The following is a 72,089-nucleotide window of genomic DNA, read 5'->3' on the forward strand; positions in this document are numbered from 1 at the left end:
ACCATATTACTGCTTTTGTTTTTCAATATGAATCTTTTCACTGTTTTGTCTTATTTTGATTTAATTGACAATATATAAACTTTTCGTTGATAAATGATAGCTCTTCTATGTAAATACTATAGCTATTAGAACAAGCAATCATAGTACTCTTGAGGTCATAAATAAGTTTTCTTCTGTATCTTTAATCCGGACTAACAATCATTGTATGGTGTAGTTGTAGTCTTTGTTTTTGTTTGTTTGAAAAAATATGTTTATAATTGGGTAGATGTGAGCCTATATATGTTATATTACTATCGACATATACAGATAATTATGTTATCATAATTTTTATTTTTATTTGGAGTGTTTTAACTGGACAATCCAATCCAAACATACGACTCAAAGATGTATTTTTGTAACGAAATTGTTATTACATAATTTCGATATATATGAAACTTTTAAAATAAGATGGATGTTAAGTGTTTCACTACAATTCAGCATGCATGAATTTCACATGTGCGTATTTTACCGATTGTGTCTTATGCCCGATAGTGTCATATTGACTGATTGTTGAATCATGTTTGGTGATAAATGCATAGCAAGGACATGTTTATCCGGTCGAATCACAGGGTCTGGCACCACCAAAAGTGCATGCAATTATTTTAATTTTTGTTAAATTTGACTAAAATCATCTTCAGATATCAGAGGGACAGTCAAACTCATAGATCAAAATAAACGGCAACGCCATGGCTAAAAACGACAAGAAAAACAGATAAACAATACACGACACAACATAGAAAACTAAAGACGAAGCAGCATGAACACACCCAAAAACTGGGAATGATCTCAGGTGCTCTTGAAGGGTAAGCAGATCCTGCTCTAAAAATAGCACCCGATTTGTTGCTCATGTTGTTACCAACCCGGAAAATAGTCTAATTCGATCTGTCACATTCACAAAAAGGGATGAGGAACGTTGTTACGACGTATGGAACATATACGATATCATCTGTGAAACGGTTTTTTCATAACAGTCAACCAACTCGTGATGACGTCCGTAAATTTACGAAGGATGATTTCAACTTACAATATGGAACTTTAGTTTCATAGCTTCCTTTTAAGCAGTAATCATCTATCAGGTAAATAATCATAGGAAATACTAGCACGGGCATATCGTATCAATTCGGAGATACATACTCCGTATGCAGGCGCTGCTGGAATGTTGCTACTTCGAAAGGGAAAGTTCACAATTGGAAAACTGAAATCATCTCTTTTGTTGTAAAATTTGTTTTCACCTGACCCTCATTGTCAATTTCTAGATGTAAGTCAAGATATGATATTTATAGCTTTGAACATCGGTTAATTACTTATTACTTTAGTTCACTGCAAAATACAGCTATGAGAATTGCACATTTATTCAATAATCCGCCAAATAATAACTTGATTATATAGAAATACTATTTGTATAGAGGTATAAAACACGTCGTTATTTGTTTTAAAAGTTTGAGTTAATTGCTCGACTGAATAACCAATTTGATCAGAAACCGTTAAAATGGGAGAATACAGTACGATAAATAGTAAATTGTAATGCTATCACATAAATCTTCAGGAAGTACATTACGTGATTTTTAAATAATTACTAAATAGCGTTTAATCATTGTTGTTATCTTGTATGGGCTTAGAACGGAACTCCCACATTCTGTAATGTTAGTGTTTTGTGCACCTTCTCTACCCTAAGTTGGCGTAATTATGCTTTTTTGTATTTTAGAATTATTGTGTCTCCTGGATACTTTAGGTATACTGATCAATTAGCGTGATCAGTCACTATAAGTTTAGTTATATCTTCTTTCTATGAGTTTGACTCTCCCTCTGATATCTTTCGTCCCTCTTTTCTATAAAAGTACTTTAAATTGATAGTCATTTACCATGAAACGCTCCCCATTGGACTAGACTTGTTTAAGCATTTCCACGTCATATCATTAGTCTGAGTTTTAAAGTTTCACAGTTTTTAGTAGGATTCGTGTTACTTAGTCTTTAGTTTTCTATAGTGTGTCTTGTTTGCTATTATTTGTCTGTTTGTCTGTTCGCCATGGAGTTGTCAATTCAGTTTTCAATCTATGAGTTTGAATATCACTCTGGTTTCTTTTGACCCCTCTTTTGCCAATTTATTTTAGATGTTAGTCTATAAAATGATTAAATACTTGAAATTTGTAATAATATTTGCAAACAATTATGCCCGTAAACCACATATATCAAGTCTATTATTTATCATCAGATGTTATGTTAAAATCTTTACAAAAGAGAGACGAAAAATTTCAAAGGGACATTTTTACTCATAAGCCGAAAGTAAACTGACAAAGTCATGGCTAAAATAGAAAAAGATCAACAGTCAACCGACAGTACACAAAACACAACATAAACATACAAAAACTGAGCATGATGAACTCCATTAAAAACTGGAGTTGATCTCAGGTCCTACGGAAGGGTAAACACATTAAAAACTGGAGTTGATCTCAGGTCCTACGGAAGGGTTAACACATTAAAAACTGGAGTTGATCTCAGGTCCTACGGAAGGGTAATCACATTAAAAACTGGAGTTGATCTCAGGTCCTACGGAAGGGTAAACACATTAAAAACTGGAGTTGATCTCAGGTCCTACGGAAGGGTAAACACATTAAAAACTGGAGTTGATCTCAGGTCCTACGGAAGGGTAAACACATTAAAAACTGGAGTTGATCTCAGGTCCTACGGAAGGGTAAACACATTAAAAACTGGAGTTGATCTCAGGTCCTACGGAAGGGTAAACACATTAAAAACTGGAGATGATCTTAGGTCCTACGGAAGGGTTAACACATTAAAAACTGGAGTTGATCTCAGGTCCTACGAATTGTAAACACATTAAAAACTGGAGTTGATCTCAGGTCCTACGGAAGGGTTAACACATTAAAAACTGGAGTTGATCTCAGGTCCTACGGAAGGGTAATCACATTAAAAACTGGAGTTGATCTCAGGTCCTACGGAAGGGTAAACACATTAAAAACTGGAGTTGATCTCAGGTCCTACGGAAGGGTAAACACATTAAAAACTGGAGTTGATCTCAGGTCCTACGGAAGGGTAATCACATTAAAAACTGGAGTTGATCTCAGGTCCTACGGAAGGGTAAACACATTAAAAACTGGAGTTGATCTCAGGTCCTACGGAAGGGTTAACACATTAAAAACTGGAGTTGATCTCAGGTCCTACGGAAGGGTAATCACATTAAAAACTGGAGATGATCTCAGGTCCTACGGAAGGGTAAACACATTAAAAACTGGAGTTGATCTCAGGTCCTACGGAAGGGTAAACACATTAAAAACTGGAGTTGATCTCAGGTCCTACGGAAGGGTAAACACATTAAAAACTGGAGATGATCTTAGGTCCTACGGAAGGGTTAACACATTAAAAACTGGAGTTGATCTCAGGTCCTACGGAAGGGTAATCACATTAAAAACTGGAGTTGATCTCAGGTCCTACGGTAGGGTACACATATTAAAAAACTGGAGTTGATCTCAGGTCCTACGGATGGGTAATCACATTAAAAACTGGAGTTGATCTCAGGTCCTACGGAAGGGTAATCACATCCTGCTCCACCATTCGTGTTGCTCATGTAAGTACAAACCTAATGTAATTACTGTTGGTCACATTCTTGAAAATGGGATGAAATTGTAATTACTGTTGGTCACATTCTTGAAATAGGGATGAAATTGTAATTACTGTTGGTCACATTCTTGAAAAAGGGATGAAATTTTATTTACGACATTTGCAACATATCAGTCGATATCCGCAAAACAATAATTCAACTACGGTCAACAAACTCGTGATGGCGTCTGTAAAATTTACGAAGGGATTCAAGTAGATGTTCAGTTCGTTTGACCGTCTAAATATTTTGCCAATATTTTTCAGTTTGATACGTTTAAATACAGTGATTTTTTTAGGTTATTTCAATACAATATGTTACCATTTCAATGGTCTCACGGAAGTAGATAGTGTTGTCAAATATTAAAAGTTTTATTACACATAAAACAATAGATAGTAGTAGATTATTTGATACATTTGTCGAATTATACGATAATAAAAAATGCATATCAATTATCTTTGAACAATTTAATTTTGATATCAATATCAACAACATCTTGTTTGTGATTCCCAGATGACCATACATTGTACATAACCTAAATCTTTAATCACCATGCACAGAATGGGGGATGTTTGATGTTCTGCATTTGTACCACTGTCAAAGTTTTAGACGTTAATGAATTTTCAATAATGCATATATTACATGTAAAACTATGAGGAACATATTTATACTATAAAGGAAAGTTGATAATAACTAAATAGTGCAATAAAGAATTTTAATTTAAAAAAAATATTCTAAATGTTACAATCAATTTGCGCCAATATACAAGATAATTATTAGATATAAACTTCTAAGATGGGCTTTAGTCACACAAATATAACACACTTTCATCTGATTAACATAAAAGTAACAACTAAAAACTTTTATATTTTCTCTTCTTCTAAAAAGAGCATCCTGTTTTGTTAAAACAGGATAAGTTTCGTTATCTCAACCTTTGCCGATCCTTTACTTTCAGATGTTATTTTCTGCTTGTTTTGGATTTGGAATAAAATTGTAATTGCTTTTTTCTGTCATCAAATTGATACCTTATAACTGCTTTTATATGGTAATTTGTATCTATGTACTATATCTTGTCTTGTATATATTCTTGTTCAAACGCCAAAACGTGAACTTTTTGTTTATAATTTGAACTATGGAAGTATAGCAAATAATATTATAAACGAGCAATCATGATACTTTAGAAATTATAGATGAGTTTCCGTCTGTATCGTTAATCAGGACTCACAATCAATGTATGGCTTAGTTGAGGTTTTTGTATTTTGTTTATCTGAAGATAAGGTGAGCGTAGATATATATAAACATCAATTTTAAAGCAAAAGAATATAACAAAAATTACCAAACTCCAATGCGTATTCCAAAAGAAAGTCCATAAAATCTGACAAAATCATACGCTTTACATCAGCAAAAAAGTGAAAAACACCTGCTATATACCAGACCTGATACATATATTTTTCTTTATCTTACACCTGCATGCAACAGAATGAAGGCGTCAATATGTTTATTGGTTTCTTTATCTAAAGAAGAATTGAAGATAGTTTGTACACATGTAAGATAAAAAATTATATACACTAGCTCATTATGTCTGTTTTGTTCACGCGTCGTTTTAAATATAATGGAATTTGATGCGACTGTCATACAAGTGAGAGGTTTAGTGCTATAAAACCAGGTTCATTTGAAAATGCCTGTACCAAGTCAGGAATATGACAGCTGTTGTCCATTCGTTTGATGAGTTTCATCATTTGATTAGGGACTTTCCGTTTTGAATTGTTTTCGGAGTTCAGTATTTTTCTATTTTATTTTTTTTCAAATAGTTGACAATCTTCAAAGTTCTACTGACACACATTTGCACTGTACACCGGAAAGTTATTTCGCCATTTTTCTCTTAATACCATTGCCTTAAATTGTACAACAGCAATCGGATTTCTTTTTGTTATACCCAGTCACATCTTCAAACTTCACATTACTTAAAATGGTTTGATATGTTTGAAAGTGTGGTAATGAACATTACTTTTGTAAATAAATTAGGCCGTTAGTTTTCTAGTTTGACGGTGACCTATAGCTTTTGATTTTTGTGTCATTTGGTCTCTTGTGGAGAGTTGTCTCATTGGCAATAATACCACATCTTTTTTTATAATTACTTGCCTGCTACGTATGTAACTTACATAGCTGTTGTTTTTATCATTTATTTAATTGTGTGTTTAATTCACATGATTTTTAATCAATTGCGTTTTTAGTATATATCTATTTTTTTTTTATCTATATTGACTTACTTGTATGATATCACATTAAATTGCATAGCCAATGTATGCAATGGTATTTCATTTTTATAATGTTCGTAACTATTGTTTTGCAAAGTTGAAAAAAAAACTTTATTCTGTAGACATGAATAATTAACTACATTTTTTATACAAAATCGACTGAGCTCTAGAAAGTATCAGATACCCTGACAGCAATTGTATACTTAGTTATTCACATATTTAATAAAAGTATAAAACTGCACTGAAATACATATACTGAAAAATCGTTTTCTGTTTAAATGAACACAATAATTTCACTTATAGTAATCAGTCTTGACAATGACTTTGATGTAACTATGTAAATATTTATATTAATTATAAGTTCTCATATTCATATTTTCAAATGAATAATTAAAATTGCATTTTGAACAAATTTGACTTAATAGAAAGTTTAAAGTAGATGTTTTTGTACAGAATGGATGTATGACAAGTGATAAAGTTAAGCAGGTATGTAATGCCTTACAGTTCACACATTTGTGTTATACATAATGCTTAAGGTAGCACGGTAGTATTTGCATTCAAATTGAGGTTGCTCTTTTGAGTACTCTGCTTAAGTCAATATATCTGAACAGTGTGATTGGACAAAAAAATGCAGTATCAACAAAACATCCTTTCCCAAACTGAGGGATGGATCAGGTGTAGAAAAAGGTGAAATGATTTTACATACAGATGAAAATGATTTTTTGAGAATTTTTGAGAATTTTATATTCAATGCACGAAAAAAGACATTAACGCACTAGTGGCCTTAGGTTTTTTAAGTTATCAAAAAAAAAAGTAAACAGTCATGATACATATTCAACTTAATTTCAAAATAATGTAATAAAAGTACTTAAGTGAACTGTCAATGTATAATTTTTGGCAGCATTAGAAAGTGGTGAAAATTCTAAAAAGTCTATCATTATCTTTTATGGGCCAGGAAATACTACCGTGCTCCCTTACGCCGGATAAGCTACGGCCTTGTTTGTGGCAATCTTTATCAGTTCGTAGTTTTCCGCATTGTATCTGTAGTCAGACGTAGTTTTACTTCTTATATCCATGATAATTTTTTAACATTAGCAGCACAGTTTTACATTTTTTGTTCCGGGATAAGGTAGTTAGCTGAATCCGTCATGTGACGTCTATCTCAGCGTGACTAATATGTAGGAATCGTCACTTGCAATACATGTTGAGCGAACAGATGAAAAGTTGACAGTTGTTGTCCATTCGTTTGGTGTGTTTTATCTTTGATTTTGCCATTTTATTAGGGACTTTCCGTTTTGAATTTCCCTCGGAGTTCAGCATTTTTGTGATTTTACTCTATACTTCATAAAATATCATGAAAATTAAAATCTGATAAGTTGGAACTGGAATTAAGATTACGTACGAACGGAACATAATTTATTTCCAAACTATCCTGGAGTATGACGATTCTGAAAGTGCTTGATACATAAATAATGCAGGGATAAAGGCGCGCCTTGTTTCTTGTAAATGACGTCATAAAGGCGTGCGAAAATGGAACGATTGGTTCATGGACACGGTTTTTTTTATGAAATAACATGATTCGTAAAGTTGGTTATAAAGAAAAAAAATAATAAACAGGTTCTGTAAACATCTTCTTTTGTGATAGTATGGTCCCATAAGAGATTTTTTTTTATCTCAAATGCAATATTGCTCAGATGACTATCATTACAAATAAGTGTATGCCAAAGTAAATGTAGTAGTTTATGTGATAAAAGTTGCAATTACAGTTTGACGAGAAATAACTGTTTAATACAAATAAAAGCACCTTCTAATAAACGAATGAGTTTTTGATCTCTATATTCAAATTACAAATGACGCAAACACATATGTTTGAGTTTCAAATGAAAGTGAAAGTATTCCTAATGTAACAATTTTTACGAAAATTAAACAGTATACATACCAGTGGTAGTGAACAGTATGTGTTGCTTCAATCAAACACTAGAGGAAGTATATATTGTTTTGGGTATACGTAGTGCATATAACTTTCGAATGCATTTTTAAGTCTCACATGACCTACCGAATTAGATTTATCAACTATTTGTTATTACATGAGCAACACGACTAACCCATCATGTGGATCAGGATCTGTTTATCCTTCCGGAGCATAGGAGATCACTATGATGTGTACTGTTATTCAAAATTTACCATGATATTGTTACCAGTCTCCTGTCGACTTAGGAGTTTGGATGCCCCTTTGGTATCTTTTGTCTCTCTTTTTTAAACATATTTAGCTAGACTACCCTGAAACAAAATGCCGTATGGTTCGTTTCTAGCGAAAAATAGGAAGTTTATATTACATTGGGTACGTTGTTCACATTACTTTCGCATGTTTTTCTGAATTGCAGCTTTCAAATAATTTTTGAAGCAAAACGCCGACAGATATTTTCTGTTTATTACATAATTTCTAAAAATCCGTAACAAATCAACTATAAATAAAAACATACGAAACTTGCAAACTTTATAACATTATCATGGATTGTTCAAATATTTACAGTTAATAAGATATAATTAAACAAATTAATCAGATGTATATGAAGCGGAAATTGATTTAGTTATTTGTTTACACCGTTTTCATATATTATATGCAACATGTGTAATCTAACCACATTATTGGCCTACGTAATAAATTAACATAATACAATAATGAGTGCAAACAAATTTGATATAAAATTAATAAAAATTTGAAACCCGAGATTAAAAATCAAGCAAATTTTGTATTTTGATAGCGTAGTTACTAAAAATTAAAATAACAAAAATACCGAATAGCAAACTCAAAGGCTCAAATACATCAAATAAATGAATAACAACTGTCATATTCCTGACTTGGAACAGGTATTTTCTTAATACCCAAGTCCCACTAGGCCACAATTGCACTACGATCTGTGAAAAAATGCAAATTTTGATGATCGTAGTGCGATCGTGTAGATCGCAGTAAGAGTATCACGGTCGTGGTGAGGTCTTCAAGATCGTGAAGAGCGTGACCAACTTTGAACATGTTCAAAACAATCGTGGTGCGGTCGTGGCGAAATCAGGTCCTAGTAGAAGCGTAGTGAGAGCATACTAAGATCGTAGTAAGATCGCAAATGTCGCTGTACAATCGTAGCGAGAGCGTAGCCAAAGCGTGATTCTATTCGGGAAAACAGCTTTACGATCGCACAGCGACGTTATCACGACCTCACTACGACCATCACGTTCTCACTGCGACCCAACTACGCTTCCACTACGACTATACAACGCTGTTCACGACCATAGTATGATTCTAAGCACGCCCTTGCCGTCCTCATCACGCTCTTCTTACGACCTGACTACGTTCACACTACGACCATCATTCTCATTGTCATTTTCACATAAAATATATAAAAAAGCTCCCTTGATTTTGTTTGTTTGAATGTTAATATCCATTTGCTTTAACGGCTCAACCATGCTTCTCGTTTATATATAGATTAGACCGTTGGTTTTCCCGTTTAAATGGTTCAACACTAGTAAAATGTTGGGTCCTTTATAGCGTACTGATTGATGTGAGCCAAGGCTCCGTGTTGAAGGCCGTACCTTGGCCTATAATGGTTTACTTTTATAAATTGTTACTTGAATGGAGAGTTGTCTCATTGGCACTCATACCACATCTTCCTATATATATTGATACATCTATGTCATCTCTGCTATCGTTCACTAAAATATCGTCATTGAGCTTTATGGACCAGCAATAGGTTGTAATTTAAGTTGGGTTGGTCGGTCCGACATCTCTGCTTGATCAGGATTCGTTACTTTGCTCCCTCTGCCTCTACATCAACTCCTACCACCATGCCCACGTGTTCTGGTAGAATTTGGTGGCATGACTGTATTGCTTCCGAGAAATCTACGATTTAATCAGAAATAGAAGGAATTGAACTGTATTGATATGGAACACGATGTTGACGTTATTGCTGAGAACGCAGTAAGATCGCGCTATGAACGTCGTATAATCGTGTTAAGAACGTGTTAATATCGCAGTAAGATCGTGTTGCAATCGGATAACTCGTAGTATGGTCGTACTGAGAACGTAAAGAGCGTAGAAAGATCTTGATAAGCGTAGTGAAGTCGCAGAATAAGCGCGGTGAGAACGTGGTATAATCGTAGTGGGATTTTTGTAGAGGCGTAGAGAGGACATAGTAGCATCGTGAAAGCAACGAAAATTTACATTTTCATGCCGCTTAAACCGCGACCTCATCACGATCTAAATTTATTTTAGATCGCGGTGAGCGAAGTGCGATCCTGGTCTAGTGGGACTGGGGCTTAAGAGGATTAAACCTGATGTTATAGCTAGTTAAACTCGAACTTGTATAACTATCGCACACTTTCCATTATATTGACATCAATGTAAACAAATCGAACAGACATAATAGATAAGAATATAAAAAATATGGGTACAGCAGTCAACATTGTGTTATAATCTTAATCACTATAAAACACGTATTTTGGAATTAGTAAAGCGTTTTGATAATTACGTTCCACCGAACAAAGATCAGCGAGATATTCTTTGAATTGTTCAAAATTCTACAGGATTTCTCTGATACTGAATAGATAACTTTAGCTGTGTTTGTCAAAATCTTATGGAATTTTGTGGTCCCGAATGCATTTCAACTACTTACCTGATTTTGGCGTCACTGGTGATTATTTTGAAGACACGTGCATTTGCAGTACAAATGCACTAGCCTGGTATCTTTGATCAGTTTTCACATTGCTTTTTAAGTTCAATGCTACTTCATCTTTAAATTTTTTAATATGTTGTGAAGTTCATCCTAAAAGTGCAAATGTCGGATTCGCATCAGCGTTTAGCTTCTTTATATATTCTTTTAATTCTAGAAACATAAATTCTACTACAAAAGAAATAAAACTATTAAAACCTCATCACTGTTGAATCCCGCGGCTGATATAGCAACTAAATATACCATATAATTGGTTTGTTATCATTTCATATACTAGTAGTAATACTGCAATCACAAGAAATGGTAAATTTAAGTTCAATTATTCCAAGTGTTTTGATTCGAGCGACACTAATGAGTCTCTGTATCATAAAGTTATTAGTCTTATATCGTTGAATTTAACTTCCTTTCATTGAAAACAAATTAACATTGAGACGTCAAATTCAATTATTGGGGTCCAAATAATCTTATTTTATGTTGAAAAATCGTTGGTAAATCATTGGTTTGTTTAATTAACAGGCTTTGAAAAGGAAAGTTTGTAAGAACCAATGTGTTGATCTGAGAATCTGCTTTTGTTGCAAATTTTTATGTTTAACTGCAGATGGATTGAGTATATTGTTAAAGGACGCATGGGTTCATCGGGAAACTTTTGTCTCCGTATTTGACGAAACATTGGAAATCACTCTTTAGATTTATATATTAATGAAAGACATAAGTATCCATCCCATTCTGCATTAAGTTTAATTAGCACATATATCTTCTAATCAGAATACCAGCTTTTGACACAGTGCTGTTTTAAGCAGTGTTCCTCAGTGTTAAGTTGCAGATAAAATAGAAATAAACACTTTTCAAGTATTTTTACACTCGATTGATCTGACCATTTAATAATTGGTTTTGTTTACATAATGCATTGTGTTTCTTTCATTAAAATACTGTTTTCGGGATAAGATACCCTCTATAAATTGAAACTATTGTTGGAATGTCTTTTTTGTGTTTTTTTGTTTAATTGCTATGTTTATTGTTTTCTTTTGAATAATTGTAATGGTAAATCTCATTTTTAAGATGCAAAGTTTGCTTATATCCAGTTTTATTGTTTTCATTTTGGTACAGTTTCAGTTTTTACTGCCTATTATTTTACAGAGAAACCACCCTTTTAATGTAACAGAAATATCTGCCGAGTGTTTTTCATTGGTAGTTTTTAATCTGAACATGTAACTAAAACATATTTATTTAAATGAAACATGCTTATGGGTTTTATTTGTATGAACGAAACTGCTTCAAAGCTTTTCAAGGGAATTGTTGTGGTATCTTAAGGTTGTATAACCAAAATCTTTTATATAATGTAGCTATAAATGAATCAAGACTTTAGTTCCAAACTGTACTTTTAATAATGGTCACATCAAACCCAAGAAAAACAATTTATATTTATTTTCTAAATGTTAAACTTAAAATATAAATACACATTGGCCATCATATCGGCTATAGTACAACTTCGCCTCTATCTCTACGAATTCGGCAATTTTAAACCTTGTATTGAAACTGAACTTGACAGTTGACTTGATCAATACGAAAAAAGAAGGAATTGAAAAAAAAGGGGTCTTATGTTATTATTATAAATCTACAATCTTTATATCAACAACTTCATATTTTCTGACTACTGTATTTTATTTTTAGAATAGAACTTGTCCAATTAGTTATACTATGGTTTGCATGTTGTTTGTCATTTTAGTAACGTGTTGACGTATTGTAAAAGCCCAACATGAAAACACCTGTACAAGTTGCGTTGATAAATCGTTGTATCAATGTAAGGCAAAATGTAATTTGTTGATACTTTGCAAAACATTAACTCAACATGAAACTGATTGAAAATAGGGAATTTTTATAAAACTAATTCATTGATGTTTATCAACAATCAGCCATTAACGAGTTTCATAAACTTAGTACAAATATTTGTACCGGCTTTTTTGTAGTAGTACGTGTGATTCTCACGGAAATAAGTGGGGAATATTATCATAAAAAAAAACTATAACTTAGAAATAATCAGATGAAAGAATCGATCATTCTCTGTTAAAAGAATCACGAACAAACTACCAAATTCAATTTCGTCATAACCTAGTTTTGTAAGTACAATACATAAAAGATTTGATACGTTTTTATAAAATAACAGATACATGGCCATGATTGAACTCCATAGGTGCTGTAACATCATTTTATATGTAATGAATATGATGCATTAGTTGATAAAAAAAGAAATTATTTGATATCATGGTGAAGTGAATCCAAGATATATCAAATTTATATAGAACTGACGCTGTTAATTTTAACAAAGTCATCCGTTATGTTCGGCATCATCATTCGATTGCGTGTACAAAATTGCACACTTTAAGTCTGGACTAATTTAACGTGACGCGTGCCTACCGCAATCTAATAACATGCATTTAAAAGCATTTTGATTCTATTGAATGTTACATTAATCACTTTAGACTTCACTAATGGGTGTGTATAAAAACAAAATCTAATTTATAATTAGATTATTTCAAATTAAAACACCATAAAGTACACAATATCTTTGTGCTAGACATTTCTTCTTGAAGATATCTTACGAATAAAATTGTCTTATGTTATGATTCTACTTTTTTTTTATTACAGAATAAATAATACCGTGAAAAATGCTACAAAACAAACCCCATTCTAATGACATTAAGTGCTACTGATGAGGTTCAATTGAATACAAAACTTTACGACAAATGATCGATTTCAGCTCCCCAATTGTGAACTCCAATTTCTAGGTAAATACATTCCAGCAACGTCTGCATGAGGGGTACATATCTCCCAGTTGGTACGATATTCCAGGACTTATTTTTATTTTTCCTAACACGATTTCCTTGATAGAGGTTTTTTGCTCACAAGGAACCTCTTAAACCATAAATTCAAAGTACTGAAGTTGAAATCATCTCTCATCTCTTTAAATCTTTAAAAGGGGCATTAGCTGTCAAATTCATCTTCACCAATTTGACTCAAATATTTTCATATCTTATTTAAAACAATGTGAAACATTTTTCCAACTATCAAAAGTATAAAATAAACAATTTACAGGCCATGGTCTCAATAAGATTTAGCTTTGTTTCGTGTGAATTTTGGCAATGACACCATCTAATTAAATTTCGAGTTGACCTTCTATGACCATATAAACGATGTCAACATAAACATAGATATAAATAGATTAAGCAACTCGTGCAGTTGGATTGTTATAGGTCTACTTAATTTTGTATTTTAGATTAAAAATTTATGTTTATCGTCGTATTTTCCTAAATAAGAATGATTTTTTTGTGGATCGAATCAGTCAATCAAATTATTTCCCTTTCAAAGTTGACATTCTTTTCCTTTAAATAAACGTACACGGATAATGCATGCGTTATTCTATCTCTTTCTACGGGTTAAATTGGAGTTCGCATGAATACAGGTTTAATGAGGTCGAGTTATTCACTTAAAAGTGAATAATTCATTATCAATTTTTTTATTAGCTTAATTTGAAAAAATTTAACCATTTTAGCTGCTAAAAAAGAGTTATAATTTCACTACTTCACTTTCATTAATGATTGAACAAAAAAAATCATACTTTAGATTTTTTATATATCTCGTAGCTAGTGCCCCTTTAAGAACGCAATCACGAGTTTGTTGACCGTTATTATCGTAACTACAATCACGTTGTCCACTTTTCTCTAATGTTACCTACAAAAATATATCCGTTCGGTGATCATGAGATCACATACATGGCGTTGTCAGTTTATTTTCGACGAAAAGTTTAAATGTCCCTCTGATATCTTTCGGCTTTCTCTTTTTCATATTATAAAATGCTGATTTTGATTACAGTCGAGTTTGAAAAGAATGGTCGATACATTTATTGAAAGTATTTGCTCAATGGCTGGATAAAATGAAAGCTAATACTCATCAATTCATTAGTATACATATAAAAAAAGTATTAATTTCCTATGACGGATATGATGAATCTTCTTTTCATCACCATTGTTTTTAAGAATATACATTGGCTTTTGTATTTACCGTTTTTCCTAAATGCGCAATAGTTATCCATCAATGCATTATATAATATAAATAATGCTTGCATATACCTATAACAATAACTTCCGATCTGCAACTCCCTGAATGAATTCTTGAAAAGATACATATGTTATAAGATATAAAAGCTTATGCTTAAAAAATGTTGGTATGTGACCCTAACAGCTATTAAGGTTTCAGCGTGCCAACCACGCGTTTGAATTGACAATATGCTGCTGTTTTTTCATTCATTAGTTCAATAGTACAGTTTGTCAGTATATCATTACTGAAGTTCCAGTACAAGACTGCTGATTCTTTCTTCTGTATTGCTAAGGGAAGCATTTCATTCTGTAACTAATGGAAATATCTTGCATCTGTATTACTGAATACTTATTTATGGGTATTACAAAGGGACACAACTTTTTTGTGTATTGCTAAGGGACACAACTTTTTTGGTGTATTGCTAAGGGACACAACTTTCTTCTTTATTGCTAAGGGTCACAACTTTCATTTGTTTTACTAAGGGATGCAACTTTTACTATGTATTACTAAGGGGCACAACTTATTTTCTGTACTAAGAAGGGACAAAATCTCGTCTGTTTTACTAAGGGTCACACATTTCTTCTATATTACTAATAGACACACATTTCTCTTATATTACTAATGGACACAACTTTCTTTTGAATCACTATGGAACACAACATTCATTTATATTACTTAAATAAGGGGCACCACTTTTTCATCTGTATTACTAAGGGACAAAACTCTCTTTTGTCTTACTAAAGAACACAACTTTATTTTGTATTTCTAAGGGACACAACGTGTTTGTGTATTACTAATGGACACAACGTTCTTCTGTATTTCTAAGGGGCATCACCTTATTTTGTATTACTAAAGAACAAAATACTGTGTATGAAAGAGGGACACAACTTTCTCTTGTGTTACATTGTACTTATGGAAACAACTTCATTTGTATAACTAAAGGACATAACTTTCTTCTGTATTACTAATGGAAAAAACTTCATTTTGTATTACTAATGGGCACATATTTCTCCTGTATTATTATTTGACACGACTTGTATATCAAGTATTAAAAAAAGACACAACTTTCGTCCACTATATAATACAAATATAAAGAAAAACTACTTTGAACAGTTTCATAAATTCAAGCATTTGAAGAATTTCTGATTATGTTGAAACATTTCTAAAACGCATATAAAAGTACAGCTCTGTATAATTAGCTTAGGTACCGTGAATAACGCTCAATTGTTTCTAATGATATGTCAATTTATAGCACTCGGTTTTCGTGACTTATAAATTCAATTTACCAGTCCCAAAGAAACTGTAGTTTGCAGTTTATCGATATGTTTGATAAATACTAGTAGTTTCCCACATTGTGACATTTGTATAAAGAATTAAAAAATACATATAATTGGCTATGAAAGTACAATTTAATGCTACAAATTAGTTGTATTTTCCATTTTACTGTGGTCTAGTATTTTGTGTAAGCTTTGAAATGAAGTTAGCTATTATAGCTCATCATTGCCGAAGATGAAATTTGTTGAGTGGCGTTATAATTCTTTAAATTTATAGACATATTGAAATTTTTTACCTATACATAATATATGCCTACATATAAGCATGTGTAGGAAATAAGAGTAGGAACTTTTCCACAAAGTTTTATTTCTTAACCAAATTCATAGGTTTTTTAAAAACTTTTTACCTTTCATGAAAAAGGACGTAAAAATTTTTTTTTTACAAATGTGTTTTTTTTTTAAAATGTAACTTAATTTCATCGACCAGTTAAAATATTAGTGGCCTTCGGCTGTTTTCTACTCTATGGTCGGGTTGTTGTCGCTTTGACACATTCACCATTTCCATTCTCAATTTTATTTATCTGATAGTACAATAACATTAACAAGGGCGAAACTACCAGGACAGAAAGAGCGTAGCTACTTTATAACGAAAATGAAATAAACCTATTAAATGACATTTTGTCATTTACGAAATTTTGTGTTGATGAATGATCTTTGAAAGTCTCTGTTAAACCTATCACCAATTTGCTTAAGACACAGATTAACTACGACCCTGTCATATGCACAATCGTCTATCGTAAAATAAAGTTTTTCTAATGAATCACTTTGTTTTTCTGCGTGAAAAAAAAGAGACCGATATTCAAAAGGGATGATTTAACTCGAAAGTCGAGTAAGTCGAAGAAAGAAAAACGGAACTACGGAAGTAGACAAATTACAACAAGGAGTAGTGAGGCCCCTCATGGGGGGGGGGGTCCTAGTAATCACATAATCACCATTTTTTTGCCAATATAATCACATAATCATTAAATATTTGCTTATCTTTAGTAATCAAATAATCATAAACTAAAAATACAGTCCTAGGTAATCAAATAATCATGAAATATTTGGCTTAATAATCAAATAATCATTAAAAAAACGGCCAAGTAATCACATAATCAAAAACCCCATGAGGGCCCTCAGTAGTAATTTAAGTCCTTTGAGAAAATGCTTTATTAATCTATTATAAAACAATTAAAGGTGTATTACAAATACTTATAAAAATACGATTAAATTCAGAATGGAAATAGGGAATTTGTCAAAGAGGATACAACCCGACCAAAGCGAAGCAAATAGCAGAAGGCCACCAACGGGTCTTAGGACCATTGATGGTACTCTTAAGCGCAGCGATAAAAGACCGCATTAATATTTGGCGGAAATATTTGGCAAGGAATAGTTGTATGGATTCAATGGTATTAAAACAAGGTCAAGGATATAAATGTTGCTGTGTCAGATGCAATTTGTTGTTATATGCAACACATAGGGTCAATACTGGGACAGCTGAAGATCTTTTAATAAACGAGAAGCATACCTTCTTGTTTTACAAACTTATATTCATGACACTTCGGACATGTAACTATACAGTTAAAATTCATTGTAAAACCATTGATTTCACACTTGTCAATTTTGTTGAAATTGAACTTTTGTTTAACATACTAGCTTTATGATCACAGCCCACAAATATTATCATCACAATGGTTCAATACAAATAATTTATTACGTTTTACAATTTGTTTGAACACGGACAATAATTGTAAAAATTCCTTCTTCCGGTATAATTGTTACGAAAATAGTTTGATTGACGAAAATGTCAAATTAAAAATCATAACTACTGAGAGTGAATGAAAATTTGTAAAGGTTGAACAATTCAGTGATTTTACAAAAACAATATTATAAATTGTTGTCCAACAGCCAAAAGTTATTGAATTATTGACTGACCATGGTAAAGTTTGTCAATCTTTAACCTATCCTATCTTTAGGAAAATGACACATCCATTGTAGGTGTGATTTTGTTTGTTATAATTGAGTAATCGATTAAAATCATCTCCTTAGCACCAAGAGGAAATTATTTTAAGAAACATAGAAATTAATATCAATAGAAACACTAATCGCCTTAGTATGTTAGGAAAGAACTATATAGTTACCGGTAACCTTTCATAAAACGAAAAGGCGCCGCTTTGATAACCAACAGTTATAGCAGTTATTCAATTAATTATTATAATAATGATTAAAAGGCGTCTTATTTCAGTAAACTCTAATTAGCAATATTAAATATGATGACTTAACGTGTTCGATTATGTAAAAGTGCACGTAATAATTCGACTGTTGCTAAACTGTAGACGTTTAATGTGTTACAGTAAATAAATTTCGCTGTTATGTACTTTAGTGGCAGGCATCAATAATGTATGCAAGACTGATATTTTCAAGGCAAGTCAGAAGTTGTATTGTATAAAACCTCTTTTTAATCCTGGTACCTTTGATAACTATTTTACGCTATGTTATCAAAAATGTAAAATAAAACAATGAGAAATTTGTCTTTTCTTCAATCGGCATACTATGTATATTATGTTCGTCATATTTTTTCCTATCTTGTGTCTGGCGTCTCCATTACATGATGAGAAGAGGTGGTTATATCTTTTGAAAAAAATAGATTGCATAAAAATAGATTGATGAAAGCAATGACCCAAACAATTATGTCAGATTAAAGCTATGACCCGAAGTTGTGATACTTTTATGCATTGTGATGAGGGAATTGACCCGAATTGTCTAACGTTTGTACATAGTGATTATAGAAATGACCCACACTATTACAAAGGACCTATAATGGTCGTTTTACTTTTTCTCTTCAACAAATTAAGAAAATTAAGGCAAATGCCATTGAAAAAAATTATTTGCTTAACAATGTTACAATAAACATGATTTTGTCATGATTTTAATTTTTTAAAGCGATGTAAAACCTTTTTTCATGTTTTTTTGTGTGAATCAATCATACAAAATGTATCCGACATATTTAGCTAGATAATATACGGTACCGGTAAACCTGTGTTCGTTATTATTTTGTACAGTAACAGGCACAGGGTTACGTTATCAAATTTTATACAAAGCAGTCACATACAAAATAATATATTTTACACTGAATCTCACATAACAATTTGAAAATTGCGATAGTTACTGAATAGAAGTTTGAAAGATTTAATATTTGATTTTTCTTCATATATGTAATAGAAAATCATGTTTAAACAAAAATACATGTGAAAAGTTAAATCACAAAAATACTGAACTCAGAGGAAAAATTAAAAAGGAATGTCCCTAATCATATGGTAAAGGATTGATTTGTTTCAAAAAGTACTATCAATTTGTAGCTAAACATTCGTAACATTTGTCCTTATCATTAACACCGATATTCAGCATTCGTTATACACATACTCCAAGTTTTCATTTTCTAATCTTTAAAATAAAAAATTGCGAAAAACCAACGCCTATCACATTGTTATGTCTAAATGCCTTTATACTATCAAGAAAAGCTCTTCCGACGTACAGAAATTATTCAGTCTTATTAAGTCTTAAATTGTTTGGTGGAGAATGCACTGTCTCAGTCTAAATGGATAGTAAAATCCATTGGTATAAATACTGAAGAATGCTTCCGGGTGCGGGAGTTTCTCGCTGCATTGAAACCCCATTGGTAGCCTTCGGCTGTTGTCTGCTCTTTGGTAGGGTTATTGTCTCTTTGACATGTTCCCCATTTCCATTCTAAAATTTATTAGCTAAATCATTTAAAAATGTGTTTAAAAATGTATAATATGAAACGAAATATGTTAATATTTCATTTTGAATAGCCCAGCAGTCGCATTAGTTTTATTTTTGATCCACTTCATTATAAACTTTGTTGTAAATTTTCACAAACAAATACATTATTAATTCCATTTTGATATAGTTTCAACCTATACAATTACATTTTCAATTCTCACTTGTATAAAAACAATTCCTGCGAATGTTTTTTTTCTGTTATTCGATTTTGGGTGAGGTTATATTCCAATTTATTTTTAATGTAAGTTATATCTCAAATAGAATGAACAGTGTATGTCACTGAATCACTAATGTTCAACATGGAAATATTTGTCATTGTAAATCTACAATACACAACCTGGTTGAAAAAATGTTTCCCCATTTCAATGCTATTTAAGTTGAATTCACTGTCTTGAATCATTGTATATGCAAGATAATAATCACCAACTGATATGGGACACTAGTTAGATCTTCCTGGTGTTGTATTGACAATTATAATACAACATCCTATTTTTTATAACTTGAAGATATAATCATTTGCAGTCGGTCATACGCTTGTTATGAGATAATACAAAATGACGTTCTTTTGTTGTGTTGATCCTCTTCGTATTGTGGTCAGGTCTTTAAAACGACATACAAACTAACAGGGACACAATACACTTCATAAGCATTTGAACCTTATCGTTCCTTTGCATACTTTGAGACACTTTTATTATACAATATAACATACTGCAAATCAATGCATAGATTAATAAGCTACTGATATGAATAGACACGGTCTTAACTAATTTGTATATTTCAAAATGCATTGGTTAATAAACTACTGGTATGCAACGACATGGTCATAAGTAAAAAGGTATACATTTCAATGTTTTTAGGATCTATTACTAAAAGTGTTTCTCAATTAAAAAATACTTGGAAAATTCAAAATTAGTTTTAGCATATTTTCTGTAACATTCGGTTATTTTTATATGTCTGATGAATAATGACAATGTTAGCATTACCAGAAAAAAGATCTATTCAAAGTCAGGTATAAATGAACAATACAACATAAGATTTTAAGCGACACATTTTATATTTAATATTTTTGTAAATAAATTTCTTGGAAAGTGAGATTTATCGCCTAAATACTTATCATTTTTGTAGCGGGATTGTTTAATAAACTCGTGATATGGAACGACATGGTAATAACTAGTAAGTATACATTTGCATGTGTTTTTTTGTGATCTAGATCTAAAAGTGTTTCTCAATTACAAAATATTTGGAAAATTCAGTTTATTTTTGACATATTTTCTGTAACAAACAATATTCTTGTGATTCATGAAATACGAACAGTATAAGCATAAGCACAAAAGATATATTCAATGTTAGGCAGTTAAAGCTCTGATAAGCTTTTAAACGACATACTTAAAAAATGTATAATGAATTTCGTAGAAGTGTCATTTGTCTCCTGTATACTTACAATTTTTTAAGCGGAATTCTGGGATTGTTTTCTGAAACGACATGGTCATAATTAGTAAGTATACATTTGAATTTTTTTGGTGATCTAGATCTAAAAGTTTATATCAATTACAAATACCTGGAAAATTCATAACTTTTTGGGGCATTTTTTCCGTAACTTACAATTGTTTTTGTATGGATGATGAAATAAGGACAATATAAGTATAAGTATAAAAGTCAGGTATGCATTAACGATACAACATATAAGCTCCGTAGAGTGTTTCTCCTACACATATATTATAACTTTCTTGGAAAGTGATATTTGTCGTCTGTATACTTATCATTTGGAAGCCGGAGTTCTTGGATAGCAATGTATAAAATGTAAGTTTATAAAAAATATTTTCAAGTCAACGTTTTGCTTATTTAAATGTTTAAAACAGAAACTCGAGTCTCTAAGGAGAAAAAATTCTTTTAAACACATCTTCCGCAAACTTTTTAAGCCTGCGTTTTACGGTACAGCGTATAGTTATTAGACAAACTGTGTTCACCGGTGTACATGATTGTACAAAAGTGACTGTGTTAATATGACGCTGCTGTTAAAATAAATGTTAGATATCCCTTACGTATTTGATTATCGGTAATGTTCGATTACTATCACTATTACCCGTGTGTACTATTGGCATTCGATCATCAGAGTTAGTAATGTGTTTAATACCATGTGATTGCAACGTTCTATATAAAAGTTTGTAAAGTTTTACAATATCACTGATTAGAATGTACTTGATTAGTCTAATCGTACGGACATATGTTTCAATGCTGGTAAGGTTTTTACATCATTTTCATTGTTTGTTACTATCATATACTTAGTTTAAAGAATATTTATTCAGGTAAATCATCACATAATAATATAATGCACTTAAAAAAATATCTAGGATTCAATGGTGCTTTTATGCATTATTTACTTTTTTTATTGACATCCTTTTGTTCACTTATATCAACTTGTGTTTTATTGGTAAACCATAGCGAATTGACCGCAGACCATATGCATTTAGTTAAAATAATTTGACTTTACACAAAATCAAATAATATTTTAATTATACATATAGTTTAATTATTTGACTCCTTTTCCTTATTTATCTATGAAAAGAGAACTATATTAAATAATTCATTTGCATTTCATATTTAAGTTCATAATTATAAAGTTTGACATCCTAAATGCCGAGCTATATTTTTTCACAAATGAAATAATTTGATAGTACGCTTTGAATTTCACTCAAACATATTTTAATTAACTGGTTCTATTTAAATATTGTACGTTCTATTTTCGTTTACATTTATTTAGATATATTTAACTTCTTAAACAAGAAAAGCACTATACCACTCAAACAACAGTAGCGCACCAATAATAAGCGCACAGCATCAACCAATCGAATATAAAATAATGTGTACTATTTATATGACAACTCAACAATTCTTTTTAATATAAATTTTAAGCTTAAATGCTTTAAGTGTTTTTGGTTCATATCTTATATTTTAATAACTTGAGTAACGATCTTCCCAAAATAACAGTTATTCATAAAAGTTAAACGATTTCATCAGCTTAAGTACAAACTATAATTCTTTTGAAATATTTGCTAATTGTTAAGCAACCAACAATCAATTCTGGTTTAATTTGTTGCTACTCTATTTCTTTGACCAAGGATTTGTTTATTACGATACTACATGAATTCTTGCATTGACTTTGAGAAATGCAATTATTGCAAAATTCCCAGCGTTAATCGTTAAATTAGATTTTAACAGTTAAATTTGGAACTAAAGTTTAACATAATTTTGATAGATGTACATGAGATAATATTTAAAATAATTTGACTTTTAAAACAACTGACCTCATTGTACATGTTTTAACGATAATTTTTAATTCAATCACTGCATCTGCATAGCTGTTACCTAACAAACGTGATTAAGGTCAAAAATGAATTATCTAAAACAATACATCTCTTTCTTGATAATCACAAACCTGGAAAAGATCCAGATTTTGCACAATAACATTGTCACTTGACGCTTGTTATATAAAATGTTGAACAAAGAAAAAAATAGGAATTACTACGCTGGACTTGATTCAATCATATATCCATCAATCTAAATTTAAATTACAAATCCAACGCAACTTTTTATATGTAGCGAATTGATTTAGGAATTTTCAGAGTCTAATGACTTACACTATTGTTAATAAAATTCGTTTTCGATTTTGGTTGACGAAGTTTGTGTAAGATTGCAAATGGCTTACCTTTGCTACCATGCAAGATGTTGAAGTTTTTAACCTTTTATGACGTTCAAATCTTTGACTTTCGTTTTTTAAGCCTTGATCTAGTTGGAATATCTTATCAGATTAGCTTGTACCACATGTTATATTAATTTGGGTTAGTCGAATATGAAAATTAATCAGTATACCCTTCGACCCAGGATTACAAAGGGAAATAACTCGATCTTAAAATTTCGGCATATTAAAATAAAAAAAAAATGTCAAAATGCACGCATTTTAAAAAAAAAACGTGAATAATACAGGAAGTTAAACTAAACATCTTAGTTAATGGTAAATGATGCCATAGTGTAGTCTGAAAGAATTTGTGTAGAGAAAAAAACTACTCAACAATGAGAGAACAAAATACCAAAAATGTCTGAGTATTGGCTTAAGAATGACGGGGTTTACTGGTTGATATATGCATTATACTTCCGCTTTCCATCCCCGTTACGAAGCAACAATAAATAAAGACAAAATGTAGAATGTTCGCTTACTAGATTTTGTTTCAAATTCTACATGTTAAATACATGGACTTTATGAGTGGGAAATTCAGATTATCTGATCTTATCTTGTCTTACCAGATTTGTGTCATATTGTTTACTGAGTGAAAAAATATTTTTCTAGGATACTGAAACGGATGGAATCAATATTTAAAGATTTCTTTTTCAATTTAAAATCCGGTATGTTAAAAAATCAGTAGCCAAAATAGTTTTTACGTATTTTAGATTTTACGGCGTTATATACAAACAATATTCCCCACGTTTTTTGTTAATTTTTAATCATACTATGAGGTTACAATTTTGTCATTAAGTATGATTAAAAGCATTTTAACACTGTGTACCATCATCATCGGATAAATTTACTCCCGAATCGGTGAAAAAAAAAGACATTTGAAGCCAGGTAAAGTCAGATTCGACTTATTTTTATTTATTATACTCTACGTTTTGCTGACAATGAAAGTTTCTACTGTTTAGTGCTGATTCTGATCTTTAAGTGACTTCCTCTCTCTGTCTTCAAATCATCAGTATTTCGAAATAAACAATTTTTTTAATAGGGTAATTCAAGTAAATTGAGCCGAATGAATTGTATGGCGAGTAGTTCTTAACTATACGTGGACTAGAATAATATATACAGACTTGCTATCGTTGTTTATTTGCTTTGATGTACCTATATTCAATAGTGTTGGTGCGGAGTGTATAACGTTAAGAGGTAAAACAGTATACGCTGTTTGGTGACATTAACATCGATCGTTCGTTAACGGTATACTTACTCAATAGTAAGACGCAGTCCTCTATAGTTTTACAGAATATTTTTTTTAAATAACTATCTACTAAAAACAAGAAAAATATCAACAAGCGTAAGAATCTATTTAACAATTACCGATGTCACCTCTGTTCTAAAGGCCTTTTAACAATTTAGCCCTTCGTCAATTATAGACTGGTTCTGAACTGGACTAAATGAGCCAAAGTCTATGGAAAGCATGATACATAAAGTGAGATATGTAGGCTTTTTACCCAATATAAAGGGAGAATATCTACCGATATCAAAAGTTTTTATTAAACAAAAGATTAAATGCCATTAAAATATTTGAAGAAAAAAACAGCTTTGAAATTACAAATTACGCATTCAATTTGTTAAATTTGCTCTTTACGCTGCCCCGTCTGGCGCAAATACAAAATTAAAATCCTGGCATCTATGATGAGGTCATTATCGTCATTGAAAAGTACATTTTATTTCCTGTCAAGGGAAATAAAATTGAGAATGGAAATGGGGAATGTGTCAAAGAGACAACAACCCGACCAAATAAAAAACAACAGCAGAAGGTCACCAACAGGTCTTCAATGTAGCGCGAAATTCCCGCACCCGGAGGCGTCCTTCAGCTGGCCCCTAAACAAATATATATACTAGTTCAGTGATAATGAACGCCATACTAATTTCCAAATTGTACACAAGAAACTAAAATTAAAATAATACAAGACTAACAAAGGCCAGAGGCTCCTGACTTGGGACAGGCGCAAAAATGCGGCGGGGTTAAACATGTTTGTGAGATCTCAACCCTCCCCCTATACCTCTAACCAATGTAGAAAAGTAAACGCATAACAATACGCACATTAAAATTCAGTTCAAGAGAAGTCCGAGTCTGATGTCAGAAGATGTACCCAAAGAAAATAAACAAAATGACAATAATACATAAATAACAACAGACTACTAGCAGTTAACTGACATGCCAGCTCCAGACTTCAATTAAACTGACTGAAAGATTATGATTTCATCATATGTACATCAGGCACAATCCTTCCCGTTAGGGGTTTAGTATCATACCATCATAACATATATGAGAAGAACATAACCTGTGTCATGCCAACAACTGTTTTTAGAATAAATGTGTTTAGTTCCGACGCAAAGACCTTATCAGTGACTCAATATTAACGCCAAAATATGCAATTTTTAATGACTTGACAACAGTATCGTAATTATATCCCTTCTTAATAAGTCTATTCAAAGGTTTTTTAAGTTTCTGAGGTGAATACTGACACCTTTGTGCTTTATAAAGAATATTTCCATAAAAAATTGGATGTGAAATACCTGAACGTATAAGAAGTCTGCATGTTGAGCTATATTTACGAATGATGTCTTTATACCGATGATAAAATTTAGTAAATGTTTTGACTAGTTTGTGATATCGAAAACCCTGGTGTAATAATTTTTCAGTAATACATAAATTTCTCTCGTTAAAATCTAAAACATTGTTATATACACGAGCGAATCGTACAAGTTGAGATATATAAACACCGTAAGATGGTGACAAGGGAACGTCACCATCTAAAAACGGATAATTAACGATAGGAAATGAAAAATCATCCCTTTTATCATAAATTTTAGTATTCAGCTTTCCGTTAGTGATATAGATATTAAGATCGAGGAAAGGGCAGTGGTCATTGATAGTATTAGCTTTATTTAAAGTAAGTTCAGCAGGATAAATTTCATTAATATACATACTGAAGTCGTCATTATTGAGAGCCAAAATATCATCCAAATATCTAAAAGTATTATTAAATTTGTTTATCAGATGTTGTTTTAATGGGTCTTTGCTTATTTTTGTCATAAATTGTAACTCATAACAATACAAAAAGAGGTCCGCAATAAGTGGTGCACAGTTAGTCCCCATTGGAATTCCGATAATCTGACGATATACGGAATCCCCAAAGCGAACAAAAATGTTATCTAGTAAAAATTCAAGGGCATATATAGTATCAAAGCATGTCCAATTAACATACAACACTTAAGAAAGGATATCCATTTACGGAACTTACAAAGCAAGTATTGCTTCAACTAAGAGTTTCTCTCTAAAATTCATCAATATATAGTTGTCACCAGATTCACTCAGTCATTAAATTTCGCTTACAAAGATCACTCAATTATTGGAAAGACACAACTCTATTTAGGACACAGTAATGATTCCAGTAAAAGTTTTTATTTTATCAGAAACAGGAGCAGATCAGGAAATCCTGACACTGTATTACTGTCTACGAGATGAAGCTTATGACAGTCGTGAAAACTATTTGTTGTAATTCTACACAAAAAAACAAATGATGTTGTCAAAATGATTTTTTATGTTCCTCTTCGTGCTTTATTGCAGACATGACGTTTTATCTCGTGTCTCTATTCATGAATAAATCTCCTTAAATAACAAGAACAGAAATACCAAAGATGAGAAAAATGTAATTGTCATTTCACTATATAGACATTAAGGGTTGCTTCTGTCATATACGTGTTTATGTTTGATTGTTATTGGTTAAATTACTCTTTCGGTTTTGTCATTTGAATGATTGGTGGGCCTATATCAGGTGATACGATAAAGATTATGCTCATTGTTAAAGGTTCTTTGTTTATGCATAGTTGCGTACATTGGCACTAATAACACGTCTCGGTATTTTTATTAGTACTAGGTAAAATACTTATATGTGCAGATCTCTACAGAAAAACAGTATATATATTGACATACTATAGAAATCTTGTAGAACCATACTCCGATATCTCCCCCCCCCCCCCCCCCCGCCCCCCCCCCCCCAAAAAAAAAACAAAATACAATGTATCTCTTTATTCAAAGCAAATCAGATTTGAGAATTGTCATTTAATTACTTACTAGGTGTAAAAACCTTAATAGAAAACATAGTAAATGATATATACCTTTAAATTTTTATTTGTTCAATTGAAATTTGTTCAAACCTGAAAAAAGTCTGAATAAAATGACTGGTCACAAAACAACCTCAACTTCCATAGCAGGTGTATTGTTCTAAAATACAACAGAAATGATTTTTAAAACTCAAAATGTCGTTTTATTTATTTAGACTAATTGTAAAATGTGTTAACTACAGATTTTGGAGTTCGTGAACTTTAAATAAGCCAAGAACATCAGCTTAGAACATCAGCAATTGGCACAATGGATTAAAATGACATTGTGTTTCGATTTTATAGACCCATTAGCGTGTCTAATTGTACGTAATTGTTCTGCTTTACCAAATACTTTAGTTTGTAGTGTTTTCACTAAAACTTCATTAATTTTTAAATAACATGTATTGAACTTCTAAATTTTAAACACATCTTTCAACTTGATATTATATTGTATCGATTTAATGAGTTAAGCCCATTTTAACTTATTTTTATAGTTTGTGTTACACCACTGTTCAAGTTTATGGGGAGGGTTGGAGCTATCGAAATATATAGTTAAGCCCGCCACATTCTGCGTACATGTATGTGTCTGTTCCATGATCCAGCTGTAATTCAGGGTTTTTAGTTTGTTGTTGTTTTCGTTCATCATTTTGTAAATATATCTGGTGGTAGTTTTCTGGTTTGAATTGTTTTATATTTGTAATTTTATGGCCTTTTATAGCTGACTATGCTGTATTGGTTTAATTCATTGTTAAAGATTACCTATATTTGTTAATTTCTATGTCATTTGGTCACTTGTGGAGAGTTGTCTTAGTAATCATTGTTTTAACCACATTGTTTTAACCACATATTCTTATTTTGATATGAAAGCGGTCAACGAAATTAAAAATAAAATGTGTACGTGTGGGGTATGCTATACGTCATTGAAACGGCACCTACTGTTTATAATCAAAGTGTCTGCATTGTTAATTTTCATTGTTTTGTATAAGTAAACTGTATATTATGTATCATGTTTTAAGCCATTGGCCCATATGGGCGTAAAGTGCTTTTCAATAAAGTATAATATCTGATGGTTACCATCATTAAATTTAACCAGATATTTGCAACAACAAAAAATGCTCCAAACATTTCGGTTAATTAATTACATTTCTCGTAAAACATTGGCAAATAACTCTATTTTGAGTTTTATGGAAGCCAATAAAACAACAGCCAAGTTTGTCGGATAGCTACATTGTAAATGCATTTACATAGAAGTGTTGTCATTTATCAGCAAAAAAATTCGGATTTGTCAATTAAACTATAAAAAATAAAAATAGTACAGGGTTTCATATTACAATTCAAAAGCAGCGATAAGATATCAATTTGATGACAGAAAAATAGATGCAATGAATTATAATTCAGTCCAAATTGATAATAATAAAACAAACTAAACATGTACATGTACCTGGAAATTTTGAGATAATGACGCTCTTCGTTTTGAATGAAAACAAATTTCTCTTTTTATAACAAGAGAAAAGATAAAATACTTCTCACGTTTTGGAACTAACGGTCATCTAGTATGAGAAGCTTACATTTCATTAATGTGCATATCGCTGATAAAAAGGGCGAATTTTGCTAGACGTATTATATAAAATTGTGTTTCAAGTCACAGACAATCTGAATAGAATTAAACTGACAGTCAAAATATATTACTGTCCATCTATATGCATCCAGCTTATAATAAAAATAGTTGATTATAAAATTATATCAAGGGAAAAGATGGAGGGCTACAAATTTGCTTTTTACATGCTGTATCTTCGAATAAAAAAACAATTAGTAGACTATTCTTGGGCGTTGAAACAGGGTCGTTTTAATGACCGTATATATATAAACAAACATACACTATTGATTTCATTGTCAAGCAAACAATTGAATGAATAGGTATAATTTAGAACATATTTAGTCAAAAAATAATAAATTGATTTCATGCCTATTTGATCTACTTGTTCGGGTGAAATGATTATTCACAAGGGCTAGACATGCAACACGATATAACCCGGTAATAGTTTAGTATAGATCGAACTAGAAACACTATTTACAATGTAGATTAACTAATTATAACGTGCAGATGTTGTCTTGTCAATATTTGTAAACCCTTTACCACTGATTAAATCATATTTTAACATATTGTTTACTGAATGTTTTTCTTTGTTGTGGTGAAAGGTGATGTGTATATCTCTTCTTTTTTTTAATTTATGACAAAAGAGTATTTGTAATTTGATTTTTGTTTTTGGATTTTTTCGTCTAAAGAATGTTCGGGCAAACTTTTGTCTTCAATTGTGTTTGCAATTGTATATATATACCCTGCTTTAGCAATTGAAATCGAAATGACTTAAATGTTTGCTTATTCTCTCAAAAGAAACTTATGCTTTTTTGCCTAGATTCATACTGCATATTGCATTATTTGATTGATCTGCTACCTGAACATAAACAATTTGACTAAATAAATAAACTTTCTAGTCAGTCTAGCCTTCGCAAAGATATCAGCAGTCATAATAAATACTAACGATTAGTGCTGTAATAACAGAGAGTATAAAGAAATTAAGTTGCATATCTTCCCATCTCAAAAAAAGCTTTTGGGTTCGAAGATGAGCTGCTGCACACAACTATGTCGTTGGTTGTGAGTTAACGATTGGTGGTCATTTACGTCCAGTTGCGATATACTATGTGTACATGCATATTCAAATCTAACCCTACTTACTGATTTTTATAGTTTGTTCTTATGTTGTACTGTAACAACACTGTCCCGGGTTAGGGGAGGGTTGGGATCCCTCTAACATGTTTAACTCCGCCACATTCTTTATGTATGTGCTTGTCCCAAGTAAGGAACCTGTAATTCAATGATTTTATGCCTCGTTCACACGTACCTTTAATTCGAATTGAATTCGCTAATCGCGTTCACACACTTTTCTTTTTTAATCCGAATTAAAAGTTAACGTCGTTAGGATGTAGTATTAAAGCGAATTTGACGCGGATTCCAATTCGAATTAGAATTGACGTTAGGACGTTAAACGTTTCGAATTGCGAATTAAACTAAGCCGTTAGTTTTCTCGTTTAAATTGTTTTACATTGTCATTTTGGGGCCTTATATAGCTGACTATTTATATGCGGTATGGGCTTTGCTCATAGTTGAATGCCGTACGGTGACCCATAGCTGTTAATTTCGGTGTCATTTGTGGAGAGTTGTCTCATTGGTAATCATACCACATATTCTTTTTTGAAATCCAGCCGTAATATTCCTATACTCACTATCGATAGCTTTATCAGAGGTCACTGACTGATAGAGGGCACAGCATGATCAATCGAGCTAATACAGGACATCTACTGTAACGTTTTGCACCTAGTAGCTTTGTACTCGTATGCCTGTACACTTATCCCGGGTTGGTTTTTTCAAACGTTATAGCTCTCAATAGAACAGGCCATACGAAGACACATCACCATACCGAGACATTCAAGAAGGCTAGTCTTATCTTTTATTCATAACTTACACAGGATTATATGTGGAGCAGCAACATTTGATTTTGATCAAATTTATTTTTTCAGATAATACACGAAAAAGATAATGAGAATATCCAAAGGATATTGTAGAAACGACAAACCACAGAATTGCTATTATTTCGCAAAAAGAAGTTTAAAAAACAAAGAAAAACGAACAATTCATGAAAGTTAAAGTTTATGACAACACAATGTGTGAAAAACTTGATGACAGACAATCACGACGACAAAAATCCTCCATTTCTTCTTCGAATTGTCTGGATGAATATGCAAAGTTTTATATTCGCAAAGAGAATGTTATGAACTATCTCTCTCTCTTTCTCTGCATCTTACAAGTGTATATTTACATAAGATTTGCTTTGAAATCAAACGTTTCTTTAAAAAAAAATAACGAGCCGAAAGTCAAAGATGGCTTGTGTGAATGTACATTTTGTCTAATGAGTTACATAAAAGACAAAATAATGATACTGATCTGTTGCTATTCTGAAGCAGGAAAAATATAATTTTCAAAGGTTTGATTCTCATGTTCGCATTTAAATAATGTCTGCATGCTTTTGACTACAACATTACGTTACATGTACTCGTACATGCACCCATTTTTTTTTATCCATCTAAAATGTTAAAAAGAATTTTAAGGTAGATCATAAGTAAATATTTTTTGAGACAGAATTTTCTTATACTTAGCCAAAATGAAGATTTAACTATGCTCTTTTCAAAAATATAATAAAAAGTATGGGTCACCGTGCTATTTTTCAAGCTATGAGTCGTTGAAAATTGGCTAAATTTGTTTAGATTGTTCATGGAAAAACACATTTGTGTGCATAAAAAAAATCTATGAGACAGAATTTTGAAATAAATTGTGAAAAGATAGTTTTTGTAATAATTTTTTTAAGATAATAAAAAGAAAAAATGGTGTCACCGAATTAGTTTTCTTGCTACAAGTAAAAATAAAAAAATTCCCTAGTATATTTTTTTTACTAAAAGAGTTATCTTCCCTTAAATGGTCCATTTGCAAAAATGATTCTAAAAGCAAAAAAAAATAATATTTGTTTAAATATTTTGAATTACACAATAAATGGCCAAGTTTTCTTTATATTATCAAACAGTCTAACCTTTAAATTGCAAATCTGTCTCCAAATTTGCAGATTTAGGCAAGTAACTAGACCGATTTTTTACTGTGATTGTACAATCCAAGATGGCGGTATACCATGTATCTTCCTTTAAAGAAGTAACGCTTTTGTTTATTTCAATTGCACAATACATTTTAGTTGCATTATTGCGCAGTATTCAGGTTGCTATTTTAACTGAACTTTAGCCGATATCTTCTTTTATTCAATTCAAGCCCATTTCGTAGACATTGAACAGGACATATAATATTGCAGGTGCTATACTGGCTCTGTATGTTTCTCCTTAATTATTTTAAATAAGGATTGTGGCATACATTGTATATATTGAACTTGCTTCTTTAGTTTTCATGAAGTTGGAATTATTAATGATGTGAATCTTTAAATCGAAAGAGATTTGAAAAAGCATCATTTAGGAACCAATCAAAAAGGCTAAAAGGTATGACTACTATTTAAATCTTTACTGTTATTTTTTCAGAGAAATGGCTAACTTCACAACATCAAATACAACTGCACCGAAAGCTTGCCATGCTTGGATTAAGGGTGAATTGGCGGGAGTTAATGTCACATTGGATTTACTTAATGAACAACTTGTACGACGTAATTATGGTGGAATAGCAATACTTGTGTGTTTCTCAGTATTTGGACTCCTTGGCAACGTGCATGTGCTATATATTTATTCTAGGCAATATAAGAAATCAAATTACAGAATATTTGTTCTATTTCTTGCCATATTGGATGTCATAAATTGCACGATTGTGGCGCCTCTAGTAATAGTGTACTTATTTTTTCCATTAACTTTCCCATCAGATATATTCTGTAAAGTATTTAGAACTATTCTTTATTTTGTTTCAATATCGTCAACGTTATCGTTAGTTGCGATAGCAATTGACAGATTTCGAAAAATATGCCATCCGTTTAGAGATCAATTTGGGACTGGGCAGGTTAAACTTTTATGTGTAGGAAGTTTAGTTGTTGGAGCACTATTAACATGGCCTGCACCAATCTTGTGGGGTCTTAGTACCGTGCAGAGCGGAATTCCAGGAATAACTGGCCAAAGATGCTTCACGTCTGACAACTTCAAAAGCTATAAAATAAATTTTCAAGGATTATACAATGCCACGCTAATTTTATTTTACTTCATTGTATCTGGTACACTAGTCGTTATCTATATTCATATAGGTAGACACATTCGTATAAACAACAAATTTAGAGACACTCAACGGCGAAATACACTCAAATCGGAAGAGGAAGTAGCAAAGGCTGCTGGGAATAGTGCGCGAAAATCAACAATAACACTGTGTGCAGTAACAATTACTTATGTACTAAGTGCTTTACCCCATCATCTCCTTGCTACGCTGATATTTCTTGTTCCGAACTTTGATTGCAATTTAAGTTTGTTAGGGTCGCAGTTGTATTATACTTTTATCTGGTCTTATTTTGTCAATAGTGTCGTAAATCCGCTTATTTATGGTATTAGAGACAGGAAGTTCAGATTTGCAGTAAAGAGAATTTATAGAAGGTTTGGATCTGGAACTGAAACTCTATCTACATCTGGATAAACACGTTGTAGAGCCAAGTACAATTATAGAGCATCTTTAGGAACCAGAGAGAGGCGATGAAATCATTAGTCCAACGTAGTGAGAGAGACAATGTAATTAATTGACACTCTCTATTGTCTTGGCACACATGACATTGTCAGGTAGTCTGTCTCAATCTAAAATTGTTCTTGCAAATAATAACTATTTATATCCTTCAGTTCTAATGAAAGATATTTAAAAGCATCTGCTATTGTTATTTACAAATTTATCAACCATATATGTTGTGTTAAAGTCACTTAATTATCTAGATCTTTTGCTACATTTTGTTCTATCCTAAGTGAGTTCAGTGTCTTGCAGGTCCAACTCGCCGGGCACCTTGTTTAGGAATGCCAGTCTGCTGTGACGGCGTGTAGTTTCGAGAGTTTGTATTTTTATTGATCCATTAGTTTCAGTTCACTACTGTCCTGTATGCTGGTAAAATCGCCGCTAATGAACATCGCAGCTTGTTCCTGTTGGGTGCGTTGTTGTGCGTGTATGTCCTTGGTGTAGTAAGGATCTCAAACTATTGATGAATATTCATACAGTAATCGAATATGTCCAATATATGCTTGTTTCATGCAATTATTTGGGCAGTGTCGGTTTCATCGTAGAGAGTGTTGTGTGGAGTTCTCAATTTGTGTAACGGGAACGCCCCATTTCAGATCGTCTGAAGTTATCACGCCTAGGTATAGATTGTGTTGTACTTGTTGCAGGATGTTGTTGTCTCATTTCATTAACCTTCATTAGTTACGCTTGTGTCAGTTAATTACTAAGATATGCTTGTGACTGTCAGTTACTTCATACGACACACTTCAAGTTCATTAGGTACATTGGTTCACTTAATTTCATTTAATACGCTTGTTTCCGTATCTTCTTTAGATACGCTTGTGTCAGTTACTTCATAAGGATCGCTTGTGCCAGTTACCTCATAAATTTCGTTTGACTCAGCTACTTCATAATATACAAAAGTTCCAGTTACTTCATAAGAATTTCAGGAACTCAATTTTCAGCTCTCCTTTGACACCATCTGCGATCTTGAGGAAACAATGATAGTCCGTCGGAAGGGGATAATAAATGGTTGACCCGTGTTAAGAGAGAGAGCCATATCTCTTGCACGTTAAAGACACTCTTGTAGATTTCGAAAAAGAAAAGGATAATGCCGCTACAAGGCAGCACTTGCACCCTCAAAGTGGAAAGGGATTAATATAAGTTACAAAACTTGTTTCCCAATCCACTATAGATAAAAATGTTTAAACTAAGATACGCCTTTTCAGTTAGTAATATTTCATTGACATTATATAATTGTTATTTCAGTTACCTTAAACATAGTAACGATTGTTTCATTTATATTTTCTTACTTACGCTTTTGACAAAATGGTTAAGATGCTATATCTAATTCAATATTTTAAGGGATATCCCAAAGCGTCTTCATAGTTATTAATATTATTAATATCATAGTACTTGAAAAGGGGCACCACGAAGAATCAATTCAACTGCATAGTAAATTTCACTTTGACCTGACGTGACTACATATTATTACATTCAGCACAACTAACTAAACGCACCATTTAGAAAATGCTATTTGAACAAAAAGATATATTCAAAAATGGTAGCCTCTGTGGTCAGATAATAGTTCGTCAAGTTGAACGTTGAACTATTGGTACCTATCAACTTTGTCTTTCTATAGAACACAACACGGTAGTAGATAAAAAGATAACATTTTACAAAAAAAAATTTGCTCTTTTGTCAAACATACTGAGGTTCAGAGACCTGTAATTCGAAAGTAAAGAAGAACAGATGTACCAATGATAAATATCTCCTGCAGTATTTACAATATCTCTCTTTTAATCGCAGTTTTATTATGCACGGTCTATTTCACGTTAAGCATTGTAATTAAACGTTATCTCAATTGTTTGATGATGATTCTGCAAACTGCATTGATGTTCATACATTAGTATGACTGTTTTAACACTCACAGGCACAACTTTAAAATGTTAAATATTAAACTGACCGCAGAATCAATTTTATGTCGATATAGTCATAATGACTTTGTAATAACAAATGAACTGTGCATAAACACACTAACATGTTCAAAAAGAAACACTGAATATATCCATTAACTTCTATATTTCAAAAAGAATTTTAAATGCAATCATTTTCATCAAATATATCGAAATAGGCAGTTGGTGATATCAAAGAAAACAAGACAAATCTACTTATAAGAATTATTTATTCGGACCATTTTAGAGAGAACACATATTTTGAACCTACATGCTTTTATTGTGGAATTTTCAATGATGAAATGTATCTGTAACAAAAAAAAGTATCGCTTTAATGAAGGGGGATAGGACCTTTATCGGGACTCCGGGATCGCGTGTTTTTAAGCTCGGGATTTCGGGATTGACTCTTTCGAGATCCGGGAATTCTTTTTTTCTGATTTCGGGACGTCGGGATTTACTTTATTTAAATTCGGGACCTCGGGGTTTCGTGTTTTTAAGCCCGGGATTTCGGGATCAGGACCCCTCCTATCCCCCCTCTTTAATGCAAGAGAGAAAGTCAGATACTTTCCATTGTCTTTATGATCACAGATAATCCACAAATTGTGATGCCATCTGTGAAAAGATTGTCACATTTTCTGCACGTTACAGAACCCTTTCAGCAACTTTTATAAGGCTCATAATTATGTTCCCTGTTTTCATGCAAAGTTTTTGTCCCTGACCAATCACCCTTTAATTCCAATGATACAATGTAGTCATATTTCCCTTTACTCTATTTGGTCAAAATCTACGTATTTGATATATAAACATAGTATTCGAACTTTGAACTACTCATTGAGAGGAAATAAGAGGCCATACAGTGGAAGGAAGGAGAAAAATAAATGATAAATTAATGCTAGATTTTGTCATCCTTATTAAGAAGCTCTTGTATGAAATTTATATCGTATGAACCAAGAACAAATCGACTAGAAGGGAAACAAAGTTTGATTCCTAATGAAAGCCGCCTGTAGTATAAAAAACGTAATAAAAGTTACTGATGACAAAAAACCAAGCATCTTGAATATATCCAATTCAGAGAATTGTTAGTCTGAATCAGGGTGGGTTTCACAATATATGATTTGCCTCTATCTAAAACAAGTTGTTCGTATATACATAATTGTTTATTATAAAAGTTAAAATCCAAGTTGTGATTGTGCTGATTAAACAAAGTGAATAATTGGTAAAGAGGTTTCATGGAGCATTGTGCAGATTAAAGAACAATATTTACCATGTTTTTATGATCGCTTATGTAATTTGAGTATCCCGAAGTGTACATTTTGTAAAGAAAGATCCACTAGTATATAAAAATAAGAAGATATGACAATAAAGCCAAGTAGATAACTGCCCGTTTGATTAAGTGGCATATACTTTAGATCACCGTACGGCTTTCATCAATGAGCAAAACCCATTACTGACATCAACAAACGAAAACCATTGAATTACAGATTCCTGTTATGGGACAGTCGCATATGGAATACGGCAGATTAAACAAATTGTTTTTGATCGCTACATGTAAACGCTCTTATCTATTGCTGGACTATCCAGATTGGAACGAAACACAACCAAACTAACATAGAGAACGATCTTCAAATGTTAGAGTTTTCGCAGCTACTGAGATCTAGTTCAAAGCCAATCAAATACCTAAAAAGGCTGTTTTGTTTTATATCGCATGTATTTTAACGACCTCTCGGTCTTTACCAAATTTTATTTTTCATGTTTTAAAAAGTAGTTTAGAGAGATGTTGTACGCAATATTTCTGATCTAACAAAAACTGTGTTTGAAGGTGTTTTTTAATAGCAGAATTGAGATTTAATTTATCAGTGCCAAAGTTAAACATACAAATAAGAAGGATAGTTGTATTTTGTTAATAGCAACAGCAACTATTACGTGTACATGTTAAAGACATAAGTTTTAGATTAAAACAACTGCTATAATTTGTTGCTATTCTCGGAGAAATTAATTTGAGGATAAGTGTTAAATAAAAAATAAGACATTGAATTATTAGTTAATTATATACAACACACATTACTTTGGTTATGTGTTACTCACAGGAAGTTCATATAACATAGTAGAAATTTGAAAAAAATCAGACGGTTGTCTATTTTTGAAAAATTCTGAAACGATACAATTGCTTTGTAATGTTCTTTTAAATTTGATGCACTTGTGAAAGAAATATTTTCTGTGAAAATATTTTCAAATGGAAATGCGTTTAATATTTTCGATAGTCACTTACGTTCAACATCGTGTAGTTGCAACACAAAACGGGTGTTTACTGGAATGTTGTTTTGATGGGCATGCTTATTTGTCTCTTTAAGCTTTAGGTCTTGATTATTCCCTTTCCTCCCTACCTTTTTAAAGAATCGTGTAAAGCCGAAAACTCCACAGGAAAATTAGTCCTTTCTTTTATACAATTATTTAATTTATTAATTGAGCATTATAATGAATGATATTCAAGCTGCGATAGGTTATGCATATAATTATATACAGAATATATTATTTTAAGTATTCACATATTGCCAAGCATTTTCCCGGGCATTATTTAAAGGTTATGCTTGTACTAATTTACACATCAATGAGAATAAAAAAAAAACACAAAATAGAACAGCTCCGAAATTACGGACACCAACAAAATCTCAAGATCTGATAACAAAAACTAACACCTAAATAGAAACAAATATAAACTCAGGCAAAGTTGAATTAATATACATGTCTATTTATAGGTCCCGATTGGTTATACGGCTGCTCATGCATATGCGACTTTTAAATATTTGTGCGTTTCTGGTTAAGGGTAAATGAAAATAACTTCATATGAAACTATTGCGACCGAAGGGCTATTCTGTATTTAACTTCATTTGGTATAAATGCATGGAAACGTCAGGAACTACATTGTATATGACCAAAATGAAATAAAACAGGGGATATCCAATTAAAAGAAATCCCAGGACAACTTTACTTGAGTGGAGCTGGAACTTTCGAACGCACCATAATAATGTACAAAGTCAGTTTCCGAATCCGCACGAGGAATAGGAGTAAGACGAGTGCATGGCTGAGGTACATTCATTGATTTAGGGTGCATTTCTTTCTAACACAAACGATGCAAACGACTAAGTGCGCACATGTTTTGGTAATTTTTTTAACATACGTTTGCAAAGGTTGCCTAAACTTTGACAAACTATGTACTCGCTAAAGAAGCGTCTACAGTTTGTCGTTCGTCGTTTGTTAGTACAAACGCTACATTTGTTTCTAACTTAAACTTGATTAAACGATATATTTTTTCTACGTCTGTAAAAAATGTCTGTTTACCAACAACATGTACATGCATTATTGAAAGTTCAAACAGGGTCAATTAATTAGACCGTTTGTTTTCCCGTTTGAATGGATTTACACTAGTAATTTTGGGGCCTTTTATAGGTTCGGAGTGAACCAATGCTTCGTGTTGAAGGCCGAAAATTGACCTATAATGGTTTACTTTTATAAATAAATCATAAATTGTTTTTTGGATGGAGAGTTTCTCATTGGCATTCACACCACATCTTCCTATATCTATCAATTAAGACTTATTAAACTTTGTATTTGTTTCTGCTTCCATAGAGTTTAGAAGACAACAACAAACGCAACACAACGTCTGCAAAAGTTTGGTTAGAAAGAAATGCAGCCTTAATTAATTTCAAATGATTTCTGTAGTTTCACTGCACATTTTAAATCATCCCATAGCGGCGTTAAGGAACACATTTAAAATTAAATTATGAATATTTTATTCAGTATCTCGCTGTTAATAATAATTACAAAGCTGAAATAAAACTTTATTTCAACTTTATAAATATTTTTATGCCCACCTACGATAGTAGAGGGGCATTATGTTTTCTTGTCTGTCCGTCTGTCCGTCCATCCGTCCGTCCGTTCCTACGTCCGTCTGTTCGTCCAGCTTCAGGTTAAAAATTATGGTCAAGGTAATTTTTGATGAAGTTGATGTCCAATCAACTTGAAACTTAGTACACATGTTCCCTATGATATGATCTTTCTAATTTTAATGCCAAATTATAGTTTTGACCCCAATTCATGGTCCACTAAACATAGAAAATGATAGTAGTGCAAGTTTCAGGTTAAAGTTTTTGGTCAAGGTAGTTTTGGATGAAGTTGAAGTCCAATCAACTTGAAACTTAGTATACATGTTCCCTACAATATGATCTTTCTAATTTTAATGCCAAATGTTTACCCCAATTTCATGGTCCACTAAACATATAAATGGATAGTTCGAGTGGGGCATCCGTGTACTAGGGACACATTCTTCTTATTCATATTTTCAATCAAGGGGTCGGAAGTCACTTCGTTATACAAAACAGAATTAAATGAAATAACAATTCACATACTGGATCTACCCTGTATTTAAATCTGATTCGGCAAATCTGACAATGTCTGTGTTTTTGTCTATTTTTTATATCCTCAATAATCTTTTGAGTTCGTCATATAAAAATATATGTAGAGGGTCTGTATGGGTGTATACTAGAGTATAATTGGTAAAAGTGCAAAATAAAATACAAAAAATGAAGAAAGGAGAAAAAAGGCAATCAAAAATAGAGAACAGAGAATAATGGGGTGTACAAATGTCAAGAATAAAGAAAATCGGCAAAATTTCAAATATAGAAAGATAGGGGGAAATAGCTTAAAAAATAAGAAAAAACACAGAATTGAGGAACCCCATCAAATACATTTATATACTGGAGAGAGATATACATAATTGTAATAAAAGATTTTCTAGATGATCTTTAGAAATTTTCAATAAAGCTTATGTATTACCAGAAATCTTCAGTTATACAAAGATTGTTTTTAAAGCTTATAATGATCGTTTCCTCAGTTGGAACATACTAACCTTGCTTCAGGAATCTGGAGTATTTGTTTTGTTGTGAAATGATTATTTTGTTTGATATTACCCTGCTAAGAATATAACGCCTAGGATCAGGTTTTGATTAGAAAGCACTAAACATTGGGTTATGGCGGACATGATTCTGCAGAAAGAAGATCTTACAAATCTCCTGGCATTTTCCTAGTATGACTGGTTCTTATTTCTTGTTGAAGATGGCAAAGTATGAGAATAAAAACATATGCAAGTAGTTATAGCACTGAGGTTGAGTGAATTTTTAATGTATGATGATTATCCGTTCAAAGGGAAACAACTTTAGAAAATCTTACAGATCCATATGATCATGAAACTATATGAACAAACTTTAAAATCGGAAGTGGTTGTTTTCAGAAAAATGAAAATGAAAAACAAATTAATTTGATTGTGTTGAAAATGCTTTTATGGTGGACGGCTTTGTGTAACAGTTAGTAGCCAACTGTCATGCTTCCCATTTTAAGTATTGTCCCCCCCAAAAAAAACCACAAAATTGTGCCAGGAAAGCATTTATATTTGTTGGTAGTTCTCTAATGAAATACAATCTACCTTAGGTAAAAGAGTGTTTTGATTTACATGATACAGTCTTATAGACCGTATTCATATTATTCAATAGTATACAGAATCTTATCCATTCTATTGCCGGATACAGAATCTTATCCATTCTATTGCCAGATGCAGAATCTTATCCATTCTATTGCCAGATACAGAATCTTATCCATTCTATTGCCAGATGCAGAATCTTATCCATTCTATTGCCAGATACAGAATCTTATCCATTCTATTGCCAGATACAGAATCTTATCCATTCTATTGCCAGATACAGAATCTTATCCATTCTATTGCCAGATGCAGAATCTTATCCATTCTATTGCCAGATACAGAATCTTATCCATTCTATTGCCAGATGCAGAATCTTATCCATTCTATTGCCAGATACAGAATCTTATCCATTCTATTGCCAGATACAGAATCTTATCCGTTCTATTGCCAGATACAGAATCTTATCCATTCCTATTGCCGGTTTACCATTACACCTTTTTTCTTTTCGTTATTAAAACGTGTGTGTGGAGTCAGATGAAGGATTTTCCCACAGACACGCGTGTCGCATACTATGATATCGGAAGAGACATTTATATTTTAGAGGGGGATAACATATTGGTGAAAATGAATGTTATTCTTCGTGAATTGTTTTGCTGCAGCAGGATCTTTGTTTACAATATTTACATGTTATGGTTCTGATCTACGTGTGACAACTGGAGTTATCTAGATAACATCATTTAGTATTCGGCCCTTACCGGAACTACTCCTTTTAGAAAAAAAAATTTACAATAAGCAACCGTTCCAAAGTATCAAACTGATACAACATGACTACACAATATGTCACAAGATAACTACTGTCGTGTTTTTTTACTTGGGACAATCACAGGAGCAAACACCAGAGTTAAACCAGTTTTTTTTTCTAATATACATAGATATAAGAAGGTGTGGTATGAGTGCCAATGAGTCAACTCTCCATCAAAGTCGCGATTTATAAAAGTTAACCATTGTAGGTCAAAGTACGGTCTGTGTGAAAACTAAGACCTTCTTATTTTAATCTCGATCAGTAGAGTAACAAAAAATGGGTAAAGCACTTATGAAATAGCAAGTACTAGAAAAATAATCAATTTTCAACTAACCTTAAAATATATATTAACATAAAAACACAAAGTTAGAAATAAGCAACAAATTGATATTATGTCATAGAAAACTAGCAGTAAGTGAAAGCAGGTACACAGTGATTAACTTGCTAGTGTGAAATCATACTGGCATACACTCTAATATCGATAGCTGGACTTCAAAGAAGATTTCATACATCAAAATCAAATAAAGCACTAAAGTACACAGTCTTTGGAAACTCAGCACTAGATCAAACTATACAGAATAATTTCAACGCAAAAGTAAAAGGGGCACTTGTGAATTATGAGTTATGAATTATAATATGAAATAACAAAAAAGGTAGCACTTAGATGTCACTTGTGTATATTTGACAGGGTTTATGTTTACTGAGGTAATATCCTTTTTATTCTTACACAATTTCTTTTAAAATCCATATAAAAGTCAACTTTAGCAAAAAAGCGTTTAGCAAAATAGCGTTGAGAGCACTTTCTGTTTGATGTATTTAGTACATGTCACGTCTGGCAGTATGTCTTTCTATAATACATATATTTTAAAAGTTTATAGTTTTCTGACATAACTGTCTCAATTATACCTACATCGGAACTAATACTTTACTCTTCATCTATAATTATCTCCAATAAAAACAAACATTTTTTATGATTATGTGATAATTATAGTTTATGGTTTTCCCCAATAATTCAGATATTTATTTATTTGATGTTACTTCTTACATCAGCAAAGCAAATTAAGATGTCCCTTTGTATCTTTAACTTCTTCTACATCCTTTAATTGACTTTGAAGTGAAGCTAGAATAGAAATGGCAATATTGAAATTTGATGGTTTTCTTAGTCGAATTATCAGAATTAAGCATTGTTGAGTTTCTCACTATTGTCGAATGAAGTCCATGTACCATACATTAAAATTAAAGTGACGTTACGCACGGTGTTGGTGCCACTCAGCGTTACACGACGTTCCTAATAAAACGACGATTTTGACGTTGTTCCACGGAAAGTTTCAAACGTTGACCTTATATTCTACTCATGTGACAATGCCGCTTAAAGTAAAGAGATGTTCGAAGTTGCTTCTTTATATATGGTTTTATTTTTTAAAGCCACTGCAATTGCAAAATTCCATTGAATTAAAACAAAAATTTAGATACATGAACAATTATTAATTTTTGCGAAGAATTGTCTGCAACAATAGCACAAAATGACAATTTGATGTCTTGCAAAATGATTTAAATATATAAAAAGATGATGTGGTATGATTGCCAATGAGACAACTCTCCACAAGAGATCAAAATGACACAGAAATTAACAACTATAGGCTTTCAACAATCAGTTTCGAATATTTCTTAAAATCTGCCAGAAGACGTCTCCTATCTTTGCTAGTGAAATTTTAAATATTTCGTTTCTTGTTTCTGTCTCTTTTCCCCAATTACACGTTTATATATGTTTGTTGCAATTTGGTAATTTCGCTCCTTCAATTAATATTCAAATGCTTCTTGATTTGTCTTTGATTATGTGAAATATGTAGGTAGTATATATATCGCAAGCTATTTTTCTTTTCATAATCTTATTTCATCAACACTTTAATCCTGGGACTATTCTACAGTAGTATACTAACGTTAATATAAAACTTATTTCATCAACACTTTAATCCTGGGACTATTATACTGTATACTAACGTTAATATAAAAGTCCAAGAATTTGGTTTTATTTATTTTTTCTTAAAAAGTGACTTATAATTACATTATAATTACATTATAATTCATTTTATTTATTTTAACGTATAAGTAAGTCCACAATCTTTACATCCGATTTTATGGAAAATGTTTAACTATATCATTATTTAAAAAAACTTTATAGAATGTGCATCGAAAAAGAAATACGTGCTCTTATGCTGCCGTTGCCAACTTTCAATAATTTAAAGTTGGTCGGGGTCTAAATTATTTTTTTTTAAAAGAAAACGTTTTCATTGACACTTTTTTTTTTAAAATGGATTGTTTTACCAGGTAAATAATTAAGAAAATTCATGTTATGTAGGAATTTACACATTTTGCACATAAATCAGGCCGTTAGTTTTCTCGTTTGAATTGTTTTTCATTTGTCATTTCGGGGTTTTTAATAGCTGACTATAAGGTAAGGGTTTTGCTCATTGTTGTTTGCATATATAGAAATTATTAATTGGTCTTATACGGCAGCATCTTCTACTTTATTGTGAAAATGAGAACCGTGATTCTGTATTGTTTGTTTTTGCTTTCGGAAACATATTTTGCTTTTTCACAAACTCAAGCTTTAAAAAAAGGGTCGGCAATCAATACTTTTTTTTTTTTTTTTTTTAATATTTGAAATTATAGAATTTGGCAATTGCCAAAGTATGGAAAACTTTTACACAGACCAATACCTACAGCACAGATAACCAGCAGGTCGAAATCCGATTTTGAATAATACAACTTTTTTTTTACTAGATGTGATTTTTTAAGTAACTGCTATATGTGCATGTATATAGTTCAGTGTTTCTCAAGCGAACAACTATGGACCGTCAGGAATGTATTTCATGCATTTTTTATACTATACAATATTTTTGGTTCCGCGCTTCCATTTTCAACATATAACTGAGTATCGGTTTACACAAAATCTCCTTTGACATTCATCTGATTATTTTTATGTTTTCGGTTTCAATATTTTTGGTTTCGTTTTTACATTGTTTTAAAAGTATAATCAAAGTACTGAAGTACTGAACCTCGGATGACCGCAAGTTCATGTGGATGGTCACAAGCACTTGTCTCCGAAAAAAAATCACATTTCTATACCGGAAAACTGAGGTTTATGTACAGAGATATATTTTTTCTGAGACAAGTTCGTGCGTGGATGATGAATAAATGACAAGGAATTCAACTTCACTGCTTTAATATCTATTATATTGTGGTGATACAAATACGTATACTCTGGTTTGTTGTTATATATCATATTAATAATTGTATATAGCAGTTACATGTATGTAAAATTTTCATTCAATTTTATATCATTCTATTCTACGATTCTAATAAAAGTGCAGTACAAGTGCATGGTGGACACTCTTCTATAACAATTCGATTTTTTCAATAGATTGGATTTGAGTAGACATTCATATTTTCCCAAAAAAAATTTCTTGTGATATTCTTCCGCATGCGTTAACACAATTTTTCTGTACGTGTGCATTTTTAATGCATATAAATATTTGTAACGACATAATATTTTCGTATTATAAATTTCTGTTCTTATGAGTATTCATTGAAGAAGTGAATTTATAACAAGCGATAAGAAATGTTTTTTTGCACTCGATGATATCCGCGTATTTATACGATCGGTTACCAGTGAAAACGAAAGTAAAATCTCTATGGCAACAATACATCGGAATGCCCTCACGGTCATCGCGATGTAAAAATTAAAATTCAAGCTATGTTTTGTGGCGTTCTGCGAAGATGAAAAAAAGATCTACTTTACACCGCATTGATTGGTTGATTTTTTTTTTCTAGAATGAGTTGGGAGTGTCTGTAAATTAAAACCTTGGAGCTAGCTGCTACATGTTTGTGTGCCATCCATCATATGTGTCGGACAACTACTCTCTCACTCTCTCTCTTTCGTTCTTTCTCAAGTTATGGTAAAAGAAAAGTTTCAATTTCAATATACTAGTTTCATCACATGCTCATGTACCAGGCAATTCTGTTGGAGATTCGAGAAAATAATCTTTATTCTGCCACACTACTTCTAAATGTAATAACCTTATTTTTCAAACACATATTGCTAGGTAGATGACTAGGAATTGTTCTACTCACAGTAGATAAAAAATCATCGTTAGCTATACTGAAATGTTTATGACATACAAGTATTTCTTTGATAAAACGTTTTGTTAAATGAGTCGATGCGACAAAAAAAATGATTGCACGTTTTACTGAAATGTTCAAGACTAAGGTGTACTTTTTCTCATAAATATTTTGTGAGAATTTTCATTCATGTGTATAGCTTCGAATCTTTTAATAGCAACGCTAGGAATAACAGATACTATCTGGCTTAGGAGGATAATTAAGAGAAGATCTCACATTTGATCGCATTTTCTTTTTCAATGTATCTTGCTTTTATAAAGTGGGAGTGTGGTTATTAGTAAGTTATCTCTTTGTTATACCTCCAGGGCCTTGTCTTTATGAAATATCCGAGTTAAATATTTCGACATCTTATATGCATGAATTAATGCAGATCTGTATTTTAATGCATATTAAACGAGAACTTTATTTTATATAGATCAGACCATAACATGAAATTTTGTCAAATATGCAAGAAAATTCGTATACAGTTTAACGTTATTATAACGCGAACGTCAAATTACGGTTACGGGGACATTTCATTGGACATCTTAGATCGTTTCGGATTTTCTAACTGCAACTCAAACAAAAGTACATATCATATCATTTTAAAGGAAATTAAATGTATTTTCCATTCATATCAGTTAACAGGTGTTAAAAAATCGAGATATAGTAGAATTTCGTTTGATAAAAAGCCTCTGAATTATTCTTTGTGTTATTTTGTCCATCGGGACATTTTATTGGACACTGGAAAAATTACGATGTTTTTAAAATAAGACCGCAGTTACTTAATGATGACTTCAGATAGCTTCTTCGGGACATGTATAATATTTCTGATATTATTAAAATCCATTTTCGTCCTTTATATCTTATGAAAGTGAAGACAGAAAAAAAAATTACGGGTTGAGCAGCTGATTGGGACATTTTTTTCTCTTTTTTATTTAAACTCTTTTGACGATCTTCCTTCTCTTAAAGTTAAAAACGTCTGTTACTTCATTTTAAGTTAAATGTATACAAAACAATTGCAAAATTTTTAACCATTCTACTTACCAATGAATCCGCACTGGGATTTTAAAGACTCACATAACACAAAATTGTAACAGCGGGACACCCTTAAAATGACGTTATAGGCATCGAAATGAGCAAAGTTTTTCATTAAAAAATAGACAAAGCACAAAATCATCTATGTTATTGATTTCTGTGGTTTATTTCCTTTCGAATGATATGCATAACATGGATATTTATTGTATAGGATAAGAGCTTGAATTTGAATAACCCACCTTCTAACCCATATTTCCAAAGTGACACCAATATCGTGCGCAACGTCAGTACAGAAACTAATGCATAATTTATTCTACTAATAAAACAGAACATCAACTTGTTATTTGATGAATTGGCAGTGGCGGATCCAGAAATTTTCATAAGTGGGGGCCCGCTCCCGTCACGCTTCAGTTATTCCCTGTATAACCAACCAAATTTTTTCAACAAAATGGGGGCCTTCCCCCTGCCCCCCCCCCTAAATCCACCTCTGATTGGTTGTTATTGGCCAAACGTAAAATTGCAAAAATAACATGTACTTCTTGGACGAGAAGAAACTAACACAATACACTGAAATGACGACACGAAGAGGACGAAACAATCCGACTACCGATGGACTCAATGATAGTCGGATGGGGGCAAAACTAGCATGTGACAGGCCACCTGCACCCCTCAAAAGTTTGCAATCTTCAAATGGACGTGAATGCGTATTTTTACCTCCGGCACAACCAAACGAACAGTATGCATTGCACTGTCGAAAGAAGGTGAACATTTACCAAAGTCAATGAATTATATACATATTGTTTATTAGCGCAAGGATATGTATTGTTAGTCTTTATCTTTGATCAGCGTTATTAAGACGCTGTAACACAAAGATATATCTACAGCCTCAGTTTTCCTTATAAAGATTATGTATCAGTTAAAAAAAACACCCAAATTTTCAGCAACCCTATGATTCTGGATGCTACCAAATTAAGCGTATATTTGCACGGAAAGTCAGGAAAGATTGATACTCAAATATGCCTCAAAACTCGATATCTCAAACAAGATATAATAAAGTGATTCTGGTGTATCAATTCATGAAAGCTTAAAAAGGATTAGTGTTTTTATTGCTGGTCGTCATCTCAAAGTGATTTTGAAGTCTCTAACTCTGATCAACAAATCACTCCTCATTGCAGGTTAAATACGACCCATACTCATGATTGTTTACAGAAAATTTTAAAAGTCTAAGTAGTCGAATTACTGTATCACTAGAATGTCAACACTGGGGTTGTGAGTTCGAATCCCGACTCACACGGCCGACACTCGGCTAACCGAGAGATTGGTCGGTTAATCTATATTGAGTATGTGGCTATATCGGCGGTGGGTCTGTTAATCGGGTTGGCTAAAGTCTGTTAATCAGGTGAATCCCGACTCAACTCCAATCTTAATTGACTTCGTTTGTTGTCAGTTTTCTTATCAACCCCCGGGCACTCGAGCTTCCTTCAGCAATAAAAACTGACCGCCACGATATAAAGCTAAAGTGATGACAGTGGCGCTGAACACCAATCAATCAATCAATCAATTTTAATTACAGTGAAACAAAATTTCACAAATACTGTCGTAAATTTCTCCACAATCTGATAGTAAAATGCAGAGACAATACAAACATTTTGACAATTACATGTATGTCTGATAAAGATATGCATTAGATGACTTGGCAAGAACAATGTATGAATAACTTGGATGATTTACATAACAGTTTCAGTATACATGCAGTTGGAAAAGAAGGTACTGTAAAGAAATTACATTGGTGTTTATAAATATGTCTTTAATTGTCTTATGCCATACCTTAGTGGTTTTGTTGTTGTTGGTATTTGAAGTATGTGGTGCTGACTGCATATCTTAAATTGTTTATTTGTGATTTTTTTTTCAATTTTTTTTAGACTCGGGCGATTTAGAGCCTGACATATTTAAAAATACATATCTTATCTTAAGTACTTTGTATAGATAATGCTTTCACGTAGAAGAAATATACTTTTTTTTATTAAAGGAGCTAGTAATATATCCTTCTTAAACTTTATGTTCTTTTGAATATTTGTGTCGTTGGGTTTCTGTCTCTCTGATATCAAACTCCGAAACAGTGGTGACGTTGCTTCGCTAAACTATCATGATTAAAGTCAACGTAGCGTAGTAAAGAGGACGTAACCGCTGTTTCGGAGTTCTCTCTGATATAACACCGCATCATCTTTAGTTCATACTAAAAACCTCATCTTAGTAATACACGTAATGCTTCTCCTTTGTTTTAATTGATCATGATTGGCATTTTAGATGATCAAGTTTACTTAGAATTTTATAGGAGTTATATAACAGGGGTGCAGATTGAAGGAGTAGAATCTTCAACTTAGAACGCACTCATCAAAATCAACGTGCATCACTATATAATCTGAGTTATTTGCGAAGAGGGTGTTTCACCTACACGTGCAGAGCATAGTTTGCTATTTCTGTATAAATATATTTACTATAATAACAAATTTCCAAACTTAATCCTGCATTATAACATCTAAGATTATATGACTCAGCCTTATAATAGTTATATGAATTGAAATAACATTTCTGGAATCTTTTATAATAAACAAAAGTAAAACAGCTAAAAATTGTTCTCATTAAATATAAAAGTGCGCGTTATTTTAATAATTGAATCTATCTACAATAGTGCACATCTTAGAATAATAGTTATACGTGTTGGCAATATACATTTGATGTAACGTCACGGTAAGTAAAATTTTAATCTTGTACGACTAACAAAAAACAGCTGATATGCAAGGTGCCACTTTACATCATATTCTGTGTTACCACCCTAGATAAAGCAAACGATAAACGAAATCTAGAGTATGTAGCCTAGTTGGTCGAGTGGTCTAGAGCGCTAGCCACTGTACAGGCGGCGTTGCCACGATGTCTCAGTTTCCTATATCATTAAAGTAATGCACACTTTTATATTTAACAACAACAATTTTTAGCTGTTTTTACTTTTGTTTATCATAAAGGATCCAAGAGATGTTATTTTATTCATCACTGTTGAGTCTTAGTAGACAAAACGACGGTATGGCTCAAATATGAAAATGCACTGATCCTGGTATATTTGATGAGATTATTTTGCAGATCTAACATTGTATGGTTAAATTTAAAACGAAGTATATAGATATCGACTTACAATTTTTGAACAAGTATATAATAGTGTGCTTATTCACCTAGAACACAATTTTAACAACGTGAATTCGATGATATGTAAGTTTTGCTTTTTAAATGCATACTATTAAACCTTTATTACAGGAAGTAATAAAATCACAAAAGAATATGTATTATTTCAAATACAGTGCCCATTGTATAACGACACACTTTTTCAACTACTCTACCTTACGAAAGCCATTTTGCTTTTCGGAGTTTTTTTTTTTTTTCATTCCTGCATACTGGACAGAACTTCTACGTATAAAGTCTTGGACTGACAAATGGTAAGAAAATATTTTATTTCATTACTAAAGATCAAATAAGTAAAAGAGTCTAATATTTTCATCCTCATTACTGCTTAAAGTATACATTTTACAGTTTCGGTTGGTATTGTTCGGTTGAATAAAAGATTTAACAAAAAACATTCATGTCAGAGTAACATTAGATATACATAACCGTAATGTTAATATGAAAATGTGATGTACAATGTACAATATACTAAAAAAAAAGAATACGATAAAATGACGCTAAAATATACAGCTGTAAAAAGGAAAAATATACAGAATAAAATAACATTGCATGACGTAACGTTTATCCTCAAAAAGCCTGGAAATGTCACAATTTTTAGTAGTATAAGAATAAGAAAAAAAATGGTGTGTATGTGACAAAAGACAATCATTGGCATTGGGTAAGTGTACTTGAATATGTGTTGGAATCAATCTCGTGTTTGGTATTGTTAATTACAATCCTGTAACCTTTCAATGGATCTGACCTTCCGAATTATACTATCTACCGGGTTTGTAATAACATGAGCAACACGACGGATGCCACATGTGGAGCAGGATTTGCTTACCCTTCCGTTGCACCTGAGATCACACCCAATGTTTGGTGGAGTTCGTGCTGTTTAGACTTTAGTTTTCTATGTTGCGTCTTTTGTACTTTTGTTTGTTTGTCTGTCTTTTTCTTATTTAGCTATGGGTTTGTCAGTTATTTTCCCACTGGTATCTTTCGCCCCTCTTTTAAGTAACACTCATGGTATAGCTAAGAGAAATCAGTGCGAACGGTTTACGTTTCAGAGAACGACACTGGACAAAACACAATCAAGAACAACACTAAGAGGATGTTAACAATTAGTATGCTAATATGATAATTAATAGGAGTAATCTCATATTGCAGGCTATCATGAAAACTACCAATACACTATTATAGGTCATTGCTGTCTATTGTGGACATGGTCAAGATGCCAGGTAAGAAGAGTTTCTTTAATCAAGAAGTAGTTCCGAAAAAAAAGATTGGTTAGTTGTGGTTAGTGTTTACTTTTCTTGATCCGACTATGGATAAATTAATGTGGAATTTCTATATAATTTATGTTTATTTGATTCGCTGATGTATTACGCCATTTTGTTATAAATAGGTATCTTCTATACTATTAAACGAGAAGACCTCATTTTTGGTGTCGCTTCTCTTCTTTCCACAATAAATTAATCAACACGACTCTGTGTCCTATATGTACAGTGCAAAGTCGCATTTGTCATCCATTCATATGATTATTCAGATTGAGTTATTTTGGGAGAAAAACGAGAAAAAGGGCATCCGGATATTGTCCCGTCATTGGACAAAATTTTAAGTCAGATTATACTTCCGGTTTGCGTTTTTCTGTATACTTTGAACAAACAAATAGTACGAATAAAGTGTATTTTAATTATGTTCAGAGTTTATTAAATGGAGAGGGTCTGTATACTTTGTCAATTGACCACCATGGATCGATTACTAAACTAAGAATTGAAAGTAAATACACTTAATTTATATAGTAATATACAGATAAGCGCTAAAATTATTCATGTGAACTTTTGATACCTTTTCTGAAATTCTCCATTCATTAAATATTTTACAAAATTCATTGATAACAAAAAAAAAAGATGTGGTATGATTGCCATGTTGAGACAACTCTCCACAAGAGACCAAAATAACACAGAAATTTACGACTATAGGTCACCGTACGGCCTTCAACAACGAGCAAAGCCCATTCCGCATACTCAGCTTAAAAAATTCAAACGAGAAAACTAGCGGCCTTATTTATGAACAAAAAAAGGAACGAAAAACAAATATGTAACACACAAACAAACTACAACCACTGAACTACAGGCTCCTTACTTAAGAGTCATTCTCTGTAAAAACCAAAGATATTCAAGGGACTGTTTACACCAATGTCACAGATTTTCGATATCTTTTCAATATTAAGCCCATATGATGCCCTGATAACAAAAATAACTTTCATTTTTGTTTTTGGGGTTTCTGTTGCTATGGTTACAGGTCCCATATATATAAGCCCAGAAACAGAGTAGCAAAATCTCAAAATGCATCATTTTTCAACTTTCATTATTTTTAACAAATATACATTTTTAGCCTAAATCATAGGTATACTGAACAAGTAAAGGTCTGAAATAACACATTTAAGTAAACAGACATTGTCTTGAACCAATTCAAAACATTAAAACTTGTATCTGAAAAGTGCTGATTTTGCATTTTTTCAAACTGCTGAAAAAGGCATTTTTTAGTGAATTTCAAAATGATTTTATTTTTTATCCCAACATCAGATATATTTGTTATGCCCCCAAAATGATCTTCATATATCACTCTTTCACCAAGAAAAAAATTGGCTGTGTGTTTTTTGTTGTTTAAAAAAAAAAATTGTTCAAAATTTTCTGAAATTTGGCAAAACTTGAAATTGCATTGTGCAGATTAAAAGAAAGTAAGTGGTTATATTCGTCAATTTCAAAATTTTTCTTATTTAACTTTGTAAAACCATACTGATAAGGAATTGTTTTGATACACAACTTATATTATTCAAAATGAATATCAATAACAGTTGCTATGGAAACACATTACAAAGAACATTGCAGTTGGCTTCAGACCACAATTAATTCCCTTTTTCCATGGCCTTTGAATATAGTTCCCAATTATTATATGGGGTATTTCTTTCTAAGTATTCTGGCTACTGTTTTCTTTGAAATGTTTAATATTTAATTGGTCCTATCAGTTGCATATATATATTGAAAAAGTAAAACATTTGAAAAAAACAAATTGTTTAAAGTGAAAGTAGTGATTTGGTCACAATGAAAGTAAGGTAAAATTCACAATGGAAAATCCCTTATCAAATTGCAAAATCAAAAGCTAAAACATGTCAAAAGAATGAATAACAGCTCTCATATTCCTGAGTTGGTACAGACCTTTTTTTAATGTAGAAAATGGTGGATTATACCTGGTTTATAGCTAGTTAAACCACTCACTTGTATAACAGTTGGATACATTTCTAGAGGTTACAGGTAAAACATGCAACTTGAGATGCGACTATGACAAAATAATTGGCATTTACAAAAGAGATTAACAGAAAACTTGAAATCAGTTTTATTTTGCAGCTAGATGTCACATAATATTTATTCTCAGATATGTCTGGAAGCATCTGATAAACTTGATTATACAACATGGTCTGTGTCTAGAATGACAGTATTTTTTTGTGGTGCTAAGATTCAGCCTTTTTCAATGAATCAACAAAAGAACAAAATGAACCTTTTGGTAATGCTTGAGGTTTCTGTTCCTGGTTATTAGAACTCAATTACATTGTCAGTGAATGAAGGACATCTTCTGTATTTTGTGGAAAAACAGTTGTAATAATGTTCTTCATTATTTCAAGTAATCTATTACAATAAACAGATTTGGAACTTTTAGAATATATATTCTTGGAACTCATTTCTTCTTCTGAAAAACACCTCATTCTAACTGTTTGTAAAACTCATTAACATGGTGAAATTCATAATCTGGAAACTGCTGGATTATTTCTAAATAAAAGAAAGTATTTTATTTTAAAAACTTAATCAAATATTAGATATAAGCAATTTTTACTAGTTTAAATAATTTTTTCCTAATGATTGATGCTTACACAAAATTCAAAAGATAGTTTTGTGTCTTTCATGGTTAACTTTTGAGTGCATTATTTATGCACTTTTTATACATCATTTACAGGACTATTATGGCATACTGTTGTCCGTTTGTCTATCCGTCATCAACATGTCAGACATGAACTCAATAAACTGCTGCGCCATGAGTGTATGATACGCCCTTTGTCTTAAGTGTAAGTTTTATGCAATAATCATCAACACTTTCTGAGATACAGCGCGACAGGTGCAAAATAACCCTTTTATACCAGAAAACTCAATAACTCTAAAATATAAACATTTTGAATCATCACCAAAAAGTAAACAGATCTGTAGATTAACATAACTAAGAAGTTTGTACAGTTTTAAGCAATCATCATAAATCATTTTTGAGATACGGCGGGACATGTGAAAAAAAACACACCCCTTTTTTAGTTACAAAGTCCTGTAACTCAAAAAGGTTTAATCTTATTTTTACCAAAACGTATACAGATCATTTTGACCATTATAAGTAACAACTACATTATGTTTCATGAAATTTCGGAAAAGTCCTTCTAATGTTATGGTGCGATATGTTTACACTGGACATTTGTATACCATAATAGGTCTTGGGCATATAATTTCTTTTTAACCAATTTGCATAGCCAGAACCAGGCTTAATACAGCTCTGAATTTGGATTGTGATTAAACATTTGACAATTAAGCTAAAATGGTTCAATATCCAAACTCTAAATAGATTCAACATGTCAAAGAACCCCAAGATTTCAATTTTTGTTGAAATCAAACAAAGTTAAATTTTGAAACTTGATGTGGACCAACTTGAAAACTGGGCCCATAATCAAAAATCTAAACACATGTTTAGATTCAGCATATATAAGAACCCCAAGAATTCAATATTTGTTAAAATCAAACTAAGTTTAATTTTGGACCCTTTGGAACTTAATGTAGACCAATTTGAAAATGGGACCCAAAATCAAAAATCTAAATACACAGTTTGATTGAGCATATCAAAGAACCCCAGGAATTCAATGGTTTGATGAAATTAAACAGTTTTGGAACCTTTAAACCTCAATATGGACAAATTTGATAACAGGGCCCAAAAATCACAATACATGGTTAAATTCAGCATGAACCCCTTACATTATTTTTTTGTAAAAATCAAACGAAGTCTAATTTTGGACCCTTTGGACCTTAATGTAGACCTATTTTAAAACGGGACCCAAAATTAAAAATTAAATATACAGTTAAATTGGGCTTATCAATTAATCTCAAGAATTAAATTTTTGATAAAATCAAACTAAGTTTAATTTTAGACCCTTGGTACCTTATTAGTGTAGATCAATTTGAAAACGGGACCCACTATTAAAAATCTAAATAGACAGTTAGATTTGACATATCAAAGAACCCCAATAATTCAATTTTTGATAAAATCAAGCAAAGTTAAATTTTGGACCCTCAATGGACCCATTTAAAAAAAGGGACCCAAAATCCCTAAACTTAATACATGTTTAGATTCAGCACATGAAAGAAGCCCCGAAATACAAGAATAAAATCGCATTGAAATGGGTAAAAAAATAAGCAATTTATAAAAAGTTATAGAAAAATAATGTTTCTGAGTCATGTTTCTCCCTATTGCATAGATATTTCTAATTAAGGTGGTATGGGTGTCTTCCTCCATCTTGGATTGTAAAAAACAGAGAATCAAAGGTCCAGATTTTCCATCAAGTTAGCAAAATTTGATGCAGGAATGCAGATGTTTAATGTACATTTTCATTTAAAAGTACCAATTTATAAGAATAAAACTTCTAAATATTGATATTTTTGCAAATGTTAATTATTTTTGGTTGTTTTTTTTTTTTTTTTATTGGCATTTTAAGGGGAGGTTACTCTAAAAAAGTGCATTTTCTGAAGGATTCTGTATGGAATTTTCCTATTTTGTATTTTAGCCGGAAAAAACGTACGGTGACCCTATCTTTTCTTTTGATATCCTCAAAGCAGTGTCTGAAAGCTATATTTTCCTGAGGTATTTAGCAATTCTATCATTTTGTTTAGTTTCTAATCACAAAATGGTGTTTTTTTCTGAATAATCCATACAAAATGTGTCATTTTGTCCCGTCCTGTAGCTTGAGAAAATGCGCGGTGACCTATCATTTTTATTATATTTTTCACCATGTATCAATAGATAGAACGTTTTGGCAAAGTATGAACAAATTCTATCATTTGTATTTTAGACTCCCATACCACCTTAAAAGAAAAATTTGGCTCAAATTTTGGCCAATTGATGTTATAATCACTTGTAAGCATTAACATTTTGGTATTAAGTTTAGATTCCCAAATGTTTTTGACTGGAACTGGACAACAGATTGTTTATCAGATAAATACCCCCCTCCCCCCCCCCCCCTTTGCCAAAAAAAAGGGCGATTCTATATATAGCTAGTTTGAAGGGGTTTAGTAAAACGTTTAAACACAATTTTAAAATATTGATTGAGAAACTGTTGTTGTTGATTTACAAGGCAAAACACTTTTTAATCTGTCTGTCTAAATAATACCTGTGATAAAAATTCCATGCTACTTTTAGAAGTGATGCTGTTTCATTCACTTAAATTCTTGCCTGTGTTACATCACTCTGAAAAATATAAGGTTTCTGATGACATCATGTTGAATTGCTATTTCCTCTGGTTAATTCTAAGGAATATGTCAAATAAATCTGGCTTTGAAAAGATAAAAAAAAAAATGAGGAACATTTGTAACTTACTACAATATAACTCAGTTATGGGCACATAAAATATTGACTCTGACATTTTTGAGTGATCATAGCTGACCTATACTGTTTACTTCTATGTTCTTTGATCTCTAGTAAAGATAATTTTCATTGGCAATAATTCAGCAAAAATATATTTTTATTTTTGCCAGTAATAGTTTCTAGGGGTTCAATTCTATGCAATCACTTTATGATTATTTTTTATATAACATTTGCTTTCTGTACACCTTTTCATTAACAGTCTGCATTGATAAAATTTCTTTAAAGAATAAAATTGAGAAAGGAAGATTTATAACAATGATTACACAACCTCAGGAATAATGGATGTCAGCACTTCTGATTGTGACAAATTTTACCTTTTAACTGATGAGTTATGGAACTTTGTTAATTGGAAAATATCGCTCATGTTAGATGTCTTGTTACTTGTGTTTTATATTTGTATATTGGCTGTCTTATATTGTTTATATACTCTGTATGTACTGTATATGAATTCCAAGTAGTGAGACTATAATAAAATATTGAATCTGAATCTGTCTTGATGTAAGTTAGCATTGCTCAACAATTGCATAAAATACAAAGTTGATTATAGTTCTTAGTATAAATAGAATCTTCTTTAAAGAATAATAATTATTTACACAACAATTAAATTGATTCAGCTTATATAAATGGAGAATAAAAATAAGAATCAGCAATACAAACAGCAAATAAGGTTTGTAATTTTTGTTAAAATGATTAGTTTTTCATAGACAAAAAAATTTATTATGATACAGTTAAGTATAATTTTTTAAATAAATTTAAATAGGTGCAATTTGTGAAAAGGACAAGACTCTCTAATATATATTTTTCTAGCCTACCTGTCTCTATCCGTGTTTGTGAAGACTTTGTATGACAAATATGTACCTGTATATCATAGTATTATTGCTAAACACATGCTGAACCTTTGGTGAAGAAACAAGGATTACTTTTAAACAATATATTATTATTACCTCATTTCACCTTCAAGTACTGCATCATTGACATCTATTCTTATTTTCTTCAGAAACAAAGTACAACATGCTGGAAAAAATAATAGCAATTATTTATAAAACTACAGTTAAACATTGAAACAAGTTCTGTGTTAATCTATACATGTATTGCTGTTCAAGATTTATTACAGCTAATTTCCTAATGCTTACAAAGTAAAACTTTGATTTTCTTGCTTGCTTTGTTTGTATAATTGTTTATACCCAGTAAACAATCCAACGTCGACATTACGTTGTGACAACGTAATACTATCGTTGTGACAACGTAGTAAAATTACGTTTGTACAACGTAATTTTGTGAACTCCAAGGCACGTGCTGACAACCATCCACACAACGTTGGCACAACGTAATTTGTGACGTAATTTATTACCATCATCAAACGTTGTAACAACGTCACAGCACAACTATAAATGTCCCTTGGCCTCATTTAATTGATAGAATCAATGCAATTCCATTGAAGAAGTATGTAAACAGGGACTTTATTTTTTCTTTTGACCCGTTTTAAGTTGTAAATTTTTCTATGTGGGAAAGATGGACAATTGTTGATATGTACTCTATTTCCAAACTGCCAGCTGTATATGAAGTTGTCAAAAAGTTGTTTTTTTTTTTATCTTTTTGGCAGGTTTCAGTGTGAAATGTATAAATATCTAGTTTTCCCAAAAATAGTTGTTTAAGGTTTATAAAGTCTTAAGTTTTAAACTTTTGCAATACTGAAGTACAAGAATTACACATTTCCATTTAACAAATGCAACTTTTCTTTCTTTTAACACATAATACTTTTCAAAAAAAGGAAATTTTGTATTATGGCCAATTAGACAACCCTCTATCCTAATTAGTTATCAAAGGTACCAGGATTATAATTTAGTACGCCAGACGCGCGTTTCGTCTACATAAGACTAATCAGTGACGCTCATATCAAAATATTTATAAAGCCAAACAATTACAAAGTTGAAGAGCAATGAGGATCCAAAATTCCAAAAAGTTGTGCCAAATACGGCTAAGGTTATCTATGCCTGGGATAAGAAAATCCTTAGTTTTTCGAATAATTCAAAGTTTTGTAACAGGAAATCCTAAAATCAAATATTGATGATGTTAGCAATTATAGGTACATGTACAGCCTTCAACATGACATCTTGGTACGTGCTTCAAATTCTGAATGTTTAGTGTTTCAGTGGCCTAGAATACAGATTTCACTATGATGGCGGAAATTCTAGAATGAAGGTTCAGGCGCGGATCCTGAGGGGAGGTTCCGGGGGTTGGAACCCCCCTTTTTTTTGGACGATCAATGCATTTGAATGGGGACATGAAATTGGAACCCCCCTTTGTCCTGGGTTAGGAACCCCCCCTTTTTAAAATGGCTGGATCCGCCCCTGAGGTTTCACTTTGACGACGGAAAACCATTTTTAATGAATTATTCAAAAATACAACAAACTACCATATTTACCTTAATATTTACTGAAAATTCATTCAGCTGGATTCACTCCACGATTACAAGCTAGGAAAATCGGCCCAAAATCTGACTGTCTAATTTATAAATATTATATTCTACACAATTCATACACACTTCTAAAAATATCCCAAATGAAGAAAATACCTGAAATTCAATTCAACTAACTATTGCTTTTTTCCGTTGACCAACTAGAGAGAGTATAAAAAAGAAGATGTGGTATGATTGCCAATGAGACAACTGTCCACAAGAGACCAAAATGATAGACCTATCCAACAGTTTAGACTTCTTTTTTCTTACAATGTACATGTAGCTACATGAACCAATAAAAAAAATAATAGTTTGTTTCTGAATTTTTAATTTTTATTCCAAATTTTAGTCTTGTGTTGGTTGTATACATTGTACATGTCATTCCAAATGTTGGTTTTCTGCCCTCTAATCAGCTGGGCAATTTGCGCAATTGTTTCTGCATACATGTAGTTGGTATTGGTAATGTTTTCTACTCTAGCTCAGTCAATTCAGTACACTGGATATGTAGGATGGCTTGTTTCGAAGCAAAGACATTTTCACAAATATGTGGTTAAATTTTCGGAATACGAAGTTCGATTTTTTTCACACAACAATTTCTTTGAAAATTTAAAACTTTGAATACATTAAAAAAAACTCCATAGTTTTTACATATTTATACTATGATCCTCTACTTTCCAGATCAACACAAATGGTAAAGCTCAGTCACTTGTTAAAAATGAAACGTTCAATATCACCACAGAGATAATTTTTGTTTACACACAACTTTTGTGTTCCTCATTTGGAGGCGCATTAGGAATATTGACCCAGCTGGTCTTGTGTTGGTTTCAGATCTCTGAAAAAAAAATCATAAATTATAAAATACAAAAAAATAAATTGATCCCAACTTATGAATTACAGCAGTTCTTAAAAATTACCCTGTGTTTAAACATAATCAATATTTTTTCTATTGCTGGTCCTATAATAAACAGCAGATTCATAATTATGTTATGTTGTTACTGAGATGTTTGTATCTTTGCCAGTTATACACATTTTGATATGTATGTTAGAAATTTAACACAATTTCAACAGTATATAATTATTCATAACTTATGATTAACCTTCTTTCTTATTTAAAAAATAAATTTGTTATTAAATTGAACATGTGTTAATGAAATTATGTCTGTTCCAGAAAATACTATGTCCGCCTCTAAGGGACAGCCCTTAGCTCTTTAAAAAAAAAATCCCAGCACCGACAGAATTAAAAATTAATAAGAACAACACTCCCTTTTCATTTTGGTATTTCGTACACAACCACCCCCAAATAAAATTTAAGAAAAGAGCTTTCCCTGGGGGAGAGGGGACATAATATTTTCTGGAGCAACCAGTGGTCATTCTACAAATAATAATGAGTCCAAATAATCAATAAAGGAAGTTTGGTTTCACAATATTGTCATTTTTCAATTAATTTAAGATATGCAAAGGATTCTACCTTAATAAATTTAGCATGTACATCGATACAACAAGACCTCATAGCATATGCCAATGAACGCAATCTATAAAATCAACAAATTATAAATTGATAAATAAAATTAATATAAGAATGTGTCCATGAGCCACAAATGATCTTATCAAACTTAATTTAAAGGACATATCTAGAGAACAGTAAAGCAGATGCTCTCTCCAAATTCAAACTCTGCGTTTTATGATAATAAGCGTTGTGTATTGGTTGCATAACATGTGGTTTAGGCAAACGTTACATGTAGATAACAAAATCCAATTTTGAGTTCAATGTACATGTATGTACGTACAGTACAAGAGTTAAACTATATCACTTAGTTAAGGAGGACAGAAAAAGAGCTGATCAACTGATGTTTACCTTTTAAAATCTTGGTCCAAATTTTTGAGCTGGTGCATGCTTAACTGTTACATGGTTACTGCAATAATTTCCTCAACCTCAGACACATTGGATCTGTGGATTTATATACAAGACTCTGGAAAAAAAATTAAAAATACGTTCAATTATCTTTTATGTTCTTCTGTCTGTTTCATATAAAAAAGAAGATGTGGTATGATTGCCAATGAGACAACTCTTTACAAGAGACCAAAATGACACAGAAATTAACATTTATAGGTAACCGTACGGCCTTCAACAATGAGCAAATCCCATACCTCATAGCCAGCTATGAAAGGCCCGAAATGACAATGTGAAACAATTCAAACGAGAAAATTGACCGCCTTATTTATATAAAAAAAAATGTTAGTCCAACAAATCTTTAGGAGAACAAAGTGACAATTTTAAATGCATTCCAAAATTCATATGTTTTATGATTGATTACAAGATTGTTCTGATCACATATTTAGTGATTGTACATGTAGTTCGTCATTGATAAACATGTAGATTTCATACTATAAATTGTACAGCAAAAAAGATTTCCCTATGTACTGTTTTTAACACCTGTAAACTGGGTTTTACCCTGAAAACAAGACAATTTTACCCAACTTTCAAGGCTAGACCCTAGTCTAAATCATTATGACACTTTCAAGACTTGGAAGGCGGTTTTTTATTTTTTTTCTGGCACACCTTCCTACAACGACCTAATCCTATTACGACAACTGTGATGGCTATCTTAATTTTTTTCTGTGATGCCTATATTTTACAACATCTGTATTGGCACAATTGTCTATTTCCATGTCAGACCCAGTTATACAAAGAGTGATCGTTTGTTGCTCAACATCCAGTGGCAAATATTTCATGCATGATAGCGACGACCCCCAGGCCCCAGTGATATATGCAGCATTATCATTAATATGCCAAGTTTGAAATGTGCGGAGTTTGTAATGGACCCAGATATCTAAAGTTCTGAGATGTATAGCTTCACATTTTCTGATATTGATAACATGGATAAGACTTTTATGCTTCAATGATTATCAAAAAATAACAGAGCAAAAGACACTTGTAGTCTTAATATATAAGGATAGTAGCTCTTGTCACAGATTAGCTGCGGAACCGTAGCTCTTAGGTCCTTATGTTATTTTTTTACTATTTGCGGACCATATGGTCCGCAAATAGTCAAAAAATAGTCAAAAAATAACATGGTCCGCAAATAGTCAAAAAATAACATAAGGACCTAAGAGCTACGGTTCCGCAGCTAGTCACAGATAGAAAACAAGTACTTGTGGCTGTGCACCCCTCCCCCTTTTTTTTACTTTCTACAGTTATTACTTATTTTTAATTGCATATATCTTCAGAAACAACACAAGTTAATCAAACAATTTGATAAATGGATTCAAATAACACACATTATGGCTAAAATATCTTGTATCAGTGCAATATATTGACAGGATTAGAAAAAGTATCATATTTCAACATGGTCACGTATAACAGACTTGAAAGAGGCGCCCAACACGGTAACAGCTGTTTTATTTTCATCAATCAAACTTGTTTTTATCATGGAGAACCTATTTGGTGTAATGTGCAATCATTATTTTACCTTTTTCTTTGTTCTGGAATCTGGATCAAGCTAAATTTCCACTGCAAATTCCTCACTGTTTTCAAAAATTAAGCGGCAAAAGTGCGCATGCTCAGACTTTTCATAGGATGCAGCGGTAAAACCCGAGTACTGCTGAACGTTACACTAATCAAATCGTGAAAAAGATTATGAAATCCAAGTGATAAATGATGACAAAATTTTAATGATATATTAAACAATAAATATTCATATAAAATACATATATTAGAACATTAAAATTGGATTTGTAATATTTTCTTTGACATCTTGATGCAAATTATGTCTGCGGGAAAAAAGTTTTTTTTTTTAAATCAAAAAAATCGTAAATATATTCTAGCGAAGGTGAATGATCGATATAATATCCAGGAATACTCATTATGACATACCCCAAAAATTCGTCCCATAAAACCAGATTTTTACAATGTATTCACTACGTTCTTATAATGTCGATACGACGTAACAAAATGTTACGTCGGATTATGACAGTTATAAGCACGTTGTCACAACGTAATAAAATGTTACGTCCTGACAAGGTACTAAATTTACGTGAATCCGACGTAATTTTATAACGTCGTCTGTACGTCTGCATCAAACGTTGGATTTTTACGTCCCCACAACGTTGGTACGACGTAAACTCACGACATGACGTTCAGACGACCATTAACCGACGTCGGGAGTACGTCGTGTGTTTACTGGGTACAAGCTTTATAAATAAGAATGACATCTTTAAACAATTTATATTGGCATAGTTAAACCTATATATCATATTTGAATTTAATTGGGTGTTATCCTTATGAGTGTACAATATACAAAGCAAGCAGGCTAACCAAAATTTTATTCTACATGCATTAAGAAATTAGCTGTAATATTGCATACCAATTATTCATATGTTAAAGTAAAAGGTAATAAACCATACACAGATTTTATTTGCAACAGAGTACTCATCTGTTTTCTATCATTATACAATATTTTTTTTAATATATTTTTTTGGGGGAAGCCGGTTATTTACAGTTTCAAACCATTGTTAAAAGATACTCATTATTTAGGATGTTTTAAAAACCTGATCAAATCTCAGAGATGGGGAGGAGGGATATAGAATTCACATTTAATCTTGGGGGAGGGGGTGGGGAGCTTGATATTAAATGCAAATCAAATATTTATATTCACAACAATGGTGTTATGAAAATAGGAGTTTTAAAGTTTTGACAATTTTACAGCTAAAGTACTGTTTTGAAATCAATAACAAATAATTCATAAATTGTAAAAATAATAGATTAAACCATGAACACATCATTTAAGAAGCTTAATAGGGTTTACCAAACAAAGAATAATTAATATAAGCAAATTATTGAATTAAAAAATAAATATGAACATAATAATTGGAGATACATTTTGTAAATAAGCACACATAATTGATCATAATTAAAATAGAGAATAATGGGATGCAAAAGTAAAAAGAATAACTGTGGAAAACAAAATAAGGTAATACAATCAGAGGCGGATTTAGGGGAAAAATGTTCATAACATACTAAATGTATGTTCATATTGAAATTGATAGAAAACCAAAAATTGGGAATTTTGGAAATGAAGGAGGAGGTATAAAACTTCTAACAACACTTTACATACTTTTAACTCCGCTCTGAATGCCCGCGATTTCGCGGGTGTGTTCTAGTTTGTATTTATTCTGCACTGGTAAGCATAAAGTGCTTAAAGACATGGAAAAAAGGGATGAATTAGAATTAAATATACGCGCACCATGGTCTCTTTGTACAGCTGAATTTGTAATATATTGCCCCACATTATTTTCGTTTCTACAAATTTTAACACACGAGAGTTTTACGTGGATAGATGTTAACTGTTCTATATGCTGCATTTTTTTTAATGAATTAATGAAATTGACCGACCAATATTTATGAGGATATTTCTGTGTGCAACGCCTAAAATAACAATTGAATCTTTTCCCAAAACGTAAAACGCATAGATTTAACATTTGTACAGTATATATGAACATGTACATTAGAGCGCCTTCCCTTGCTTTTAATATGAAAACACCCTTCCATTCTATATTTAAGAATTCTTCTGTCCGTCCGTCTACTCTGAGGTGAAGAATTATGAAAAGCTAATTGGTTTGTTAATTCACGCGGTATCTATTCGTGACATAACAGCTGGAATCTTGGTCAATACTGAAATATTAATTTAAAAGTAAAAGTTTCAAATTCAATACCCAATAATATCTTTATCAAACTGCGGTTTAACAACTATGTTCATATCCGCCTCTGCTTGCATAAATGTATAATGTATGACAAAGGAAAAATCTATTTAATGAAACAACACCGGAGATTGGGTTTCGATATAAAATAAAAACGAGAAATCGAACGTATGAAAACAAACCAGCTAATTGGAACTTTAATACCGATTGTGATTAATTAGCTGATATTGTTTGTCAGGGTACTTTTAATGAGGAATTTTGGATCAGTTACATCAAGTTTGAAAACACTATTAGAAGAATAAAAAGAGATATGGGGTATATTTCAATGAGAAACAACCTAATGACAAAAATCTATTGAAAAGTCAACAGAGTAACAATCTTCAATATGTTTTTGAAGAATTGAATGCGTCTTTTTGTAAGTTTATTCGGTTGTAAAAGCGTTGACCGATGTATATTTTGTATGAAGCGCGAAAAATGCAAGGTATATAGAAAAGTTAACGCGGTAAGGTCATTAATTAGAGCTCGAGATGACCACTGACGAAGTTCCGGAATCCTAACTGGCACGTAAATATGAGGCAAACGGCCATTGGGAAGACAAGAACTACTAAATATTACCCCAGGTTTTCTTGAAATCTTAAATTAGTATACTATGGAGCGCATTTTTTTTTATTGCAAACGTTTAGACAATTACATGTTGGCTCAAAGTTTACTTAATTAATTTATTTTCACCAAAAGTTTCAATCTGCAAATGTTGGTTAGTTTTAGTAAACAATGACATCAAAAGCTATATTTTGTGTCAGAGTAGGACTATTTAACATAAGTCCTCAATTGGAGGGCGTTAAATGATGATCTGACACTTTTTAATGTTTAATATTCCGAGAAAAAAAATTCACCCGAGAGTTCTATAATTGTTTATTATGTGAACTTTCAGTCTACTTCTTTAAATCTCAGACCTCGTCAACTTTTATCTGATTGAAGACGATCATTATGGTATTAAACTATTATTCATAAGGTAAAATTGAATGAGTTTAAAAACTGTAAAGGGAAATATTAATCTTGTAAAGGGTTTATTTTCTATGTAATTTCTCAATTGTGTTAAAATATTTGAAATATCCGCTCACAAGAATTTAATTTTTTTAAAAAGGAGTAAACTCACTAACTAGAAAAGCCCGAAAACAAAACATTGCAACAGGTTTGACCTTTAGAAATCTCACGAAAAAGAACCACTTAACCAAAAACCAGTCTAGTCACACGAAGTTAATGATGGGGTTCATGTTGGTCAGTTCAATATTCTACTAGTGTTTTGTTCACTCAACGTTTTTTTCCGTCGTCTTTCGTTCTTTTACATGACGTTGTCAATTTCCTTTCAACTGATGAGTTTTGAATGTTCCCTTGATATTTTCCACCTTTTTCAACAGTTTTTCTGGGTTTTTTTTTTGGTTTTCTATTCAAAATATTGCTTGACTTGACATTTTGACAAACAATTACCGTTGCATGCTACATAAACTCGTTAAATCATCATTTGCAATCAGACAATAAAAAATCAATGGCATTTTTAAACGAGGAGTAACAGGAAAATAAGCATTCGTGTAATGACCGAGGAGTGGGATTATGACGTGTAGTAAAACGTTTTAACCACCAACAAACTTTACTTTTAATTAAAAGTCAATATTTGAAACAGTCAGTGAAACATTTTTAGCGGTTAAGAATTAATTGCCAACATTCAAAGCTCATTGTCAGTAATTGGGTTCTGACAGTGTTTCTTACATCACTCTACTAATTGATCTATTTTGAAACCACACTTACTCTAGAAACTTTGTTAAAATTTCACAGAATGATATTTTTTGCCTAGAAATCACGTTGTGGATTTTGAAGTATTTAATAATACGATATAAACAAAATTTCTAATTATAAGGTAAGAATTTATTACGGAATTTGTTCTCTGTGTGAAAAAAATATATGACAAGAACGACATATGTGTTACAATGTAACTGAAACCTTGTCCTATATTTATTCATATTTGCTTTTTCTAATTATATGGGTTATTCTTTTTTGCCTTTGGAATATCTTTTCAAATCAATGATTTTTTTGTCATCGAAAAAAGGAATCATGAACATTTGTTTGGTCTTAGGTTGACATAACTGCAAAATTCATCCTGGAAAATGTCAAATAGATGAAAAATTATTCCGACAATTAGACTTTAGAATAAGTAAATCCGGAAATCTACCTATAAATTATCTTTGGACTTGTTTCACATTATGCATTATATGTACACTGGAATTACTAATTACCTGGTCAATTTTAAGTGTGTCTGAGTTCAAATGCTATAAATGGAATACATTTACTATAAGTTGGAGTCATTTCCCCAAGCTCTATCAAATATTGTAAGGGTGTCTTTTGTTATATATGATCCGGATAATTTTAAAGCACGTTTTTTGTATATAATTGATTTCTACTACAATGTTAGGGTTTCGAAATGTCTATTCAAATGAGAAAAAAAATTATATCGGAAGTACTTCAAAGGATATCCGATTATAAAAATATTCTCATGTGAGCTTTGCAAAAAAGAGCGACACATTTCGATTGTACGTGATGTATTATAAATCGCAAAGAAAAAGTAACGAACACTTGAAAGAAGATTCTGACCGCTGTCCACAATTCCTTATATAATTTCTGTCTTTCTTTACAGTCATGTATCCTGTTCGACCGACTTTTCTGGCATATCTTTTGTATTAATTGTCAAAACTTTATGTATTGGAATACTTGTTTTTTGCATTTAGGTTCAATTAATTGCTGTTTTCATTCTGAATATGTATGAAATACTAGCCCCTGGGCTTAAGCAAACAAGAATTTATTATTCAGTCATAATATCGCAAACCGGAAACAGGAGAAGTTACAATGGCGTCTTGTAAGGCACTATGTAAAATACTTGCAGGATAAAACTATTATGTTAGCTTTGTAGTCTTTTTAACAATGCAAGTAACGTTTTTACGAACTCCTTTCATGTCTGCAGTGCTATTGGAAGTTTTAACGCCTTGATGTTGGCTTAATTCAAGTAGTTTCTTTGCATATGTTAGTGTTTTAATAAAGAAAATCCTTATATTTGATCTTTCGAGAAAACATAGAAAACAAACATGTTTCATTTTGTGATACATTCTTCATGAATGAATATTATTTTTGTTTTCTGTTTGTTAACAAAATAAGCATTGTAGAAATATAATGTAATTAAAAGAAAATAAGTAGTAAACCAATACATCATGATGCAAATTACTTTCTACTTTACGTAGATCTTTTATTATTTCATGTGGATAACTTAATAATACGTGTTTTATGCTAATGATTACAATTTGTGTCTCCTCTCTTCCTGGCTTACCTAACAACATAATATCTGTATTGATTTTGCTAAAAATATTTTTTTCGTCATTCGTAAAATCAAGGAGGTTATATTAGAAGGTTCTCATATAACCTCCTTGGTAAAATTGATGTCTGTAGTGGACGTTTTTATTACAATGTACGTAATTTGAATTCTACTGATACATTATCAAATTGTGATGCTTAAAGAGTCCATAAATTTAGAAACGATCGCTAAACTTATAGAACCTTTCAATGAACTATCCGTTAAGGTTTTCCTAATATGATCTTCCATCGATACTTAAAACTTGGCATTGCATCACGTCTTTATACTGAATCGATTCTTCATGTACTGACTGATATTTCAGATTTGAAAACTTGATCATGAGTTGAAAATTTGAAATTGACTTCAACTTGCTTTCAGTAACTGTAAGTGCTCTTATATCAGTAGTTTGGGTCTTTTGTTCTCTTCTTTAATGAGTTCGGTTTCCTCTTCTGACCAATCTGCTGATTAATGTCTTTTTATCTAAGTTCAACAGTTTGATTTCATTAGGAGCATGGAAGTTACTGGTCACAATGCGGTTTAGATTTTGCCTTTTGAAAGCTGTACTGTGAGTTATAATAGTTGTGTTAATATGCTCGTCCATTGATCAGTGGTGAATAATTGTCTCATTGTGATAATACTACATGTCCTGATTTTACAATTTACTAGAGTCAGTCAAGGGATAAAAAATGTACTCAACTTAATAAAGTGTATTGAAAACAAACATTGTCCATTTATAAATGCAGTGGCCAAGTTTTGAATAAAATACGTTTATTCTAAAGCTGTAGCGTCTGTAAATACATGTATTTGGTACAACAGTGAAAGTGTCTGATTTGAAAATGATGACTTTAAGTGCACATTTCAATCTTATAAATCTAGTTAATCTAAATAGTTTGTTCGTTTTACCATTTAAAAATAAAGCATGTGTGGTATTTCAATTACTTTTATTTTGATTTTCTCCTTGCATCTTGAGTGAAATTGTACTTTAAAAAAGTTTATGGGTATTTAAGATAAACTCTTCGACACCGCGTCTCTCTTTATTCTTACAAACAGACCTTGTTTTCCTAGCTTTGAAAGCTTTGAATGACTGTGCGTCATGTATCTCTATTTATTAAAACATGATGTCTAATTTAGCTATTAAGATATGTTTTACTTCCTGTATAAATAACATATATTACCTAGTAGTGCATGGTTAACTTTGACTTATTAGTATCTACCTATAATCAGTTGTCGTTTACCTCAGTCGAGTGTTTACATCTTGCTAGATATACTACCTTCAAAATTACAGGTCAGTACGTGTGTTATACTTTCACTATTCTGTTATATTGTATTAAGATAATCCGTACTTTGAATTATATACACAAGGGCGGATCCAGTTGGGGTCTTTTCTTTAACGATCAATGCATTTGAATGGGGGCATATGGTTGACATACCCCTTTCTCCTTGGTTGGTACCCCTCCCCCTTTAATAAATGGCTGGATCAGCTCCTGGTTCATGTACGTCCGTCCGTAACTTTCGTTGTTTATTCTCAGCTTCTGTAGAATTAATTGATAATGAAAATTGGTTTTAGATTTTATCAGGATCGGGCGCGGATGCAACCATTTTACAAGGGGGTTCCAGCCCATGGAACACCATGAGACGTTCACATGATTAACCAAAAACAGGAGAAAACGAACCCTGGAACTCCCACATGATGTGCAATGAGAATTAGTTGTTCATTCAGTCAGGATCGAGCGCTGATCCATCTATTTTGAAAAGATGAGGTGTTCCAATAATTAAAAATAAATCGAAAAAAGGAGAGAATTTAAACCCCTGTGTCTGTAATTACGGATAATTTGTACCTATCATAAAAAGAAGATGTGGAGAGTTGTCTCATTGGCAATCATACCACATCTTCTTATTATATGCACTTAATTTTCCTGTTTGGCGGTGTTTTAATTTTTTCGTCAATGTCAAATAACGAGAGGATATGTACTCTACACGACATCGCGTGTAACTTTTTGTTGATGTTCAAAAACTGACAACGCAATCTTGTTCAATCTGTGAAAACATGAGTCAAAAGTACGGTCTTATTGTTTGTTTATGTTAATCTGTTTTTATCTTTATCTTAGAATAGTATTAGTTTACAAACTATGTGTTCACAGAAGTCTTTCGTCGTCAATGGCAAAATGTTTCACAATTAATTATGTCCTGTGTATTTGAACATATCTTTTTTTAGATATGCATGTACCTCCTGCTTTTTGTAAAGAGCTAATTATATATTGTCGCTCTTGGTATTGCTGTTTTATTTGTATTTATACTGCACTCGTTCTATTTGAGCAGTCAAAATGCGTTGACTGTATATTTATATGTCATATACAGTCACTGACCCGATATCACTTTTCCTCATGAATATTTAAATCGAAATTGCCGAAATAATATTGAATTATTCATACGACCTCTTCCACCTGTTCTTGTTTCAAATGCACACAACGATGTGTGGAACGACTCAACATTGTTTTTTTGCAATTATTGGAAAAACATATTTAATTTGTTAATATTTTTTGTTTGCAACCTATAAATCATTATGTAGTAACAGTTTTATGCTTATGGTTGATATTTAAGTCCATACTCAAACGATTTCGTTCACCATCGAGTGTTGGTTTCAACAGGTAAATGTAAATTTCATTGTGTTGTATATTTCTCCGCGAGCATGATGTGAGGCCTTTTTAAAGGGTATTTCCCCCAATATTTAAATCAAATAAATAACCTTAACGCATTAAACAACAATTGAAAATGTTTTTTTTAGATTGCAGTATAAAGACAATAATAGTGCATTGACTTGATATATCAACGATATAAGGATTCGGCCCGAAACGGGGAAATAGCTCGGCACAGCCTCGCATTTCCCCGTTTCTAAGCCTCATCCTTATATCGTTGATATGTCAAGTCAATGCACTATTATTGTTTATGTGTCTGCTAGAAAACTGAGTCTCTTAGGAATCTGGTTAATTGACTAATAGTCACGGCAGTGGAATCCAACAATTACAAACAAACACAATATTTTAACATCAAAAGTATAATTTAGTTTGCGAATTTACATTTGGAAATTAATTTTTTGAATATGCCATAATTGATAATTGTATCAAACACTGCCCGTGGTTTTG

The 72,089-nt window shown here is 31.8% G+C and overlaps 1 protein-coding gene and 3 long non-coding RNA genes across 6 annotated transcripts in view; 2 read left to right on the top strand and 2 right to left on the bottom strand.

Moving 5' to 3' along the window:
* The first annotated feature begins 20,886 nt into the window (after window positions 1–20,886).
* On the top strand, window positions 20,887–34,182 carry LOC139498539 (trace amine-associated receptor 4-like). Of its 3 annotated transcripts, none has more exons than XM_071286970.1 (2): window positions 20,887–21,019; window positions 32,877–34,182. In XM_071286970.1, exon 2 carries the CDS (start codon window positions 32,881–32,883, stop codon window positions 33,958–33,960), a length of 1,080 nt encoding a protein of 359 aa, XP_071143071.1. In that variant the 5' UTR covers window positions 20,887–21,019; window positions 32,877–32,880; the 3' UTR covers window positions 33,961–34,182. The 3 variants fall into 3 exon arrangements, with proteins under 3 accessions (XP_071143071.1, XP_071143068.1, XP_071143069.1); XM_071286967.1 differs by lacking the exon at window positions 20,887–21,019 and adding an exon at window positions 21,538–21,646; XM_071286968.1 differs by lacking the exon at window positions 20,887–21,019 and adding an exon at window positions 21,881–22,084.
* Window positions 34,183–50,667: 16,485 nt separating this feature from the next.
* The window catches only part of LOC139498540 (uncharacterized), a 28,894-nt gene continuing 7,472 nt past the window's right edge, over window positions 50,668–72,089 (top strand). The window contains exons 1-2 of the long non-coding RNA XR_011657960.1: window positions 50,668–50,940; window positions 51,833–51,903. This is a non-coding gene — a long non-coding RNA (uncharacterized lncRNA). The remainder of the gene's footprint in view (window positions 50,941–51,832; window positions 51,904–72,089) is intronic.
* Window positions 54,049–58,419, bottom strand: LOC139498541 (uncharacterized). Its single transcript, XR_011657961.1, has 3 exons — window positions 58,339–58,419; window positions 57,141–57,217; window positions 54,049–54,495 (listed from the first exon to the last, which is right to left on the bottom strand). It is a non-coding gene; the product is annotated as an uncharacterized lncRNA (long non-coding RNA).
* Window positions 60,164–63,444, bottom strand: LOC139498542 (uncharacterized). The gene is made up of 3 exons (XR_011657962.1): window positions 63,323–63,444; window positions 61,708–61,822; window positions 60,164–60,684 (listed from the first exon to the last, which is right to left on the bottom strand). It is a non-coding gene; the product is annotated as an uncharacterized lncRNA (long non-coding RNA).

Source organism: Mytilus edulis, chromosome 12, assembly GCF_963676685.1.
Source record: "Mytilus edulis chromosome 12, xbMytEdul2.2, whole genome shotgun sequence".
Taxonomy (NCBI): Eukaryota; Metazoa; Mollusca; class Bivalvia; order Mytilida; family Mytilidae; genus Mytilus; species Mytilus edulis.